Below are 71,908 nucleotides of genomic sequence, written 5' to 3'. Positions count from 1 at the left end.
CATCCACCCTGGAAGGAACCTGCCCACACATTTTGGGGGCTCCTTAGCAGGATGTCCCTGAGGGTTTTGTCCTGCCCGCGGTCACGGCGAGGTGATGCTGCACCCTCAGCACAGCCCCAGCTCATCTCCTGCCTGGAGAGCTCCTGTTACCCAAGACAGCTTCCCTGAGACCCCCTGTTTTTCACAGGCTTGACATTTTTTATGGTTCCTCTAAGCCAGGCACAGGCTCAGCTGAAAACAAGCCAGGCTTGTGTCAATGGCTGAAAGCAGAGTGGATCAGAAACGTGGGCAAATTGAAACCTGGGCTGGAGCAGCTCAGGGCTGGCTGGGACACCCTGGGGCTGAGCCCCGGTTCTCTGGCACCTTCCTGAGCCTGACTCCCTCTCATGGCACTGGCACTGGCTCACAGGGGTTTGGATGGCACCACCACAGCTCTGGCACTGCTGCTGCCACGGTGCCAGAGAGGAACCAGCCCTAACTCCTGACACATCTGCTGCCCCAGGACACTCACAGCCCGGGTGCCTAAAGCATTATATATATTTCTGAAGGAAAATAAAGAGTTTGGCTTTGCACAGCAGTAACAGTGAAATCCCAGCACACCTCTCTGCTCCTGCCCTCCGTGCCAGCCAAACCTGCTCCTCACACCTCTGCAAAGGGGCTCTGGGACCTGGCAGGGACAGCTGCCAGCTGGGTTTGGGTGACTGTCTCACCAGGCCAGCCTTGGTGTGAGCTGCTGACTTGGGCTGTGGAGCCTGTCTTGGCTCCTGTCTCTGGGGACCCCGGGATCTCCTCTCCTCACAGGGAGCAATGGGAGCTCAGGGGCTGCCAGTGGTTGGTGAGCCCCCATCCTCACCTGCTCATCCCTAGCCTGTCCCAGGCTCATTCTCATGGCAAAGGAGCAAGCAGGGCCACCCCAGTGCAAAAGGGATGCCTGCAGGGTGGATAAGGGGATAGAGGAGGGGCAGAGGCTCCTCACGTCCCTTGCCCAGTCTTGCACCTGGACTGTTCATGGCACAGGTGCTGCCACCCAAGGGAACATCTCATTCCTGATGGCTCCCAGTTCCTCAGCCTCATGGCCTGCCTGATGGCTCCCAAATCTCCTGTGCTGTGGAGCATCAGGAGCCCCTTGCAGACATCTCCAGATGAGCTGCAGGCTCCTTCCCATGGCCTCAGGGTCAGCAGTGCTGCCGTTTGGGACCCACGGCTCTGGAGTTGTGGGGATGGATTTCCATTGCCCTGCACTTCACACTGGTGTCTTTAAAGGCTGACACGTTGCAAAATAGGAACAAAATGTTGGCAGCACACTATCAAACCTCAGTGGCTTCATTTATCCCCCCAGGACTGATGCAAATGGTCAAACAGATAGCGAGGAGCCAGGCCCACTGCCCTTGGCCCGGAGCCCAGAGAGCATTTTCCATCAGCTCTGGTTAGGAATTGTCTCCCCCCAACACTCCATCTACCTTTGTCCTTTGACAAAAAGCCCCTCTCCCAGTGTTCCTGGGGTTGATCACTCCACTGATGGCACTTTCTGGTGGGACAGTTGTTGCTGTCACCTTGCTCTGACCTGCAGGAACGCAGTGGTGCTGCAGCATGGTGGCTGCAGGTTGCAGCCCTGAATAATCCCTTAAAATCGACAGGATTTCATACAGAAAGAGCATATTTTGTTTTCTTCTTTCATTTAATGACATGGAAAAACTTGCCTGGATCACCCCCACTGTTCTATTTACAGAAGTTCTATTTATTGACAGCTACCTCCCTTGCACACCCTCACTGCACACCCCCCATGTGTCTTCACATGTTTATGTCCCCCAAAACTAGAAAGGGATAGAAATCCCCCTGCATTACCTGAAACCCATCATTTCACTCACTTAATGGAACACATTTTCACATGCTCTGAAGCTGGAGGCTGCTTTTGCTTGGCCATGTTTTTCATGCACTTCGTTTCCTTATCGCACCATATAATTTTCAGATGAATGAAAATCTGGGCTTTCACTTGCACAAACACTTGGACATGAAAAGCTGCTCATTGCCAACTCTTACAAACACATCCTCATAGCTGATGGGGTTTGTAAGGCCTGGGTCCTGGGAGACCTGTGAATCTACCAGAATCTCAACTTTCCTCTTTTTTTCAGGAGTCATTTCTGGCCTTGATGGTTCCAGAGAACCCCAGGAACCCAAGTAATGCCAAAGGGAGAAGGCAGAGGAAAGAACTCCCTTGTTACAATTTAAAAGAAAATGCATTTTCTGGAGTTTTAAGGGAATCTTGTGGGTTGGGGTTGGCAGAGGTTTGTGAACACAGCACAGGACCCTGCTCCAGCACCTCCTTTGGAAACGGGGTGCAGAGTAACACCCTGCTGGGGGCTCTCAGCCTGGGCAGCCTTCACCAGGGACTCAGCATCACCCTATCACCCTTTCCAGGCTGCCTCTCAACTGCTTACAAAAACTAAAGATGCATTGTATGTACAGGCTGCCTCTGCCAAGAAAAATAAACTCAAGAGATGCCTTTTTTTTCCAGGCACTGGCAGGCAAACCAACCCAAATATTAACAATCACTGTGTTAGACCCCAGCTCCTGTGAAATAATAAAAGAAGGTGACACTGTAACCCTGGCCTTGAATCATGTGTGTAATGCACTCCTGTCCATCTGCTGCTTTCCATCCCAAAGCAATTGATAGATAAGTGCTAAGACAGAAAGTAATAATTCCAGGAAGTAGGACAATTAATTTTTATGAAAGACTGAGGTACTGTTTGCTTTTTTCTGGTGGCAAAAAATTCATTGCTGGTGGTGGCAATGGGATTTAAAGGTCAGTGGGAATTTAAGGTCAGTGCCTCTGTTGCAGACCTGTGGCAGCCCACGGGAAAAGGGCTGTGGAGGGTGCAGGCTGCAGAGCTCAGGGTATCTGCCCTTCCATCAGTGCACCTCCATCTATGTTTGACAGAGCAGCATCACACAGTGGGGGCCTCTAAAATAAAGAACACACCCCTGGGACCTTGTAATTAAATGCTGTAGGACAAAAAAGTGGAGAGGAGATGTGCTGGTCTCGAGGATCTGTCCCCAGCTTTACAACTTTGCTCAGCTTTTCCTCAAAGGAAAAGCAGAACCAAGGAGATCAGAACATCAGGGGCTCAGCACATCCAGCCTGTGTTTCCACACACAAGAGCCCCAGAAAGTCCCTTCCTGCTGCCACACAACTCGATGGGAGCACAATCTGCTTGCTCAACTCCTGGAGAGTAATTGCAGGCTAATAACATGCACTGGCATGTGGGCTGGGATGTGAAGTAGGTGTGGAGGTGCCTCTGGAAATATGTCACTTGGAAAACACCCCTTTAGCCCACAGAAACACTGTTCAACAACAGGAATTCCTGCAGATCCATATCCATTCAAACTCTGAAGCCACTTGTTGTTGCTCTGCCAGGCAATAAAGCGGCGATAAATGAAGGAATTTACAGATCAGACATCTCAGATTTCCCTCCCTCCTTTCCCAGGAGCAGGATGAGGGGACAATTAATGATCCTAGTTTATGGTATAAATATTTTGACAGAATATATTTTGATACCATGAATTTTAACAGCTCTGTCTGTTTCTAAAGTCTGCTTATTCCTCACCAAGAATCTGTGTAAAGCAATAATATCTGAAGTGTTTTTTAAGGAGCATAACCTGTCCCTAGGAAAACATTCTCCTTCCTTTAAAATAATATGGCTTTGCCTGACAAAGGAAGTCCAAATGTCTGGAATCACAGAGCATTCAGGACCCAGAGCTCTGGTTTTCCATCTTTGGGTGAGATCTCTGTATCTGTGCAGGATCCTTTGCTCACACAACATTCTTGGTGGGCTCCTGTTACCTTGTACCTCTGAATCCCACTAATCCCAGCCAAGAACTCTCAGATCAGCCCAGAGGGAGGAGGAAAAGCTGTTCCCACACAGCCCATGGATAACTGGGAATATCTATCCAAGTTTCACCTCTCCTGCCAGAGAAACCATCACCCTGCTGGGCCACTTGCAAGGCTCTTGGTCCCTCCGCCTCCTCACCTGCTGAGCCAAATTTCCAACACTGAGAGAAACAGAGACCTTGAGACCCCAAATGTCACAGCAGCTGCCCTGGGGTGGGACAGGACAGGGATTTGCTCTCCCAGAAGGGTGACCAGGGCCCTCAGGCAGCCACAGCACCTTCCACTGCCTGTCCCATGGGAGCAGCAGGGGCTGTGATGGGCAAGCCATGGGAAATCACCAGATGGGATTATTAGAGGGCCAGAGACTACAAATCCCAACAAACCCAAGCTTTGTTAGCGCCACTTCTTAATGAACAACCGGTTTAATTACACAGTCCAGGAGGAACCAGCTTGGAACAACTTTCCAATATGCTTCCTGGATGTCATTACACCCAAACAGCTGCTAATGGGATGAATTCCAAGCAGAAGTTTAGCTGGATTTTGGGGTTTAGAGTGTGCTGGGACACGCTTCCCACAGCGGAGCTGAAATTCTCTACAAACATACAATTAAAATTCTCAGATTGCTCTAAAAACTGCTACAGCTTCATCTTCTGCAGCAGTTTCTGATGGCAACAATTTTCTCTTTCCTAGGGAAAAAACCTTAATATCTACAAATAACAGGGCCTGTGTCAATCTCCAGACATGCCAGCTCAGGGCTGAGAATGAGATAGGCAGAAAAATGTTGCTGGGAGAAGGCTCTGGCCGTATCTGCTTCAGAACTTTCCCAGGAACAGAAATGAAATGTGGACCCCGGCACCTCGGTGTCTGGCTCCAGCTCTAAAGTGGTTTCCACTGGTTATAGAACATGCTGACAGCCTCTTCAGATAAGTAGGGCAAGGCAAGGGCACTCGGGCACTTGGCAGCCAGAGGCTCCCGAGCTCTGCCTGCGTGGCTTCGGGAGCAGCTCCTGAACCCCAGGCCTGTGAGCAATTCCTGCACCAAAGGCACCTGACCCATAAATCCCTTCGGTAATTTAAAGCTCATTAAAATCTCCAATCAATAGTGCAGGACACTTGGAAGCCCTCGAATCCATTACTGTAAGTGGAAGAGGAATGGGAGGGCAGTCACTGCTGGATGTGAGCTGACTTGTATGGTTGATCCCAAATGGAAAAGGGTTCTGAGCTGTCTGCCCATCTTAGGTTTTTACAGTGTGCCCAAATCCCTTCACCATATCAGAGAGTTCCCAAACCATTCATGGCATTCATGGAATTTTTGCTCTTTTAGTCTCTTAAGGGTACAATTCCACTGGGATCTGGAGCTCTCACAGGGTGATTTTCTTCAAGCAAGTTCAAATAATTCCAATTAAATCTATTTAAACACCCACTTAACGATGCTCTTTCAAGGAGGTGGGGGAGGCAGAGATTTTGAGATGGCTTGGATTTGGAGTCAGATGTAATTTTGCCTCTCTCCTGCTTGCTCAACTGACCATTAGCAAAATTGTTGGTGGCGTCAGGATGGTGGTTCCTGTGTTTTCAGGTCTCTCTTACACCATTACTGAACTTCCATTTCACAACGGCCGCGTCACTTCGGAAAGGGCAGAAATTGCTTTACAGCACCATAATGCTACAGTGCTGGAGATAATGGGTCATTTGTATCAAGGAGATTCTCTTTTCCCATGAGGATGTCTCAGGGAAGCAGGCAGGTGCTGGGAATTCCAGCAACATTCCTGCCCCAAGAGCCCCCAGCATCCCTGATGGTGTGGTGTGCTCTGTGTTGGAGTGGTCAAGGGACATGATGACACTTTTTGGAGAGAAATGAGCAGGAAAGGGTCCAAAGCCTTCACCAGCTTAAGGCTCCAACAAAAGGGGTTTGAAGTGTGAGTTTGGGGCAGGAGCTGCTTTTTGGGATGGTTTCCCCATCCTCCTGGGACACGTTTGCTCCGTGTTGCTCCGTCAGGAGTCTCTCCTGGACAAACAGCCCTGAATGTGTCCGTGAGCAGTAAGAGAGGCTGTCACAGGGGATTCCTTCCATCCTTGCAGTGCTGCTGAAACTGAAGTAGAGGCTCTTTCACACACACAAATTATGCTGCAGCGTAAACATCGCCCGGAGGAGCCCACTCGGATTTCAAAGCTCCACGGCGCAGCCTGGCAGCCTCACACTGGATTTTACCCTCACACACACACAGAGGGGTTTAATGACAATGAAAAAAACCCTTCTGTCTCAGCAGCAGCCCCGGGTCGATAAGAGCTGCTCTGCCTCTTCTCCAAGTAATCTCTCCCTAATCAGCCGGACAGCCTGAATGGAGGCGGACAGCAGAGCACGGGGCCACCTCTTCCCTGTGGAAAACTCCCCTGACCTTCCAGGCAGTTAAAGATGTCTGCTGGGCGTCAGCACCGGCCCTGGTGGGTCCTGAGGGCAGCCCCAGAGCTCTGCTGACGTGATCCATGTGCTGGCATCAAGGCTGGAATGATGGCAAAGCTCTGCCCTGGTCCTGGCTCTTGGGGATGAAGGCCAGGCCAGCACCAAGCCCTGCTGCTCAGCACAGGCTGCAGTGATTTACCCTGGTAAATCACATTTCTTCTGTTTTCAGCATTCCACTAGGCCAGGTTGGATGGGGATTGGAGCACCCTGGGACACTGGAAGGTGCTCCTGCCCATGGCAGGGTGGAATGAGATGAGCTATAAGGTCCCTTCCAACCCAAACCAGGCTGTGATTCATCTGCCTCTTAGCCAGTTTCAGGAATATGATTCAAACCAGCAGTCTAATATCTTCAGAAAGCTCAAATTAGCCCGAGACAGCTCGGTTTCCGGCAGATTGGGGATAATTGCTACTGGTTGATCACCCAGACTTCTCTGCTTTGAACTCTCTTTTCAGTCGCTTATTCATTTCCCCCAGACTGTGTCTGGGGCTTAGGCACGGCACAGTTGGGACAGGAAAGGAGCAGGTCCTGAGCTGCCAGCACCTCCCTGAGCTCACAAACCCACAAACCCCACATCCCCACGGTACCCCAGACCACGCCACGGAGGGGCTGTCGTGACAGAGCGTTTATTGCTGGAGCACCAGAGTAAACAGGATCCCACATCAATCAGGGCTCTTTAAAGAGTTTATTACATTTCACGGCTGCCATAATTGACAGGTTTGGAAGGCTTTCCTATTTTCTTTTAGGTCCCTGTGTAAGGGCTTTGCACATTGTTAAGGAGGGTCTCCTCACGGTTCAATTTGCCCTCTGTTCGAGATGAAACTTCCCAAATTTCCCCGGTGTGAGCCGAAGAGGTGTTAATGAGAGCAAGGCAAAGCAATGAACTGCAGCCAGCCCAGGGAGCCTGTTCTGGGGCTGTGTAAAGAACTTAATGTTCGTGGGGAAGTGGTTGAACTGGTTTCTTTCTCTGAAAAAAGCCCTAAGAAGAGCTGGAAATGTTTTTGTAGAGCAAATGTCAACAATGCAGGGCTCTCCCCCTCGTCTCCTTCAGCAGAGACCCAAAGCAAATCCCGGGAGAGGCACGTAGGGCAGGATTCAAAGCAGGCTATTTAAATCTCAATTCACAATTACACTCGTATCAAGGAAACTTAATTATCTGCATTTTACCATCTTATCTCCAGTATGATTTCTCCAAACAAACAGCAGTCTGGAAACAGCCCGTAGATAATCCATGCAACCTCTGATATCTCAGTCGGGAAAGTCAGCGCCCGGGGCAGCGGAAAGGGATCCTGGGGGGAGCCAGGAGCTCCACATTCCCAAAGGGACCTGCTGGATGCCTGCCTGGGCATGGGGCACGTCTCTGCCGAGCCCAGGCAAGGCTGGAGGGGCTCTGGAAGGGGTCTGGCTGTGGGGGCACAGCTCTGGGGCTCAGCAAGAGCAGGGAAAGAGGCTCCAGATCAAAGCCGGCAGCACAGGGCAAGCAGTGCCAGCCAGATGTGCACAGCTGTGGGCTGAGAGGCTCTGTGTGTTATCAATATGATAACACCCTAAATTCATTAGGAGAAATCACATGTGAGTAAGCACTTGTGGAAGTGGGGAGTGTCTGGGAAATCACACAGTTTTCTCAGCATTCCTTTGAAGGTGAATGCTCTTGCTGGATTTTGTGTTTGCCAACAAAGAGCTGGGCAACAAATTCCCATTCCAATAACTCAGCAAGCACAAGGATGGATCCTGGATCCAGCATCCCTCATCCTTCAGTAAAGATTGGCTCTGGGACACTCCCAAAATACCATCAAGTTCCCTGAGAGAAGTTTGGGGATTGATGAATCCCCCCAGGTAAAGCTGTTCCCACACAATAGTTTTCACAGGCTGCATCCCAAACATCCACCATCCTACAAAGACGTGGGAAGTGCTGACCCAACTCTGGCTCCAAGGCCTGGTCCATCAGTGGCCAAACTCCTTGTGATGACGACTGTGCTAATGACTAATTCTGATAACAATTAAATGTCAAGGAGAACTTTCCATCCAAAATGATAGCACAAGCACTAAGGGACATTCTGAGAAAGAGGGAACAAAGTGTGTGGAAGTTCATCCATGTGTAATGTTTCCTGCTTTCACACCTGCCAGAGGCATCCTGAATGGGATGGATAAAATTATGGTCCCTGGTACCATCTGCAGAGCTCAGAGCATGCAGTGACTCCTGAGCCAAGAGTGAACCCACCCTACACAGACATTTCACAACCCTCTCACTCTGGTCACCTCAGGCTCCCTCCACAGCACATGGAGAGCTCTTTGCATCTCCAGTGGGCACTGCTTAAGACCTTAATTACTCCCTAAGATCTTAATTAATCCCTGGAGGTGTTCACCTGCATTCCTCCACTACAGAGGGAGCCAAGTTCTATGTCAGGCATCCCATGCAGTGAAATGCCTAAAGAAGTGTGGGATGAATCCACAGAAGCACAGAACTGTGCAATGAATTTTGTGCTTTGGCCAGGTCTGAAGCCTTTCCCTGCTGGACTTTCCATGGCAGTTCTCTCAGCAGAAAATGGCACTGAAGCCATGACACTCCCTGGCAGAGGGGGAAATGGTGCTCCTTCACTTGGGGTTTATCCCTCTGAAACTGTTCTCTTGCTCCAAAGCAGCAGATTGGCCCTTTCCATCCTACTGGGATGGCACAGAGCAGGAAATCCAAGCAGAATTCCCTGGCACAGGGTCTGAGCTGCCACAGAATCAACTGGAAATGGAGGAGAGTCAAATGCTCAATAAACTCATTAAGTTTTCTGCAAAGGCCATGTCCCAGTGCCAGACCCTTCAGTGCTGGCTGCAGGATCCCAAAACCATCCCCACCTTCCTTGGCCCATCTCAGCCACACTGTCCCTCCCTCCCCCCCACTGCTGGTTCAGTCACACCTGGCTGAGGCCACAGAATTGTTTAGGTTGGAAAAGACCTCCAAGATCACCAACCTTTGACTGATCAGCCAGGTCAGCTATTCCCCCAGTGAAATGGGGGAACTTGATCTTCTGCTCCATTTATCCTGCAAGATCTTTGTGCTCCCTCCTCCATCCTGTGGATGAGATCCAGCTGGGTGCTGGGCTCTCCTGGACCCCCTGGAAGCCATTCCCAGCTCAGTGTCTCCCAGGGACTGGGCAGATCTGGGCTTTGGGGTTCTCTGGAGAATCCCAGGTGTCCCCTGTCCCTGTGACCTTTTGGTGGGATTGCTGCACCCTGGGAATTGCTGTGCTCTGCTCCACCTGGGGGATGGCAGGGTGCCACGGTCAGAAGTTCCTCCTCACTGAACTGCTAGTCCCATCTCCAAGGAAAATACCCTTTTTATGTGCTGAACCCAGCATCTCATTCCAAATGTAACAAATTAAAGTGTATGAAAGTTTGAAAATACCTTAAATGCTAGGATAAGCAAAACTATAAAAAGCTGAATGCCACAAATCAGGAACTATGCTGGAATAGGAGACTTTAAGGGAACCTGCAAAATCTGGGATTGTCTGGGTGAGGGCATTGTGATTCCTTCAGGTTGTTACTCCCTGGCATTAATTAATGAACTGGGAACAAGCATGAATAGATTCTGATCTCTGCTGTTGTTGATAGACCTGGGCTCAGTTTTTGCTGGCTTTTTTTGGTTTCTCTGAGTTCTGTATTCCCAGAATGCATTTTAAAATAGTCCCTGCCGTGAAAATGTTCTTCAGGACTTCCAAAAAAGTTCATTCTAGTGAATTCAGGTTGTTTGCTTTTTTGCTGCTCACCCAAAGTCCTTTTTTTCTGGTGAGTTTGCTCAGAGCTGGTGCCAAAATGATCTGCAGAGTTTGCCACTAAAAACGCAGCCTCCCGAATCACAGGCTGCAGTTTGCACAGTAATTTATGTCTGGGTGGAAAGCACATTTTCCCATGCAGAGAGGGACAAAGGAACATCTCTACAAAATCCTGAGTGTGTTTGTATGTGTGTGAGAGAGGCACAGAACTGCTTCCTTAGCATTCCTGCTCGGATTCATGGCACAGGGATCCAAACCACTGCAACTGGTCTTTGTGATGGACCCACAGCACTCCAGTCCTCACTAAATATTGCTCCTATTCCATCCCATTTGCACACTGTTGATTTTTCACTTCTTTCTCACTATCTCGTAGTTCTGTTGTACAATTCCTGACAAAAGAGCCCAAATTTGTCACAGGAATCAACAAAATTATAAAAGGTGCACCATTACTGCCTCTGGATTTCCACACAACTTCGGAGTACTCTGCACCCACAGCCAGTACCAGAGATTCTGAACAACCCTCTAAGCTCAATCTCTCTATCCCCAGCAATAAATTTACTGAATATTTCCTGTTTGAAAGCCTATTCTATACAAGACAAGAATGTTGAGTGAAGTGAGTCATAAACTGATGATTAAAAATTTAAGATTTTATCATGGAATGGTTTGGGTTGGAAGGGACCTTAAAGACCATCTTGTTCCAATCCCAGTGTTTGGGGGATGTTTTGTCCCTTTACAGAGGTTCCTCTTTTCTGTGCAACACCTGGCACAGAGATCAGCCCTGAGAAGCACCAGGGGAATAAGGGACACCTGCAGAGCCCCAGGTCTCAGTGTCTCCTCTCATGGCTTGGAAGGCCTTCAAACCCATCCAGTGCACTCAACAGCAGCCAGGGTGTCCAGGAAGGAACTGGAGTTTCCCCCTCCAGCTTTGTGTCTAGTTTAAGAATAATGGAATGGTTTAGGTTGGAAAAAACTTCTGAGATCATCCAGTCCAGCCATCGACCAGCTCCACCACCACATTCACCCTTAAACCACATCCTCAAGTGCCACATCCACTTCCAGGGACGGTGACTCCACCACTGTCTCTGGCAGCCTGTGCCAGGGCTGGGAAACCCTTTGTGCAGAGAAATTTTTCCCAATATCCGACCTAAGCCTTCCTGGAACAATTTGAGGCCATTCCCTCTCCTCTGTCCCTGTTCCCTGGGCACAGAGGCTGACACCCGTGGCTGTCCCCTCCTGTCAGGAGTTGTGCAGAGCCCCAAGGTCCTTCCTGAACCTCCTTTTCTCCAGGCTGAGCCCCTTTCCAGCTCCCTCAGGTGCTCCTCCTTCATGTCACGATCTCCCTTTGCAAAGAGGGACCACCAGGTAAAACTCAGCTAATGAGAAGGGAAATACAGAGCTGGTCTTGGAAACAAGAGAGGAGAACCACGCGTTGCACAGGGAACACGTCAGGAGAGAGGCACCAAATGACTGTGTCCTCAAATGCTTTCATTAGATATCATTTGGTAATTGGTGCCGGGAACATAAAACTAGAACAATTGGGGAAGCATAAAAGAAAAAAAAAATAACAGGACAAAAACCCAAAGGGAAAATCAGAAGTCGGAATTTTAAACAGGAAAAGCATGGCGTCGGAACGGGCGGAAGATAACAGAGTGCTCTGCTGAATACACAAACAAACAAAAAATAACAGAGACAAACTGGCAAAACATTCCTCTGGCTGACTTAACCACTGCTCTTCTCACTGACAGGTCTCCAACCAGCGCTGTCACTGCTCCAGCATCCTTCCCTGCAGATAAACCCGAGGGGAAGAGATCCCTCTGCTCCTACGGGGCTTGGTAACAGCAGAGCAGTGAGAGAAATGTCACGAGCAAAATGAGTAATAGTTCCCCTCCTGTGAAACGAGGACGACACCTCTGCCCTCCCCCGAGTACTTTGAGGCTGATTAGTGAAGGTTCCAGATAAGGGTAGGACACATTGCTGTCACTGCTGGCTGCTCCTGCTCCCACGGAGCCAGGCTGTCCCTTCAAACCCGTGGGGACCCAACAAACGAGGTGCTGATCCCTCCCAGGCTGGAAAGGCACCTCCCAGCCCTGCTGCACGGGCCTGAGAGCCAAATGCCACGAGGGAGAAGCCACAGGCCTGTCCCTGCTCCTCCCATGGTCCCTGCCACTCTCCCTCCAGCACAGCTGTCCCCAAGGCTCCTCCTGCCCCTTGAATTCTCCTTCTCCCCCATCCTGGATTGTCCAAGAGACCTCCCAGCTCTTCCTTCCCCAGCGATGGCACTCACAGCTTCTGGGGAGCTGACAGACGCCAGGGAAAGAGCTGATGGCCATGACTGTGCATATAATTAAAGTCTGGGTTCTTTAAAACACTAAAATCATCTGGAGACCTCAGCAAATGGCCCTGGAGAGTGAATAGCAACCTTCAGATCCACAGCCCTACTGACAGCCCTCAAGCAGGGATGGGGACAGAGCCCACGATCTCCTGGGGAATGTGGAGTTCATTCCAGCTGTTCTAATTGTTCCTCACACTCCTTCCCAAACAGCACAGCGTTCTCAGGAGATGAGGAGAGGATGGCTGTTTGTACCCTGCGATAACTAAACAGTGCTGGGGAATTATCTTATCTTCCCATCAGGATTCAGATGCCGAGGGTTCCTTTGTAAAGCCCAAATGAGCCCCCTGGAAGTTTTCCCGAACATTGTTTTACACATTATTTTATCCAAGGAAGTTAAAGGTCTCTCTTCAAAGAATGGGAAATGGATCACTTTTTTTGCTTTCAGATCTCTGTGAGAAATCATCCCAAGTGGAGAAATCAGTGGAGAGCTGAGGGGCCTCTCTCCTGTACAGACAGTTCAGAGAGCTGCCCTCAGTCTCTCACCCTGATGGAAAAGATGTGAAGCCAACATCTGGAACAGGGAGAGGGGACCAACCTGTCCTTGGTGTGCAAAGCCTTGCCTGATGGTACCTGAGCAAAATTCACCTCCAAAACCTCTGCCCCACATTTCCATTTATCCCTTTGCCTCCCCTGTAAGACTGTTGTTCATTGTATTGATTTGAAAAAAAAATTAGGAGTATTCTGGAAGAACTATAAGGGAACTGAGACTTTAAAAGGGTGATGGATAATTACTGGGAATAATTAATTTCCCCTGAACTTTCCTTATCTCCATAGTTTAGGCAGGGAAGAGGTGCCTGGAGAGAAGCCATCTCCTGCCCAATATCATACAAAAATCTGTCTGAGAATGGGGAACCAGAGTTTTTGGGAGAATCCAGCCTTTCTCCAACTAAACCATCACCAGGGGAACATCATGCACAAAACTGGGGCTCCCTTTTTTTAAATAAAAAAATGAAAACAATAACAGAAAAATGACCACTGCCACCAACTTCTCCTGAGTTCTGAGGGGACGAACTTTTCCAGAGTGGCAATAATTGACCTGTGTGCATCCTACTGCTTTTCCACAGAATTTTATCCTTAATGCCATCAAGAACCTTAGAAAACTGAATCTTTTCTTGATGTTTCTCAGAAGGACTGAGAAACGTGGGAAAAAAAAAAAAAGAAAAGAAAAAGCATAACTATAATGACGAAGAAACAGGAAAAGCCATTATATACAGCAATAAAAAGACTGCTTCCCCCCCCGTTCAAAACATGATCATATTATCTTAGCAACCAGCACAGCCAAGCAGATTTTACCACAGGAATTGTATAACCATTCCTAAAGAAACGGGAAGGGGAAAACATTTATTCCTTTCTATATTTTATGACGTGAGAGCTGATAGGATTTGCTGAAGCAGAGGCTGCACATATAGAGCCAGGGTGGGTTTCACACTCATTGTTTTTGCTTTTTGCTGCCCATACGCCGCAGGGCGAGGCAGTTTCCTACTGCTGGTGTTGGAAGGGCCTGGAACCATAATAGTCTCTCTGTAACATTCCCAAAAGTTGACATGTTTGGTGCCTGTTTTGTCAAGCAAACCTTTGCAATCTCCTTCAGAGCTGTCTAGGGTGCTCTAAATTAGTCAGTTGTTCTTGCACTCAGTACTTGCTGCCCAGGTTAATAAAAAGCCCTTCAGGAGAAATATATATGCATTAAAAAAAAAAAAAAAAAGCTCCCAGAAAAGTCTTTCTTGCTATATAAAGAGTGCACTCAGACCCAACCCCTTGGAAATGCTCTGTGGTGCTCACATTCCAGAACCTGGGAAGGGTTAAGTTGGATTTACAACCCTTTGGAGCAATTACCCAGTGCTGCAATTTAATGGTAATTCCAGAAAGAGTATCTCTGAACAAGACAGGCATGTTGGGAGAGCCTTGCACAGGAAGCTCTTCAGGCAAAACATTACATAGGCTCTTAATTAGGGTCATTGACTCCTCTGCAGAACGATCTTATCAGCGGCTGGAGAGGCAGAGTCAGCACTCTGCCACCCTGCCCTGCAAGGGTGGGCTGGGGATCCAGCAGGGATGGGGATCCAGCAGGGATGGGGATCCAGAGTCAGCACTCTGCCACCCTGCCCTGCAAGGGTGGGCTGGGGATCCAGCAGGGATGGGGATCCAGCAGGGATGGGGATCCAGCAGGGATGGGTGATGCTGCATGGAGAAGCACTGGGCAGGGCACACAGCTTTGCTCTTGCCTGTGAGCTCCAGCAGGCTGCTGAAATGCTCAAGTGACAAACGTGGCAGGAGGAGCTTTCAGCTTGAACAAAACCCTGTTTTCATTGCAGTTTTGCCCTTTTATTTCCCTGCAAGATTTCTCTTCGTGGAGGGCTTCAAAAAACATCACCACACAGCTGAAATGTGGGGCCCAGGGTACCTGACAGTTCTCAAGCAAGTCTAAGCCCTAATTGCAGGGACTGGCCTGCTGAATGCTTAAAATCTGAATAATGAATTACTTATCTTTGCTGTTGAGGCAGAAATGTATTAGGCATTACTAGCTCCAGCCTCAGATTCCTTGACTGGGTTCCAGCTGTAAACATTCAACAGGAAGAGGTTAATTTTTTGATTCAGTTAATATAAATACTGAAAGGTTCCTTACTTCACTGTCCCACATCACTGCAACATACATTCTGTAATTAGAAGCATATTTTTGTGATTTCAAGGTATATTTTGCCAAACCAACAAAAAAGCATCAAACTCTGACATTTCTGCCAAAAATACCCACTGTATAATTTATGCCAAATCAACAAAAGTCTTCTTTTGTCCTTCCCAAACCACACTAAAGAACAGTCTGTTGAGGAGTCCAAATGTTAAAGTTCAAAAAAAGCCCTCTATTATCCAGGGTGCAAGATAGGGAGGAACAGCAAACTCGTGGAAGGAGCATCTCTGTCTGCCAGGAACGGGATCTCCTTAACTCTGTTTATTCCCTCTCCACTCCACGCACACTTCTCCCTCTTTTTTCCTCTCCCCCCTCCATTTTCCTAAAGCCTTCTTAGCATCTGGAATGTGTAGGCAGCCATCCATGTGTTTGCAGTAAACTTTGAAAGCAGAGCCAACGAGGACCACATGGGCAGGTAGCCCTGCAAAGCCAACCTGGCTTTTGGGGCTGCTTGGCCAGGAATGGGAGATGTCCCCAAAACTATGGGACACAGATAATTCTGAACAATGACACAAGGAAAAAAAATAATAAAAGAAAGAAAGAAAGAAAAAGGGAGGGTTTTGGTGGTAATTAAGCTTTTCCTTTCCCCAACTCAAAAAAAAAAAAAAAAAAGATTTAATTAGAAGTTCAAGCATTTGGTTTTAATTCTGCCTGATGCACAAATGGTTTATTTCCACACAGCATATTTTCATAGGCTACAGAGCAGCCTCCAACTAGGAAGCCATTACAGCCCCTGATTACAGCTTTTACATGCACTTAGAGCACTTTGGGAAGTCGTGGCAGAACGGATTCACTCCCATTTCTCCCTGTGCATGAGGGTGGATCCATGTGCCATTAATTAGACAGGCTTGGTACAGGCAATTAACAAACTTTTTTTTTTGCCTTGTTTTTAACAGAGAAATCCAGTAGTCTTTACATATTCAGCATCAATATTGGAACGTGGCACCTTGCCAGGGTGCAGAGCTCGGAGCAGAATTTACTTTAGACCATCTGCTGGGTCTGTAAGTGACTGCACCACGACTGGAAGTTGTTTGGATGAGCGTTGGACAATAATGCTCAGTCTGGCCCCAGCAGAGACCCAACATTCATTGCCATGGCAACCACTAATGCAAAGGGTCCCTGCAATAATAATTCCTTATTTATAGACGCATCGAGGATGCTCCAGTGCTGCTTGAAACTGGCCAAAAACCCAACAGCTTTTTCCACTGCAGAGGCAAACCTTGGGTTTGTGATGTGTGCTGGTGGCTGGAAGTCACTCAGAGGCATCGAATGCCAAAGTTTGGGAGTTCCTCAGCCCATCAAAGCCCTTGGCCCCATCCCTGGAAGTGCTCAAGGCCAGGCTGGATGGGGCTTGGAAAAACCTGGGATAGCTGAAGGTGGCAGGGGATGGGATGAGATGGGCTTTAAGGTCTCTTCCAATCCAAAACATTCCAGGATTCTGTGATTCTCTGATTTGGGAACCAAGTAAAAAATGACAGGGGTTTTGGAATTTTTTTTTTTAATCCATTCCAAAGGATCTTTAGTGAAACAGTCCACGAGGCGGCATCTGGGGAGAGAGGCTTATCATCTTTCCAGCCTTTTTTGCAAAAATTTCTCATTCATTTCCTGCTGGCTACTGTCAGAGAGAGGGTACAGGACTAGCTGGGCCACATCCCAGATCCTGTCTGTGCTCCTGCATACTTAGCTTATCTCTCTGTGTCATGGAGCTGTGATTGCACAGCTCGAGGGGCTAAAAATATTGCCAAAACCTTTAAAAAGAGAGGCACGGCTTTGGTTCTTTAACTGCACCAATAAATGGAAATGACTGGACAGATGAGCACCAGGGTGACAGAAAACCCAGTGGGAGCCCACTGCTGCCTGACACGGGTCCAAAAGGTGCCAGGGAGCCTTTCACCTGTGTGTTGAGATGGCAGAGGCTGCTGGGGGAAGCACCAGAGCCACCAGAATGAACTTCTTTTGGTGACCATTTATCAAAGCTGCATTTCTTTAGCTCTGCCATGTGCTGGCTTTGCTCTCCAGCACAGCTTTGGCAGCAAATTTCATTGGAAAGCCAGAATCTGATTTGGGGCCACATTTATCTGGCTGCAAGCCCTCGGCACAGCCAAGTGGGGGCACCTCCATGGCTACAAGGGTGACTGAGTGGCCACGTGCTCCAGCTCTCTCCTGGGCACTGAGGAGCTGAGGGCAAGCACAGCCCCCAGAGCCAGCTCCATCCTGGGATCTGACTGCCAGGGATTTCAGCAGCAGCCTGGAGGGGGTCAGGCACAGGGCACTTGGCACAAGAGGTGGGAAAGAAGCCAGGGTGAGACCTCTGAGTGAGTGGAACAGTGTGGGGGCAAGCCAGGGACACGCACGGGGCTGGATAACACAGGGCTGGAAAGGGAATGGAGCCAGGAGTCCAGAGGAGAGCCTGAGTCCTTCACCGAGGAACCTGGTGAGAACCCTGAGAACTTGACTGAGGAACCAGGTGAGAGCCCTGAGAACTTCACTATAAACCTGGAGAGATCCCTGAGATCTTCACTGCGGAACCTGGTGAGATCCCTGAGCCATTCACCAAGGAGCCAGGTGAGATCCCCGAGCCAGGTGAGATCCCTGAACCATTCCCCAGCCCAGCAGGCCAAGGAAAAGCAGGGGCTGCTCTTGCCCTATCACAAACCCCACCAGGAGCCCGTTCTGAGCTAGAACAGCACTCAGAGCTCTGGCAGCACTAAACTGCTGAACTCCACCAGCAACCAGCAGTGACCTTTCTCGTTACCTCCAGGACTGTTTAGACTGGCTGGGCTCCCCTGGCCCAGCAGCAATCCCCCTGCCTCCATCTGCCCACTGCAGAGGAGAGTTATGGCCTGTGCTGCTGATGCAGTCTCTTGGGTTTGTTTTTTTTCTTGCAATCTTGACTTCATCCCAGCAAGGGCTCCTGTCTCTAACTGGCCGCTGTCAAAACAACTCCAGTGGGGAGATAAGGGAGAGAGGACTTTGAAGAGGCTCCTTCCTGCAAGCTGCTCACTATCTCCCCAAGACATTTGTCAGCATCCCCTAGGAAGGGCAGCAGACTTGGGGAAGGCAGGAACAGTTCCCCCTCCCAAGCCCCAGTCACATCACAACACAGAATTTAAAATGGCTCGTGAACCCCAGATAAAAAGCAGGCGATTAGTGTCTAGGAGCAACCTCTGTTTTCTATCACCAGATGTGGCCGTTTCCCAGCAGGACAGATATTCATTCATGGGGGGACAAATATTTCTGTCCATTTTTCCCAGCTTTCTTGCTTTTCTGCTCTTCCCAGCCACCTTTCTCCTGATTTAAATTAGGCTGTGGCTTTGGAGCATGCCCAAATCCACCCCCAAGAGAAAATAAGATTAGAAAAGGGATGTGATTCATTTGGTAGTTTCCCTTTTCTTACATCTTGCCTCGAGTGAAGCATCACTGGACAAAAGCTGCCCCTCCATGACAATCTGCTCCTTCACAAGAGGACACAATGCAGGGCTGCTTCTGCCCCTGTGGCTGGTCACTGCTGCCTCCATGGCATAGCATGGATGAAATTCCCTCACTTCCCCATCCCACAGCCCGGCTGGGCTCTGCAGGCCACCACAACTCCCTTCAGCTGATAAGGGAATCATGCCCAAACTGAACCAGTTGCTGCCACCAGGGAGAAATTCTCCCTTTGGCTGGGCTGGGTGGGTCATTGCTGCCTCTTGGAGCATTAATCCGTGGCTCTGAGCTTGCAATTGGTCGAGGGTTTGGATGGGTTTTTGCACCAGTAAACCACACACTTCAAGTACCAATTTCCAAGTTTAACCCCGTGAAAGAAGGAGATTTGCAAATATTTCCATCGGAGTTTTCTGGGTAGCTGATGAAGGAGCACGAGCCCACAAACAGGGCTGAGGTCTGTGCTCTCAGGCACTCCTGCTGTTGGATAATTTGATGGGCTTTAGCTGCAAAGTCCTTCTACCCTTGCTCCAAGATGGGGTAACAACAGTGCTGGCAAGCCGTGTTCCCTTGGGAAAAGCAGTGTCTTTTCCAAGGGCTCCCTGCTAAGAAGGTGCCTTGGACCACTGAACCTCCCCCACGAGCAGCAGCTCGACCCCAACCCCAACCCCAGCACCACCCCAAAGCCCCCAGCACTGAGCAAACCCCAAGCACATTTTCTGCTCCAGGGGAAGGTGTCCCTGCCCACAGCAGGGGGTTGGAGCATGATGACCCTTCAGGTCCCTTCCAACTCAAACCATTCTGGGATTCTGGGTGCTCGTGGAGCAGAGCTGTACCACAGGCTTTGGGGATGCCTGGCTGGAAGCTCAGCAGCTTCCAGCGAAGCTGGGGTGGGTCAGGGTGAGCTGTGGCAGTGACAGGGACAGGATGGAGGGGTCGCAGCCCCCGAGCCCAGCCCGGCTCCGCAGCCCCGCTCCCGTTTCCTGCGGCGGCGCTTCCCCGCAGCACAGCCACGGCTGAGGTCTTATTGTAAAACGGGCAAACAAAACACAGCACTTCGAGCTGTTAAAAAAAAATAATCCTGAAGTCTGCAAAGCAGAAAGGCTCCAGCTCGGAGCGACTTTCTCTACCCAGCCCATTGTTAGTGGGGGCGGCCGTCCCTTTCCCATGCCAGAGAGATTTGCCTGGTGCCGGCCAGTTCTTTATCCCACTGTGCAATTAATACAGCTTCCCCCAGATAAACAGCAGCTTGTTTAACTATGTCTCTTGATAGGTCCCAGCAAGGCTTGATAACATGGATGGTCGGATGTTGTCAGGACGAAGGAGTCAGACATGCTGGCAGCAAGCTTTTCCCTTTCAAAGCACACATGTTTAGAGAAGAAAGGGCTGTGCCTGTGCGCGGCACAGCCACCCAAATCTCACCGTGCCATCAGACGAGGCAGGGCCAGGGCTGGAGCTGCTCCCCCGCAGGAGCCAGGCTGCTCCCGGCGCTGGCAGCCAGCTCCTGCAGTGTCAGGACCCCTCCTCGGGCCCTTCCCGTTATGATGTGTTAAAATCCACCAGTCCAAATTCTCATGTTATGGTTTCTACGATGCCTAGCAGCAGCAGCAGCAGAATAAAAATTAAAAATAATTGTTGTTTTTCATTTCCCTTCTGGTTTTACCCCCAGTGCGCTTTTATGTCAGCTCTCCAATGGTCTCTGCTGGTCACAAGCCCCAGTTTCTTAATTTAGCAACTTTTAAACTTTATCTTAAAGCCCTTTGATTTGATTGTGCAAGAATCTCAGCAGTCATTAAAAATAAACTAATTATGTTTGGTGAGACTGGGGATCAGGACAGCGACAATACCACAGTAGTGGTTACACTCCCATGGAAATGATCCCTTTATGGATCAGGACTGCAGCCCCATTCCTGCTTTTTGAGGTGCACCCTGGCTCCCCCAGGAGATGGATTTGGGGGTACTGAGGGTCACCCCCACACAAATGGATGCAAAAGGATGGCAGGGAGATGCCTGGGCAGGAGCTTCAATGAGAATTTCCAGGACAACAAATGACAAAAGGGATTTGAGGGCACCTCACTGATGCTGCTCTGGGGCCTCTCCATGCAGCCAGCCCACCCCAGGGTTTCCCTACTCTGGGATTCCATCAAGTCAGAGGCTGGGTTATCTCCACTGCTTCAAGCACTCCTATCTCCCAGCTCATCCTCTTCCCTTCTGAAGAAATCCCTTCCTTTCCCATCTTTCTCTTGGAAACCACCCTGTTCTTCCCATATTCCCTCTTTCCTTCCTTCCTGCTGAGCTGCAGACCCTGTTCCCCAAAAGCTCAGTCCCTTATCTGGGGCAGGGTGCAGGGGGAACAGGGCTGCTGCCATGACCTGATGCTCCCTCCCTCCCCCCTGACCCATCCCGAGCCCCCTCGCTTGCCCACCACCCTGCCAGCTCTCCCAGTCCCACTGGCACATGTTTGGGAGTGGGCAGCACCCCTGTGGCAGCTCCCTGCAGCTCTCCTGGGACAAGGCACCCCTGGAGCTGATGGGACACCCCAAGTGGGGCCACCTGAGCCTGCACAGGAGCAGCAGAACAGCACCTGGGGTCAGCTCAGGTCTCCAGTGTGATGTGAGGGAGCTCCAGGCATTCCTGGAGCAGCAGCAGAGCATAAAACCCTCCCAAACCACCCCAGACCCCAATTACAGGGGTAGGGCTCGCTTCAAACTGGCCTTAGGCAAACCCAGGCAGGTTTATTAAAGTAATAAACCCCTGGTGTCTCAAACAGCAAAATACAGGGCAGCAGGATCAGATAAAAGGGGAGCTCTGTCCAGGGACCAGGTGAGCCAAAGGAAGGCTCCAAGCCCTCCCTGTGGAAAGATCAGTCCATGGCACCAGGAGTTAATCATGGGATAGGTTCCTTTCCATTGTGGTCACAGTTGTGCTGGCACCTTTCCCCTCAGCCAGCAGTTTGGGTCTGTGCAGTTTCAAAATCTCCACTTAATAGCCAGATTAAACAGGTTCACATTTGCAGTTTGCAAACCACAGGGGCAGCAGCAAGAGTAATGAAATGTGGCACTTTCTGAATGAAAGCACCAAGTGAGCTCTGTGCTCCCTGACGGCAGAACAGTGCAGGAGTGGCTCTGCCTGCAGCCAGCTCCAGGAGACTGCACCCATTCTGGCTCAAGGGGATCCCTTCCCATTTATTTAAAAAGATATTGATCTTTCAGAAGAAGTCAGGGGCAGGTTTGGAGAGGAAATGGCATCAGGAAGGCTGAGATGCCTTGTGCCAACTTGTCTGGAATTTTCTCCCTTAGCTCTGCTCTGTCACAAACCACTGAGGTGTCCCTGGGGAAGATCAGGGCTGCACAAGAGGCACCACAACCACGTCCAGCTGCCATCAGGGGACACTGGGGTCTCTGATGTTACCCCTGGAGGCAGATCAGCAGGGCAGGTCACCCTTCCCTGAGCTCCCACTGAACACAATTCCTGCTGCTGCCAGATGCACTCTGCCCTTTCCTTCTATCTAGAGCAGACTGGACCATAAATGGGCTGCTCAGAAATGACAGCAGTGCTTTTGAAAGGTGAGAGATAAGATCTGTGACCCAGAACTCCAGGAGCCAGTCAGTTATTGGCCTGGTGATGTTTTTTGGGAAGAGCACAGCTGCAAGCCTGGGAAGGGCTGTGGGGCTGGGTTGTTTGGGGGGACCATGAAAACCTACACAGATATTGAGGGGTCTGATCTGCTCACACCAGACCTGCACCTACACCAGAAAAGCTCTCCCCTTCCACTCCATCACCCACTGCCATGAAGGTGGAGGCACCTGGAGCACCATCCACAGAGGCACGTTCAGAATCACATCCAGCTTTCCTTCATGCTCTGCCCCTTGCTGTGGAGCTCATCATTCATTTTCCAGCAGGTTCTTGCCCAGTCAGTATCTGCCCAGAGCCTCCTGCCCACAGCATGGCTAGAGTGCAGTACTACAGGGCTAGATTGGCTCTGGCTGGCTCTCCCAAACTGCCAGCATGCACAGAGCAATGCTTGGCATCCCCAGGTGGCAGCCAAGCAATCCACCCTGTGCTGCCAGGCAGCCTCAGCCACAGCTCCAGGGCACACAGAGCACCAGCTACAGAGAGAGGAGCCAGGGTGACAAACAGAGCTGCCCAGAGTGCCCCCACCCAGAGGGTGCTGACATCTGAAATGCTGTGAAGAGGAGCCCTTGATTCCCTGGAAACCTGAGGGGTGACTTGAGATTCCCTTTTGTGGCACAGCAAAGGTACAGCAGAATTGTTCCAGGGTATGCAATGCCACAGGATTCATTCATTCAGCCACCTCCCAGCCTGCCTCCCTGGGCTGACCATCACTTCCATCCACAGGCACTGACATTAGAAATGTGACACAGAAATGACAAACCTCCCCAAGCACCTGGGCCGTGTTCTCCTCTCCTACAGAAATTGCTGCAGTCACACCTTCCCCTGCTGCTCTGCTCACCCCAAAGAGCAAAATATCTCTGAATGAGGCCCTGAGCTACCCCGAAATGTCCTCACTGGAGGACTGGAGTGGTCAATGGAGACTGGCACGAGGCATCCTCCTCCTCCTCCAAGGGAGAGTATTTACGAGGAAGTCATTACGAGGGAGGCGGGGAAGAGGGGCTGGGGACGCTGAGAGAGTCCTTTCATTGATCAGATTATTTTTAGAAAACAAATTTCCCTTAATGGGTTTATGGTTTCAGTGAGAAGAGCAGCTGGTGCCAATGTTTACAACTCTGAGTCACGTCACAGAATGTCGAGGCAGTGGAAAGTCTTATGAGCCCTGGACAATGGTCCCAGTGAGCAGAGCTGTCCGGGCAGTGCTGCCAGGCTGAGCTCCAGCCCTGCCAGGAAACAGCACAGTCACCCAGCTCTGCCTGGGCACTGGGAGCTGTGCTGCACACCTCTGACACCCCCTGCTCTCAGGCACAGCGGATGGGAAAGAGGGACAGCCACATTGCAAGAGCTGATGTGCTCCTAGAGGCAAGCTCGTGTTTTTCTGATGATGTAAATTCCATTTTCATGTCACAATAAGTTATTTTTTTTCACCTTGGCCGTGCTGGGATGTTTTCTGTAAATGCTTTGGTGTCTTTCAGCCATACAAAATCCAAGAGCTGCCCGCATGGAGCTGTGGGCTCTGGGGACACAGCTGCCTTTGTGTCCTGCAAGAGGGAGGGCAGGAGAGCGAGCAGGGATGTCTGCAGGGCTGTTGTACCTCCACAGTGCACTTCTGAAGCAAATTCCCCAGTTCTTTCCCACTGCCACACGTGGTTTGCCTGTGAGGCAATCTGCAGATGTGTGACCAGATGTGAGCCCCAAATTCTGCATCAGGTGGGCAGCAGAAGAGGTTGTGAGGATCTGCCCTGCAGTTCTGTGTTTTCCCCCAAATTCTCATCTTCTAAACTCAAGGAAGTCCAGGATGGAAAAACCCAACGTGGTTTTACACATCAGAACCCTTCCTGCACTAAACCCCAGCTGAGTCATCTCATGCAGCTCCAGGGGAGTGTGGTCCTACCTCCCCATCCTGCTGGCTCCTTCCTCCTCCCCAGCAGAGCAGGGGCAGAGCTGGGACAGCTCAGCCCTGCCAGAGCCAGGCTGACTCCCCAGGGATGCAGGGTCCCTCCCCTGGTGTCACACGTGTCCCCAGCTGTCCCCAGCTGTGGGGCCGCTGCTCCCTCCACTCAAACCCTCCCCTGACACAGATCTGCTCCCAGGGCAGCTCCAACAGCCCTGAGGGTCTCCAGCCCTGCCTGCACAGGAGCAGAGGGGCACAGGTAGGGGCAAAGCCACATGGCATTGAGTGGCTTCTTCCCAAGGAGCCTGCAGTACCCTGATCTGCTCCAAACCCCATTTCCATCAAGGATCAGGCCCCAGAAAAACAGGTCAGCGTGGTCTGGAGCACACTTTGGCCCTTTCCCATGTTTGTTTTTCTCCTGCTGAGCATCTCCAGTGAGACTTCCATCCACAAAGCAGCCAGTAAACAACGTTCAAGCAGCTAAAATAGAAGAAGCAGCTCTAAGAAATATTAAAATCAGCCTTGCAAAGCTTTGGTTGAGTTTGATTTTTTTTTTTCAGCACATGAATTTGGCCAAAGCTTCATGCAATGTGCAGGGCCCGTGGCTCTGCTGGCTCTTGGGTTGGAAACAGGGGTCAGATTTTGGAACATCTTCCGAGGGCACCATTCCACTGGAAAACGTGGGCTGGTCACACCCAGGATTAGGTCAACAGATACTCATTTTTAATTGTGAAGAAAGTCAGCCTTCAGGGAGAAGTATTCCTAAAAGATTGTTCAACAAGTATGTGGGATTAACAAAGAAATCAAAAGCACAGATTGGGAGAGGCCAGTCATTCCTTAGAAAAAAGAGAAAGACAAAAAGGATGCTGGCCATTATGGAATATTGCCCTGTAATGGCACAGGGTGAGGCACTTTCAGTGGGGTTCTGCATTTTTGGGCAAGTTGAGAATCTGAGTCAGAGCTTTCCAAATCCTTCTGCTCACTCCAGCTGATGAGGGCATGCAAAATCCCTGAATGGACCCAAATGTCCTTAGAGTCAACATCTGGCTCCAATAAGCAGCCCGATGGTCATGCTTTAACAATGTTTGTTCCAAACTAAATCTTTAACTAAACTTTTTCTGAAAAGGGGTTTTGATAGTGGAGTTGCAATAGTGAAGAGGCTGCTCGTGTTTGTTTTTACTAGAGATCCCAGTTCCCTGGGGTTTAACTCATCCTCACACATTCTTCTGGGCCTGGAACTTGGTGAAGCAAGAGGGATTTCTGCCATCTTTGCCAGATTTTATCTCGGCATCACTCTGGGGATTTTAACCTGCAAAGTCCAACCTGGCGCAGCAGCAGGGAAAATGCTTGTGCTCATCAGATTTGGGTTCTCCCTCTTCCATGTCCAGGGTAGGAAGGACAAAGATAACCACAGCAAAGAGAAGGTTCAGGATAGATATCAAGACAATTATAGAAAGGATTATAAGGCTTAGGTAGAATTTCCATCCCACGATGCCACCTGGTCTGGTGGGTGGCATCCCTGCCCATGGTGGTGGGGTGGGACAAGATGATCTTTAAGGTCCCTTTCAACCCAAACCAATCCCTGTTTAGGAAATAGCAGACTCACACCTGCCAGACAATGATTGTGCCCCATGCCAGGGAGGGATGAGTGGATATCCCACGGTCCTTTTAGCCCACTCTGTGATGCTGCCCTGAGGACAAGAGCAGAGGCACATCACCTGTACAGGGATCACCTCCAGCTCATGTCATCAGCTGCACAGGGCCAGCAGCTGGAGCCTTGAGGCCTCTGCACAGGAGACTTCACCCTCACAGCCACCTTCACCCCCACGGCTCCAAGCCACAGCCACAACCACACTTGCCCACACCAGGCTGTAAAGTCTGAGCACGAGGCCAAGTTCTATGGTTCTGAAGCTATCATCACACAAAATCTTAGCTTCTAAAGTTATCATCACAGTTAGGTTTATATTGATTGATGAACCTCTTCCCTCTATGTTATCATTTTTATGTTAGGGGTCAGCAAAGTCTCCCAATGCTACACGAAGCACCTTCGACGTCTGATGGAATGGCAAACTCTATCTAAACTTAAGGCCAAACTCAATCCCTACAAATGAGAAAGATCCCTTGTGACAACTCCAAAGGGGTGTGGTTGGGTGTTGTGTGTAAGACTGAGGTGAAATTGCACCAAGATGTCGCATTTTTGTACCAGGTGTAATTTGGAGCGACATTTGTAATTTTGTCTTTATTTTGTTTTGACTCAGGAAAGTCAAACATTATGTAAAAATGTATGAACCTGGGCACAGGAGAGGCAGCTGCAGCCCCTCCCAGGCAGGAGAGTGGCTGGGAAGCACTGGGTGCCAGGCTGGGAGGCTGTGCTGAGCCCCTGGCAGCAGGGAGGGCTGGCCAGGAGGAGGGCAGTGGGCAGGGCGGGATGGGCAACAGGCAGGGAGGGCTGGGCAGCAGGAGGGCAGTGGGCAGGGAGGGATGGACAGGAGGAGGGCAGTGGGCAGGGAGGGATGGACAGGAGGAGGGCAGTGGGCAGGGAGGGATGGGCAGCAGGAGGGCAGTGGGCAGGGAGGGATGGGCAGCAGGAGGGCAGCGAGCAGGGAGGGATGGGCAGGAGGGCAGTGGGCAGGGAGGGATGGGCAGGAGGAGGGCAGTGGGCAGGGAGGGATGGGCAGGAGGAGGGCAGATGGCAGGGAGGGATGGGCAGGAGGAGGGCAGTGGGCAGGGAGGGATGGGCAGCAGGAGGGCAGTGGGCAGGGAGGGATGGGCAGGAGGAGGGCAGCGGGCAAGGAGGGATGGGCAGGAGGAGGGCAGTGGGCAGGGAGGGATGGGCAGGAGGAGGGCAGCGGGCAGGGAGGGATGGGCAGCAGGAGGGCAGTGGGCAGGGAGGGATGGGCAGCAGGAGGGCAGTGGGCAGGGAGGGATGGGCAGCAGGAGGGCAGTGGGCAGGGCAGGGACTCGCAGCCAGCCGGCCCCAGGGCCAGCCCCGGCGGGAGCCGCGTCTGCCCCGGCCGTGACTCAGCCGCTGCTCCTCTGCAGCACGGGACACCAGTGCTTCCCTGCTCCCAAAGCACTGCCAAACAGGCTAAAAACGAATGGCTAATTCTAGGGCAGCTGCTAGAAGTCCTGTCTTTGCTGTCATCACAATCCTGAGTGCGGGGCAGAGCAGAGCCCGGTCGGTGCGTGGCTCCTCACTTGTCCTGTTCCAGTCCCTTCAGCTTTGGGATGCTCAGGCTGGTGGCACCTGGGCACCTCTTCCTCCTCAACACTGTTTTAGCCATCACAGCTGAACCAGGAGAGGCAGAGACAGCAAATCACACTGATCTCCTAAATTTACTAATATTAAAATTTATAGAAACTTCTCTTAGGATGCTGCAGCGCTCATTGGACTTCCCACATTCCATATTCTGCTTCCTCCAGCTACCAAATGCAACCCTAAAGCTAAAACTGGGTTTAAGACCTCCTGTGTTTTACACCTCAGCCCCTGTGCAAGGGGATCCAGGGTGAGATCCTGGGGGCCCAGCCAGGACAGTGTCCACAGATGACACCACACGTGCCCTCCGACCCTGCCAGCCTTGATTTGCAATATTTTTTGTGTTTAATTGACCCTTTCCCATTCAAGAGCCATTTCCTGGCTTTGCTGGCAGAAAGGAAGGACACTGGAAAGTGCAGCTGTGGAGTCTGATTCCCATTTAGGACCGAGGGCCCCTTTAGCCAGCTCCAGCTCCACAGAAAGGCTTAAATGCAAATGGGAACCAGGCCCTTGGAGGGCTCACTTTGAACAGGTTCTATTCTTACCACTTTAAACAAACTTTTAGGAGAGGGGAGCAACTGAGCTTTAACCAGTACAATATGGCAGGGGCTGATGGTTTAAGCCTGATCTTTTCCTTGTCCCAGCCTTCCCAACACCCTGGGCATGGCTGGAGAAGAGCTGAAGGGTCAGGGTCAGGCAGCAAAACAGAACCCTTTCTTTTTTTTCACTGAATAAATATAAAGATACTGTATATGAACAAAAAATGAAGCGTGTTCCACAGAGGATTTTAAAGCTTCCAAAAATATTCCCTCAGCCCTTGCCAAAGGTAATAGAGCCAGACTTTCCATGGAAAGCATCATTGTGCACGGTGAGGTTCAAGGAGGTCGCTCTGCTTGAAGTGCACAAACAGCCAGCGCCCTGTCCCGTCCCTGCTCTCACACACACACTCTGCCACCAGGAACAAGTGCCCTTTTTTTTTAAAAAAAAAAAAAAAGGAAAGAAAACAACTTTCTTCCCTCAAAGGTGGTATAGAATTCACCCTGGCTGTGCAGCAGTAGCAGCTACAGCTTGTATTTACAAGCAGCCCCCTTAAGAGGACTCGGATGGCTGTTTATGTAACACCCCGACACCAACAGGTTTGCTCAGGGGGTTCTGTATTTTTGGAGGCTTTTCTAAGCCCTGCTTTCTTCCCCATGCCCAAAGCAGTGGCTGTAACAGATCCTGCAGTAAGGAGGTGGGAACCTGGCTGCTGAGAGGTTCCTGTAACACAGGCATTACTCCACACTTCTTGGAGGGCTGGAAAATAACCCTCTTTTCTACAGTTGCTGCCTTCCACCTAATTATCCCCAAAGCTTTGACTTGTAAACACCTGACCTAATTCTTTCCACGGGCAGTTTTTAATAACAGAAATTCTTCAAAAGTGTCTTTATGATGCATCACACCATGGTACCTTGTAAATAAGCTGTGGGCCAGCCGAGCCTTTCACGGGGAAACAAGGCAAAGACACTTAGTCACTGAATATTCAGCTTTAGGGAGAGGCAGCACAGCCAGGTCAGCCCAGTCAGCCCTCAGCACTGGAGCTGGGTGATCCTGTGGGTCCCTTCCAGCTCCAGGTGTTCTGTGATTCTGTGATCTGAAATTCCACATCCCAGCTCTGCAGAGGAAGGAAGGTCCTTAGATCTTGTCCTGAGAGCAACACCGTGTCCATATGGATTTCCTTTCACTTTTGGATCACAGAGCTTTTTATAAACACCTATCAACAAAGCTGCAGAATTTACTCAATGCTAGGTAGAGGTGGGGGTTTGTAAAGAGAAAATCAGCACTTCCTGAGCTTCCTTCTCTCAGCACCACCAGTATCCCTGTGGGGGGCACTGGGCACATCACAGCAGGAATCAGCTCTTCCTGGGCACTGGCACACATGCCAAAACCCAGGAGCTTCTCCAGAAGATCAGCAGGTACCCCTGGAGCAGCAGCACAGCAAGGAAAAGCTGGGAGAGGAGCCCTGATCTCCCTAGGCCCCATCTCATCCTCCATGCTGTGCCTTCTTCTGGCACTCTGGAGCAGAGCAGATTTTCCAAATCCTCCCCATTTGCATTTTGGATTTGTATATATTTGTATATGGCTGTGCCCAAACCTGGAGTTGTTTTGGCAGCACAAATACACCTAAATCTCTGATACACCTAAATTTGTGATAGACCTAAATATCTGATACACCTAAATCTGTGATACACCTAAATCTGCAATACACCTAAATCTGTGATTCACCTCAATCTGTGATACACCTAAATCTGTGATTCACCTAAATGTGAGCCTTGGAGCAGTGACCTTTGGGGTGACCCAGCAGAGGGGCAGAGCCCTGGGAGGACGAGGGGCAGGGAAGGGAGTGGGGAGGTTCCTGCTGCTGCAGGGAGGGAGCTGAGGAGCAGCCCTGCAGAAAAAGCTGCCCAAGCCTTGCAACACGAGAGAAGCTCTGCAGGCCTTTGATCTCGGAGCTGTTCTTGAACTGTCACTTTAATGATGTGTCAAAGACTAAAAAGAGTTCAGATTAAGAATACTGGAGCTTGGGGAGAGGAGAGGGCCATTTTAAGCCCGCTGGGTCTAAGTTGGGTTTCTGGAAGCTTTTAGACCCTTGCTGCACACCGTGCACCAGCACAGAGCTGAAAACCAGGCCAAATTTTGGCAGTCCTTTGCCAGGGTTTGCCTTATAAAAACCTGTGTGCTCCCTGCACGGGCAAATCCCTGCCTGCTCCCGACGTGCACGTGCACGCTCTGCTCCGGCAAGTTCCCTGCACAAAGGGCTCCAGGGAGTTGTTTTCCCGAGTTTCCCCCTGGAATGCTGTCTCCCTTCACAGCCTGTCCCAGAGCAGTGCCATGGCTGGAAAAGGCACAGGAATTCCTCAGAACAGCCCCAAGTGCAGGAAACACGGATGGTTTTATCAGCAGGACGTTTGGGCTCTCTGCAACTGCATATATTTCATTAATATCCCAGCCAGCTTTCATGGCATTACCATCAGGTTAATCTACTTTAGATTAATGAACCTCAGTTTCAGCCAGGCAAGCTAATTAAGATGATTTTCTTTGAACTTGTTCTAATGAATGTATTAATATCATTCAGAGCTTCTTTTGGAGCTACAAGCATGGCCATGTTATTCCTGAGAAGAGGCCAAACATTTTTTATTAGGGAATCATGTGCTGTACAGAGTCTGGGACTGCCTTGCCTTTGTTTTCTCTGTGCTGCACCTTTACAGTGGCTGCAGAGAGAGCAGCCCTTTGCTTTGCAGATTTTGCTGTGGCTCCACAAGTCAGGAAAAGTTCAGGAGTGCTCTGCACATGCTCAGGGTCTGGTGAAAAAAAAAGAAACTAGGAAAACTTACTATCAACTAGCTCCTGTTCTTAAAAAACAAATTTAAAAAGATTTAACTACTCCTCCACCTCTAGTCCAATAGACAGAGATCCAAATACAGAATCATTTGGGTGGAAAGGGACCTTAAAGCTCATCTCATTCCACCCAGCAGCATCTTTTCCCCAGGTAACAAGTGACTGTGATGCCTGGGGTGTCTGTCCTTGATTTCCAGGCCTAGAGAGGAATTGTTGTCTCTGCCCAAAATGGGAAAGCAGCAGCTCACACTGAATATGGAGTTTGGAGTTATACACTGAAGAATTGCAGGATTACAAAGAGATGAAAAATAGAAAAGCTCGAATCCCAAGGCATCAATGGAATGGGAAGAAATGGGAAATGGCCTCGAGTTGCACCAGGGAAGCTTCAGGTTGGATATCAGGAAAAATTCCTTCACTGAACAGGTGGTGAGGCACTGGCACAGGGTGCCCAGGGCAGTGGTGGAGTCACCACTCCTGGAGGACTGAGCAGATGTGCTGGATGTGAGCCCTGGGGCCAGGGGCTGGTGGTGGCCTTGGCAGTGCTGGTTGAGGATGATCTCAGGGGGCTTTTCCAGCCTCAGGGACTCTGAGACTCCGTGCTGGGGGCAGCAAAGAGGGGAAAGTCTCCAGGGCAGGAGCTGAGCAGAGCTCCAAGGGGAGAAGATGGGAAGGAGCCAGGTGTGAGGGCTCTCTGGTGTGGACAGCCCTGGCAGGACCTGGTCCCTCAGCAGGGCACAGCCCAGGTGCTGCTGAACCACACAAACAGGCATTTCCCAGGGGATTCTCCCCTGTGGGTCAGGCTGCAGGACCAGGCTCAAGGACAGAGCTCAAAGGAGGGAGAAATCCCTCAAAACTTGCCCTCATGAAAAGCTGCCTCACACCAGGGTCTGCCTTGGCCTCTGCTCTGGGTGTTGTGAGCAAAGACAAGGAAAGCACAGGGATAAATACTGGGGTTGGGAAGCCTCTTGCAGCACTGTGGGTCCTCATGGTGTGGGGAGTGAGCCCTTGTCCAGCCCCAGAACCCCACTTCCCTGAGCTCCAGCATCCCAGCCCAAGGTGTGGGAGCAGCTCCCAAACCCAGTCCCTGGATGTGCACAGACATCATTCCCAGCTCCTTAATGAATTGTTACCCTCACGAAATGAGGAAACCACAGGTCCCATCTCTCACAGTCACAATCCCTCAGCACAAATAAAATAAAATAAAATAAAATAAAATAAAATAAAATAAAATAAAATAAAATAAAATAAAATAAAATAAAATAAAATAAAATAAAATAAAATAAAATAAAATAAAATAAACAGCCTGGAAACAGTTCTTTAAAACTATATTGCCACACAGGTATCATTCAAAATTGGGGAGTATGGTTCCCTTTTTTTTTTTTTAAATTTCCCTAAGTAACCAGCCTGCAATCAATGTACCAGGCCAAGGTGGAGTTTATTTATAAATGCACATTTATGATGAATCATTGGAGGAAATGCAGGCAGACTGGAGACAAAAGTCTGCAGTTGCTAAACCAAATAGGAAATGCTCTTTACATCTGCCTCTTCAGTTGGCATCCACTTCCCCTCCCAGTCTCCTTTCTGCTGGGTAGGCCTGTTTATTTTTGGGCTACTTTTGTTTGCAAAGGCAAACAGAGCTTCTGATTTTTTTGTATCTACCTATTTTTTTTCTAATTTGTAAACAGCATTTCTCATTTATTCACTGGTTATTAACAGTGGAAATCAGGGCACCTTCCTGCACAGAGTTGTTTACTCTCTTTAGGGAAAGCAAAGGCACAGAGTGGAAACAGGGTGGAAAACCAGCTTTGCTAAAATGATATAAAGATGAGGACAATGCTGGAGCTACCCTGCCAGCTATGGAAGAACTGCCATCTCTGTTGTGTTTCTGTTAGATATGACTGAATAGAAGTGGATAAATTGGTACAGATCACCACGTGAGTGTTGCCTGTATCTCAGGCCAGGCTGGCTGGGGCCCTGAGCCAGTGAGTGCCATCCCTGCCCATGGCCCTGCCTGGAGCTAGGTGAGCTTTGAGGTCCCTTCCAACCCAAACCATTCCATGCTTCTGTGTCTCCAGGAAGTTTCCAAGTGACAGGACACTCCTCAGTGACACTCCCATTCATTTTCACTCCTTTTCCCCCAAAGCCTGTCCCAGCACAGGACCAAGCATCCTGTGTGTCCTAGCAGAACCCTGTGGCTCTCCAAGGGGACAGCCCCATGTCCATGGAGATCCCCAGACCTCCAAGCAATGAGGAGTGAGCAGAGCTGCAGGAGAGCCACGTCCCTGCAGGCCCCCTCCTGCACTCTGGACGTGGGGACCTCACCCACGTCACCCTGCAGGTTTTGGAGCTCTGCTGCTGCAGTGAAATATTGACTCTGCTGGAATATGAGCTGATGGGAGATAAGGAACAAGCTCTGGTTCATAAACCTGTCGCTCCTCCGAGGGCTGCTGCTCCCTGTGTGTGTATCAAACGTGCACATCAGCTATTTGATCAGCCCTGCTCAGTGCAGAATTTCTCTGCACAAAGCTGGCATGGCCTTTCTTTCCTCCAGGAGACTTTAAAATCCTTCCAGCCCCGCTGGAGAGAGAATTCACACTGCCAATTTTTCTTTTTTTTTTTTTTAATTTTTTTTTTCAAAGGTTTTATAGAATGTGCTATGTGTGCAAAACGCAGCCTTTAAGTGCTAGAAAAATACAGGCATCTGAAATGTGAGCAACAGAAATAGAGGCACACAAAAACAGCAACAAAGGGAGCTGATTTGATCCACTTCAGAGCCACTGCAGGAAGAAGCACCCTGGTAACTGGGATCAATGGTAAACATGGATCCTTATTTAGGGAGCAGCTCCTCTTGTTTCTGCTGGCTTTTTATAGCAGGTTAAAAAATAACAATATTGCCGTGGAAAGATGAGGCAGGCAGTAACTTCCCTCTGTCTGAACAATCAGAGCAGTCAAGGCAAACCCAGGGAACAAAGTGAGGGACAGAAGCTCTCCCTCCCTTGGGCTGGGGACTGCTGGAGCCTGTGGTCAGAGGGGCAGCTCACTCCTCTGCAATCTTGGCCCTGAGGAATGCTCTGCCTCCCCCTGACCTTGGCAGCAGGGATGTGGCCAGGCTGGAGCAGCTCTCCAGCAGCCTGGCTGCTCCCAGGGGCTGTCTGCTCCTCCGAGCCCCTCCTCTGGCCCTTGGAAAGCCGTGGGAGTCTTCCTATTTATTTCACTGCCCTCAGGAGCAAGGCTTTGTTTGGGAAGGCAGCCTGGAGCAGGTTTAGGGGCTTGGCACTCTCAGGAGCAATGCCCCAGCCCTTCCCTGCCCGTGTTTTTATAAAGAAGGGCTTTTTGGGAGCAGCACCAGCGGCCAACCCCCTCCCCTCAGCCCCTGTCCCATCTGAAGGGCTGGGGCTGCTCCTCTGCCAGGCCCCAGGAATGGACCTTTGAGCAGGGTCACAGCTCCTGCTGCCAGCACAGTCCCCGTGCCAGGGCTTCCAGAGGCACTCCAGAGCTGGCCAAGCTGCACAGGCACAGGTTTGAATAACAGCCTGCTCCCAAAATTAAGAAGAGCTGTATTATGGCTCCTGCCAGAAATAACGTAAACCAGCGTTACTCTAGGAATGGGGCTGGGGTGAGCACTTCCAGTGCCATTTTCAGGACACTGAGGGGAATTTGCTGTTCTTTAAAAAAAAAATTTAAAAAAACCAGCTCAACTAATGAAAAACCGATAAGAAAATCATTCAAATGCCAAAAATTCTCTCTCACACAAACCAAACACTAATTCTTGTGATATTATATATATTTATTGGTTAAAAGCACATACCGGCCTGTCTAAATCTGTGATTGGTGCCTAGTTTATAACACCTTTGTGGCTTTTAGTTTCTCACCCAGACACATCAAAGCAGGGGACACTTAGCCAAGGAAAACTTCATTGTTAGTATTAACTCACTCCAAGAAAAAGATTTTTGGAAGTTTGAGAATTTTTCACTTCATGGCAATTGTTGATTAATGAACCTCAATGGACTACAGCCTAAAAGACGACTTTGTTAATAAAAAATGCTAAACAGTGCAGGCAGAGTAAGGAGATACTTTCTTTGAACCTAACTGATATAAAGGAGTGCACAAAGAAGAGACCTGTGAAGATGGATTTATTCACTGTGATCCTGTTTGCTTTCCAGTTCTGCCTCAGGCTATTTCTACCTGCAAAAAAACCCCAATTACTGAGGCCAGGGGGAGAAACCAGAGGATCACAATATAGCTGGAGAGATTAGAGCACTTGGGAGATATTTAACAATGGTATTTAGGGCAGGCAGAGCTTCCCCCTCTTGGCCACCCCAGCAGGGCTCTTGGAGCAGAGCAGGACCAGGGGCCAGGGCAGTGACACCTTCCAGCAGGATCCTGAGCATCCTGAGAGACTCCTCCTGGCTCTCTCCTGCTTTTGTTTGGAGAAGTCATCTGAGATCTCTGAAGAGTCTGAGAGCAGGGCTGATGAAGCTGACTCATTACACTGGGGTGATCCAGTTAATTCCTGTTTACACACTGCTTTAGGCTTCCCAGCACAGAGGTACCACATGGAAATGCAGTTCTTGTGCTGGGAGCAGATGGTGCTGATGCTGCTCAGGTTAAACACCCAAACCAGGGCAGCCTGGCCTGAGGGACCTGCACACACTGACCAAGCTCGTGCTGGAGGCAGCAGGGTCCCTTCCATCCTCACCATCCCCTGGGCATCAGCCACCGCCTCTGGAGACTCCAGGCTTTGTCTTACAGCCCTCAGGACTGGGAGGGAGGGTTCTGAGCAGAGTTTTGTTCAGCTGGGAGGAAGCAGCAAGGCCCAGCAGGCAGAACATGAGGTCAGGGTGACCTTGGGCATGTCCTTCCCCTGATCACAGAATCCCAGACTGGTTTGGGTTGGAAGGGAGCTCAAAGCTCAGACCATCCCATTCCCTGCCATGGGCAGACACCTTCCACCATCCCAGGCTGCTCCAAGTCCTGTCCAGCGTGGCCTGGGACACTGCCAGGCATCCAGAGGTTCCCTTTCCTCACTCATTTACAAGTTTGTTGATGTGACTGAGGACTGGGATCAGACAGAGGTCAGTTCATGGAGCCCACGTGAGGATGAGGGGCCCACTGGGGTCTGTTCCAGAGGGTCTGGCTGATCCTTTCCTTTGGGGCTGTTGTGTGAACTTTGAGGTTCCTGCTGCAGACAGGGGGAGCAGGAATGCACCATGATGGTACCAGGCTTGTATTTAGGGAGGCTGCATCACAGCCAGAGGAAAGGGCTGTCTTATGGAAATGATGTGGGAAGAGATGTGCCCAGGCAGTGCTGGCTGTGCTCTGTGTCTCAAATCCCTGTCAGGGGGTGGTTAGCTGAGGGAAGAGGCTGCTGTGTACTGTGGAATGGCCTTTCTGTCTACATGTTTCTGAGAAAGAAATGAGAATTGTGTTCCTTTATTAAATTCAGTATTTGTATCCTGCCTCTGTCATAAGGAGCAGTCTATAATTCATGGAATAAAACAGCTGTAAATCATCATCCAAGCTATTAAAGCCCCTGGGGTCTTTAACAGATTTTCTACCCCCACTAGTTCATAAACACAACCCAAAATGTCACCCAGACACTTCTTCCCGAGGCCCAGGTTTTTATTTTGGGTTGGGAGCCTGAATTCTCAGGCGCCCCGAGGCAGCATTTATCCCAGATGGGTGTTCCACACCTCACTGCTGTGTCTGTGCTCTCCTTCAGCTCCCTCACACCACCACAACGGGCAGCCCAATGCCTCCCCAGCCTGGACCTCTGATTTCCTTGGAGCACAGCTCCAGGGGGGGCAACAAGGAATGAAAGACTTGGAACTGGAGCTGCTGCTGCTCACACAGAGCCCTCCCCTCCCCCTGAGAGAGGGGCAGGTGCTTCCGTGGGGCTCCAGCCCCAACTTAGAATTTAAGGTCTTAGAATATAATAATATATCTAAAAGTGAGATAGAAGTTTTAGAGCAGTAGCTAGACCTTCCTCTTCATGAGTTGAGGTAGTATTTTATAATTAGATAACAAAGTCCACGTTGCGAGACACAAAAGATTAATGATTAAGTTAAAAGTAAAACTAATTTAAGTGTCATTTCTTAATTAGATAGTTTAACCTTAAAAGACCTAATAAAAAAAGATAGTTAACCATTTTATAACCTGTTAATAGAATGCTATAAAACTCACAACTACAAAAATTATAATATAGATAAGAAATAATAAACATGAGAAATAAGAAATAATAAAAAATGAAATAAAGTTATATCTCACACAGCAGATGCACCTTAATGAAGCTGCTACTAGGTTAGTCTTTGAAAGCTCCTACTCAAGCTACAGAGAAACACTAAAAGGCATCCCAACCAAAAAAACTCCCAAAAACCTCCAGAGACTTTACCACTGAGGTAAATTTTCAGTGGTAGCTGTAAGACACCAAGGATTCCCAGCCTGCTAATATTGCATTGGTGCAGTGGGTATAAAGGCAACACTTACAAAGCAAAGCTTAAGTAAAACTCTGATAATTCTAGCCAAGAACTGAGCAAAGCTTAGCTACACATCATTTATAACTAATTCCCACTATTCTGGATCAAACCATGGAAGCCCCCTAGAAATCCTTGTCATAAATCAGGAGAAGGAACTGAGAAAAAAGATGCCATTTAATCTTGTTAGCATTTGTGCTGAAAACAACCTCATCAAAACAGACCAAATACAAATGGTGCCTTAGACCAAATACAGAGAGGGGTTGTGATGTAGTAAGTGAATATTGGGAATTCTCAGCCTTATCTAGAAAAGAGATTTGAACCAGCCCAACCAGATCAGTTATAGTTTCCAAGCAGTAATGAGACCTTGCTCATCCTAAGGCCCTTAGACAGAAATGCCCCTTTCTGCATCACTCAGTGGGGGGAAAAATCCTCAATCCCTGTCCCTCCCCACACCCACAGAGCAGCAGGACACCAGTAAATCTGGTGTCAGACCAGGTAAATCTCCATTTCCAGATGTGTTGGAGAGCCCAGCTTCCCAGGCAGAGCAGTGGGAGGAAGGGCTGCCCCTGCCATGCCAAGAATGCTCTCCCTAGACAGGTTGAGAGGACAAGATGAGTTGGAAGGAAAAGAAATATCTTTGGCAAACCCAGTTCCAAGGGTTTTACTGTCAAGATGTTGAATAAATGAAATAAATAACAGGTGACTGCAGATGCCTTTCTCTGTGGAAGGAAGATGCACTTTGTCCTTTGGGAACATCCCTAATATTTGCAGATCCCCATCCAAATCCATCCATGGCTTAACTGTGTGGAGTGAATGCTTTGACACTGAACTAAATTCTCTGGTTTTTTTCAGCAGGGAACAGGAATATTTCAGGGGCAGAATCAGAGCAGAGGGTGGCAGTGGGACAAGGTTCACCTGAATGCCCACCTGCATCCCTCTGTTCCTGTTGCAGGTGGACAAAACCAGGGATGTTGGGGGTAGGAAGGGCTGGCTGAGTGTCCAATTCCCTTTTTTCCAGCATGCAGGCTGCCTGCTGCCAATTCCAGGTGTTCAACAATAATGCAGCAGTTACTCCCAAGTAACACCTATAATTTGAGTCCCTGGGACATTTCCTCTGGCATTTCAAAGCATATGGAAAGGAATGTGAAAAGCTTTCATTAGCCACAGGCGGGCGGCCGCTGTCAGAATCGCTCAGAAGTGCCCGAAAAGTTTTCCAAAAAACATATCCATGTCTCCCAGACACCACTGGAGAGCATGGATGTGAGCAAAGCACTGATTTCTCCACACAGGAACAACCTCTCCTGCCCTCTGGGAGGGTTTCAACACCAGAACATCGTGTTCAAATCGCTAATCCTCATAAAGCATCACCTGTGCTCTCTGAGGGAAGAGGGATTCCCTCGCCCCCGGGGATGACAGCTCCCTTCCCCACAAAGGGCATGTAGGGTCAGAGCTGCAGGAGGTTTCTGTTCTGCTGCTCTGTCCCTGCTTTTTGTGGGAAAGTGCAGCCTCTCCTGCTCTTGTGATGCTCAGAGTTGCAAATCTCTGTCAATATTCCACGGGGTGGGTGAACTTGCCAGATTTTCTGTTTACTATGGAATTTCTACACAGCTTCAGGAGCCCCTCTATTTTATAAGAAAACAGAGTGGCATATAAAAACATTCTTAGTGCTGGTTTATTTATACAATTAATGGTCAACAGAATAAAATGTACTTTTATGCACTGCACCTCCCTGGCCCAAATGCCAGTTTTGTTTGACAGACAGTTTTGTTCCACACTCTCAGGGGGTGCATTAACCTCTACAAAATCCATGGGTGACTTCAGAATTGGCATCACCCCTCCTGCTCCTGCAAAGAAAACCCAGCAAGCTCAACACTGAGCCTCTCTGTCCCACCAGGAGGGAATCACTGAGCTTCTCTTTCCCACTAGAAGGGATTCTTTCAGTGGCATCCCTTGGTCCCACCCTGCAGCTCCGTGGCAGTCTGAGGCTGCCAAGTGGGAATGCTGCCTGTCCAAAGGCCAGCAGCAGCTCCTGGGACTGGGAATTCCCACTTTGGAACAGAAAGTCTTTCTAGATGGGCCAGACACTGATGTTCTGTGCAGGGCAGCACTCTAGATGAAGTTGTGTATGAAGGTTTTAGCTGCCCGTGGATCTGCAGCTCCTCAGGTGCTGTGAATCTGCCATGGATCCAACTCAGTTGTGGATTCCAGCCTGGAAACTCCACCAGAACCACGAGCCTGAACTCAGGACACTGAATGTTCAGCCTTGAGCCATTCCAAGTCCCAGTTCATAAAAGGAGATCAGAATCTACATGGGTCTCACAGGAGCCTCTTGCACTCCTGGTTTGCTCCTGACTGGACACGGCATGATTGGGATGGCCATCCTCCCCCTCCTCCCCCTCCTCCCGTTTCCTGGAGCTGTGTGCTCCGATCCAAGGCCAGTTAATGGTGCCCAAAGTCACCAAGAGTCCAGGGTGAAAGAAGCACAAACGTGAGATTTACAAGAAGCTAAAGGAGCAGAGTATGGAGAACAAACCTGAAAAGTGAACTCAGTTCAGACCTGTAAATGACAACCAGCTCCCATCTGAGGAGTTCCTGGTTTTGCCCCTAACACATCCCAGATAACCTGGATTTTAGAATGGATAAAACCAATATGAAGATGTCTACACTAAAGCTGTCTGGAGTTTAATTAGATCAATTTGAGACTGATTTCGTGAAACCAGTGAATGTTTCGTAATATGGACCAGACTTTGAATTTCAAGCACTCCAAACCTCATTACATGTATCCTTTATTATAACAGTGCTTCCCTCCATGCTCTCATGGCAGATTCCTGCCTCCTGAGGTTTGGGCTGGAATGCCAACAATTCATTTTAATGCAGTTCAGACATTTTAAAGCTTTGCTGAGCTATCCCCAAAATAACCACTGATAGTAGGTGGCAAGCACCCTGAAATGATTAGGGTCTTTCTTGTTGAGGAAAAAAGATATTTGATGGAAAAAAAAAAAAAGAAAGCAAAACTGATGAGAAGAGGATAAGCATTAATGGAGAAAAGCCATGTGTTGGAGTGCAAACTGGTTGAACTCAAATACTCAACATGAGTTCCATTAAAAAATATCTCTGCAGAACAATGGTCACTGGCCTGTTGTGTTGGGATCTCACTTGAGATTTGGAACCATGTTTCCCTTTCTTATTTCTATGTCACTGCACTTTATTCCATCCCAGTTTCCCTCCCCATCACGTTGCTGGGCACCAGCTGGGCACTGTCCCCGTGCAATGTTTGATCCTCCCTGGTGCCAGTCAATAAAATGGATTTTGCTGAATTCCTGCAGGCTGGAGTGGGCTGGCAGCAGGGAGCAGCAGTGTGTGGTTACCCTGGGGAGGGGATGGCGTGCCATGTTTGGCTGACTCAGCCTTTTGAAGCCTTGCAGTGATACCAGGGCTGGTGTCTCGTGGTGATTAATCAGCTCTGGGAAGTGACAGCTCATTTGGAAGAACATGAATGAGCTCTCTCTCCATACAGTGAGCAGCTCTAAACTGAAACAGGCACTGCCCCAAAATGAAATAATCTAAACAAGACCTCTCCTTCTCCATGGCTGCTTCAAAGTGTCACCTCTTTACCTTTGTAGGAGGGAGAGAGCTGCACTTCTCAATTTGTGAGAAATGAAAAGCCTGAGGAACAAAAGGATCTCATTCAGGGACCCCGATCCCAACCCACAGCACTTTTTAAAGCAGAGCAATTTAAGTCACAACCAGCATTAAAGTCAGGAAACACTAAAAACTTCCAACCATTAAATGACCTTTTTTCTGCCCTAGTTATCCAAGTTCCTTGTACTGTAAAATGAGCCTTTAACCAAGTAGGAATAAATATGAATTTTGTGACCCTCCAGGTTTTACCAACCTTGCAGAGCTTCTATGAAACCCAAAGCACAGCCACAATCCTGTTTGGATTTTTAAATAGATCCCTCTGCAGCTTCCAAGAAATAAAGTCAAGCAGAGGACTTCAGTGGGGTCTCTTTGTGGGATGCCTGGGAATGGCAGGAACAGCAGGGAGGATGTGGATATATTATCTTACTCCAGGAGGGACTAGTGGGGAAAAATCCTTGTTGTTGGGTTTGTGCCTGAACAGCCCAGAAGTTGGTGGGAAATTTCTGGGCCAGGAGAATGCAGGAATAGGAATGACTCAGGTGTTGGAAAAGCAGCCTCTGAGAGTAGCTGAAGGGGTCGAGAAGATGCCACCAGAGTCTGGAGAGGTGCCCAGGGCAGAGTGGAGAGGCAGGGGCTGGAGGGAGATGGGCACAGAGCTGGGAGCCAGAGGCTCCAGGGGAGGCTGAGCAGGGAGGAGGGAGCTGTTTGCTTTGGATTTTGTGCCTGTGTTTTTGCTGCAACACCCCAGGAAGACACGGCAGGGAGTGAACTGACCAGTCTGGTGAACTTTTTATATTCCTTTTGGCCTTTTAATACCCTGAGAAGTGGAGGATCTTTTATTTTTAAACATAGCTGAAGGGCTAAATTAGCATTTTGGCAAGGGAAGTGAGCCTGGAAGGCAGCAGTGAGAGAAGCAACTGTTACCTGGAGCCAAAACTGAATGGAAACTCAGGCAGAAATCCCACCAGTGCTGGAGTGCCATCCCCAGGGAAGAAGGTGAGGGGCCCAAGAGAAAAAGCTGCCCAAGCCTTTGTAGCATTCCCTGCTGATGAGGCAGTGGGACACACCTCACTCAGGTGGGTTCTTCCCTCCTGGATCCATCACCCAGCGAGCTGGAGGCCTCCAAACCCACCCCACAGTGGGCTGAGGGCTAAACCTGCCAGGTGGGTGGTGCCAGGTGTGTTCATGGAGCAGCTGGGCACACCTTTGCCTTTGTGCATCCCAGTTGGAGCAGCCCATTCAACACAAACAGGAACACAAACATTCCTGCTTCAGCAGGAAGGGAGAGTGGCACCACACACAAGGACCCCAGCTGGAAAATGGTCACATGGAGTGAAAGAATTCCAGGATGGTTTGGGTTGGAAGGGGCCTTGCACCTCCTGCCATCCCTGTCTCTGTGTGCTTGTGCCAGCAGGCAGCCCTCGGGGCACTGTCACCTCCACCCTGTCACAGACAGGATCCTCACTGCCAGCACAGCCCACGCCTGGCATTAATGTCTCCAAATCCCTGCTGGCACCCACGGCAGAGGTCACACACAAAATCTGCACAGCTCTTTTCCTGAGAGCAGCAGCTCATCCCAGCCTGCTCAGCTCCCCAGAGTCTGTGGTGAGGCAGCAGCAGCAGCAGGAGCAGGAGCAGAGCCATTCCCTGGGGATGAAGTTCTGGGAACACCCTGCACCCCCTTCCTGTGCTGCTGCCCACCTCCCCCCCAGTTCCATGGCTCTGTGCAGTGCTGCTTTGGGGTCAGGTGTTGATAGAGGTGTCTCAAAGCTGGAGGGGACTCTCCCCCTGAGCCCTCACACCCCTGCCAGGCAGGGCCAGCCCTCAGCAATGCCTCCAAACAGACGTTCAGCTCCATAAAAATCCCCTTTTTTATAGATGGATGTGAGACAATACTGATACCCAGTGGCTGATTAAGTTAATTACAGTTGAGTAAATATCCCCCATGGCCACCCCCAGCATGGCACCCCAAGGCTGGCTCCAACCAGCAGCCTGGAAGCAACGGGATATTCAGTTCCCACTCATTTTTGGCATCCTTCTAGACAGAATTGCTGCTAGAAACTGTTTTTGACTGAGGATCAAGAGCAAGTTATACCTCCTTTGCAGAGTCAAAACATTAGCTGAGGCAAGGGCTGAATCCTTTAATCATTCCAGCATGTGATTTGCATTTGCCTTGGCTAACAAATGCCAAAGAGGCATTACCAAACCCAAAGCTGAATCCTGCTGAGGTCATGTTATGCTTTTTTCACAGCAATGTGCTGCACCTGGATATCAGTTTTTAAAAGCAAACAGGTATGTTTTATCAATTTGTAGCAGGAAAACCTATGGTTTCACGAGACTGGAAAACCTTGGTGTGAATCAGGATTCCAGGCAGAACTTGCTGCAGCCCTCGCTGAGAAAGTTGCTCTTTATTTCTTCATCAATATTTTTCCTTCCCAAGTCCATTTCATGTGAAAGAATTAATGAACAGCATAACAAATCCCTGTGTACCACAAACATTAGGCAGCACATGGACCAAGGTAAGCCAGAGGGTGAAGGTTGGAATTTATCAAAACATGACAGAATAAACTACTTAATTATGTGGGGGTGATTGCCAGCATGCAACAATCCTCAGAGCAAAGAGCTTCTCAAACCAGCCTGAGGGCAGTGGTAGTTTAGAATCTGCTGTTTAGCCATAGATTTCAGGAGTTTCCTGAGCCTCATGGAGTCTGTGGATTCCTGCCTGTTTTCCTGCTGGCATTGATGGGCGTGGGTGACAGGGTCCCAGAGCTGTGACAGCTCTGAAGGGCTGCCAGAGCTTATCCCAGTGTCTCTCTTTGGTCACAAGCTGCCTTTTGATATTAGAGCAAACCCCAAAGTGCCCCAGAACACAGGTCCAAGCCCTAGGGCCACCAGATTGTCCTATTTCAAGGAAATATCTGTGGTCTCTGTAAAAAAGCAGCCTTTGCTCTGGCCTGGCAAGGGTTCTAGTGAGATCTCCCACAAGCTGTGTCGAGAGGATTTTATTCCATGCAACTGAACTGTGTTCTTGCCTGTGTCCTCTGTCCTGCCCTCCAGTGCTCTCCTCTCTGAAAATTCCTTTGTTCAGCCTAAAGAGACATTTCATTAAATAAGAAATAATTTCTGGGAGTGGTAATTACAACCTTTTTTTTGAGATGGATGATATGTAGCTGCTCTGTTTTCCTTTCTGTTAGCAAAACCAAAGAGAATCCCAGAGCCTTTCATGAGGTGTCAGCTCCAGGCACCCAAACTCCAACAGGTCTCTTTTGATCAGGTTGAATTTGCTCTTTGGAATGACTGAAGCTGGAAGCACAGATAAAAATGTGGCAATTCTCATTGCCTGCAGGATGACACATTCTGCCTCTCTGAGCTCTGCTGCCCTAGGAAAAAGATTTTTTTTGCACTGGTTTGGGTTGATCCTCTTCACTGGGAGCTCAGCACAGGGGAAGGAAAAGGCACAGGGCTGAGAGAGGCAGGGAGAGGAGCCTGGATCCCCTCCTGCAGCCCCCTGGCAGTGGAATTACACCCCAATAAAGCACCAGCAGCACAAACCTGAACCTGCTCCAAGGTGTGCTCTGACCATCTGTTTATCCCCTGTGGGCCAAGCCATCCTAACCAGCCTTCCCCACGGGTGGGGGGTGGGTAATGCCCGAAATTTCTGCCTTTTTACTTAATGAGACACTTCATCAAGGCCTGGTTTTCATCCGTGCTCCTCCTGCTTTGCTGAGCCCCTCACTTTACAAATCAAAGCAATTAGCAGGGCTGCTAACAAAGCCCAACAGGGGGAGAGCCCACAGACACCACTGTGCCCATGGATGCTCCCAGCTCCAGAGACAAACTCTGGCTCCCAGGGAGAGTCCTGGCCAGCCTGTCCCAGAGGGATCTGCTTCTCTGCTCCAAGGCCAGGACATGCTCCTGCCTCTCAAAGCCTGCAGAGGCAAATGCAGCAGCAGCAGGAGCAGCAAGAATTGGATCTGCTCAAAGTGTCAGAGGCAGCTCTGCCTGGTTTTAGGCCTCTGAGGATTTGGGTTTAGCCAAACCAGGCATTTTTCTACAGGGCAGAAGCCAGTGTGGAAATCCACAGCACAGAACCATGACCAGAGACTCTTCCCAGGCAGCACCAGCACTTGGACAAAGGTGCCACCAGTGTGTCCCAGTGTCTGCCAGTGGGTGACATTGTCCCAGGAAGAGACTCTCAGCCTGTGTCTCTCTCTTTTGTCACAAATGTTGCTGGGAATCACCCCTGGCACTGCTCTGACTCTTGGATGCAGCAGCAGCATCCCTGTGCCCGCTGCACCACGGCTTCCTATTTAACCTGGGTGCATTCCCAGGCTCACACTCTGAAATGGCCAAACTCAGCAGCCTCAGAGATTAAATTCTTCAAGTTCCATGAAAACAGGCTGCCAGGTAAAGAACACAGGGGATTTTTGTTTCCCCTTTGGAAGAGAGGGAGGCTGAGTGTGAGCTCACAACCCTTCCACCGCTGGAGATTCTCACAGGTGCTTTCCTGAGGATCCCAAAGTTCAGGGGTGCTCTGGGAATCACTTCTGAACCCCAGCCCTTCCTCACCCAGCACATCCCTTCATCTGGCCAGAAGCTCTCTGGGAAGTCAGGAAAACTGAGATACAGGTCTTTCCCCTGCAGATTTCCTGTGTGACCTGGGCAAGTCGCTTATAATCATGTGAGATCTAAGGAGTCCAAAACATCTTAAATTCCCTTAAGTAGAGGGGAAACCTAAAGGTTTCAGAATAAGATTTGCTCATTTGGAATTCAGCCAAGCCTTTGGGTTTAATACCCTTACATTTGCAAAAAGCTGTCGGGGATCCTTAATGCCCTCCAGAGCTCACAAGCTCGGGTTTAGGTTTCAGCTGGAAGCCAATAAACAACCAAAAAGAATGAAATAACACTTTTGTGTGAATCTGAAGGATGGTATTTCCAAGCAGCACCATGGAAGTGTCATTAGGGTTGCCTACAAACTCCCTACAACATGACATAAAATGATCTGAGTGTTTTAGCAGAGAGGATGAGGAGACAAACTCAGCATGGCTCTTTCTAGATTCCCCTTTCCCAACCTTTTCCAATAAAACCCCCAGTCACGCTCTCTGCACTGCTCTCACTACACCTAGGCAAATAAAACAGGAGTAAGCAGATATGCCCAGCTTGTTTAAGCTCAAGTAGCAAATTCCAGCTGGCAGCTTCCAAACTGTGCCTCTGATTTATTGGCATTTCTAAATGTTTTACTGAACCACGGTCCACTGGCACCAGAGCCTTGTCACACTCAGCAGAGAGAGGAATAACACAGCACAAAGCTCTTTATAAAGGTGCCAGGTCCTCAACATCCTTCTGGGAGGACACTTACAGCACAATTCAAGTGTTTCCAAATAACTGTGTTTTCTGCCCAAACAGGCTGGAAAGGAGCCTTGAGACAAGTGAGCCTGGTCAGACCTGAGTTCCTTGTGGTGTATTCTAGCTGGGAGTTACAAGATACACAAGTGAGCTTCAGAACAGCAGAACCCATCCCAGTAAACCCATCAAACCCCATCCCAGCACGATCACCTGCAGCCCTGGAGCATGGATGGTGTGTCAATGTAACAATATCTGAGAGCACAGGGACTTCAACGATGGCAGATCTCTGAAATGAAAGAAATTTCAAGGTGCTAGCTCAGGGAAAGCCCAGGAAAACCTGGAGCAATCATGCCAAGCTGTTGAAGTGACTGGAATAAGCTGGGCAGAGAATTCACCTGCAGTTCTTGGCAGGAGGGCAAGAAGGGAATGAACACAGACCGAGCACAGCGCTCTCCCCTCAGCCCAGGCTGTGCTGTGGTGTGGCTGGGTTTCACTACAAGAAAAGGCATCTCTGAACCTTCTCGTGAAGCCAAAGCTGGACAAACTGATTTCCCACCTTCAGCCCAGCCAGCTACAGGCTGTGGTGTCAGGCAGTGCAATTCTTCCCTTCCCTCTTTCATCCCTGTCCCGTTTAAATCCCACAGCTGCAGATGTGCCCCTGCCAGCCTTGGCCTGAGTACCCCTGGGAAGGAGAGGATGGAGCTTTGGGGCTGTGGGTTACTTCCTGAGACCTTCCACTTGTATTTTATAGAAACTGGAGATTGGTGCCACTCTGCATCCTCCTCAGAGAGGCACAGATGGAGCTGGGGAGGAGGGAATTTCAGCTGCTGGAAAGGCTGACATGGAGTCAAACAAGAACACCCCCCAGTGTCCCTCACCCCCTGCCTCCCCTGCCTGGCCCGTTCCAGTCTCCCCCAGTGTCAGGAAAGCCCAGGCCAGTGGCAGGCAGCCCCTGCTCTGTCTCACAAGCAGAGGCTCCGTGCTCCAGAGCTCGGGGTATTTATGCAATCCCGGCTGGCTCGGGGCCCACGCCAGCTTTATTTATCTAATGTCTGCGCTGCAGGCGATGGATTCAGAGAGAAGGGATTATTAGAAGACAACACACAGAAAGGGGAGGAAAAGAGTAAGTGAGAAGTCCAGTGGAGCGAGGCTTTGCTGCTCTCCCAGCTCTCCTTGGAGCAGCGGAGCCGGGACGGCCACGCGCAGCCCCGAGATGGAAGGGTCCTGGGCAGGGTCCCTGGCACAGCCTCATGGAGACCCTTCCCAGGAGTAAATTCCACTAATTGCCTCAACCCAATTAATTATGCAAGAAAAGATGTAGAATGAAAATTAATTCCATGAAACAAGTCTATGAAAATTCTGCTGGAACCTTAAATCGGCATTTCCACAACAATTAGAAGTTCCTCCAGGACCCTTTTAATGTGGGAAGGAGTCTCGAGTCACTGTTTCTTGTCATGTTGTCAGAAAAAAGCTGTTTCCTAGAAAGAAAACCACCTACAGACACTTGAGAGTTGGCTGAAAGGATTTAAATTTCCAAGGTGCACCTAGAAGGGAAATACATCCCCCGCAACAATGGCCTTCCCAAAACTGCCTGTGCATTGAGGAGATGATAAACCTGTGGGATCACAGCCCTTCAGGGATGGAAATGCCAGAGCACAATAAACCTCTGCATTTGATTTTCTATTTCTGCTTCTGTTTTCCCCTTTTCTATTTCCACCTTTGGATTCAGAACTGAAAATCCCATTAAATCTCATGCTTCAGTCACCAGAATCTGCCACGGCTGCAAATCTGAACAGAGATGGCATTTTCCTACCCCTAATCTGGACAGCTGAAAGGTGTAAGGGGCTGTTTTGTTTTGTTTAGGGGTAAGCTTAGAGGATGTTTGGTTTTGTGTTTAATTCCTGAAGTCTTTACCCATCTCTTAAGGAAAATGAAAAAACCAGCAGCAGCTAAAGCAAGGGGTGGAATCCTGCCTGTGAGCATCCCTGACAGGGCATTATCTGCTTAGAGTTATTTGCCACTATGCACCAGCTGCCAAAGAAAACTCCTTTTGTTCCTCCTTATGATCATCTCCAGCCCACAAACCATCCAGTTCTCACACAAACCTGGATGGTTGTTTAACAAGTCACCTCTCAACTTGCAGTGCTTTAGGAGCAAAATGCTCCCTGCTACAGCAGGCACAGGGTTTGAGTCATGCCTTGTTCCCTTGGTACACTTGGTTTTCTGCCTCTTTTCCTTTCTGTGAGCTCTAGGCAGGGGGAAAAGTGCAGTGTGGGGAACTTGCATTGCTGGGGCCTCAGTAATATCCGTCAGTAAACCTGTAATTAGATAGGGAGCCCTATTAATCTTGTGCACTGCCTGAGGGGCATTGCCAGCATCCAGCAAAACCTCTATTGATGAGGGAGGATTCCAAGCATGCCTGTCAGAAAAATGAAAGAGATGAAGTATTTACTTACTTTACCCTTCCCTCAACCACTCATTCCCAACCTAGGGATACTCCAGAGCCCAACAGACTAAATTTCCTCCTAACATCAATGCCTGAACACAAAATGCTCAGCCTTTGGGTTCCTCATCAAGCATTTGAAAGAAAGCTGAAAGTGAGATATTTTCAGACATTTTGATTTGAAGTGTGCTTATGGAACGAGAACAGTTAATGCAAACAAAGATGTTGGTCAGTTGTGATAATGGAAGGCAGAGCCTGTTCATCCTTCCACATGATTCATAGCTCACATCTCATTCATCTGGCATCAAAGATGTGATTTATAGATGTTCTCTTTCTGCACGCTCCACCCTTGTTTCCTGGAGGAGCGGGAATAAACTGTTTTATACAGAGGTAGGAATTTTTTTCAAATGAGTCTGTAGGGTGAGGGATTACTCTGGCCTATTACAGATAGCTGAAACACCCCAAAAAAGAGTTTTCTTATTGGAAAGGCATGTAATAAAACTGGCATTGTTTCTGTTACACCTAACTGCCAGCTTCATCACTTCCCATCTTCCTATGACTGGTTTTCTTTTTTTCTCTTTTTTTTTTTTTTTTTTCATTCATCTGCCTGATTAGAATTACTTGAATGCTGGAAATAGAAAAGAGGCCAATAGATGGGAACACCTGCCCATCCACAGGTGTTCAATACATCCAACTGAAAACAGTTGTGGCATTTTTTTACAAATGTGGAGAGCAGAACTGAGACAACTTTGAGTTTTTTCCTTTGAGGCTTCTTATTTTATTTTTCAGCCAATTGCAGTATCCTTGTGAAAAGAATCCCCTGGCAGATGCTATTCCCCTGGTTTGCTTTTTCTTAGGGTGAAGGAAAATCATAAAATCACAGAATGGTTTGTGTTGGAAGGGACCTTGAAGCTCATCTGATTCCACCCCCCTGTCCAAGGCAGGGCACCTTCCACCAGACCAGGCTGCTCATTCATTGATTGAATCCTGGGGTTTGACCAGAACCAGGATTTTACCCCACTGCTGTGAATGAACTGTGCCAAGGCTCAGTAATTATGAAATGGGAGGAATCTGACAGCATGAGCTACCAAAGGAAACAAGGCACCAGCTCCAGGGTCTTGCATTAGTCCCAGCAAGAATTGCAGTGTACACTTAGCATTAAACTGTTTTGATAGAAATGTGACCATATAAAGAAAATTAGCATTAGTTATGCACCCAAGTGTTTTGGATATCAGGGCCAAACTGCTCTGCAGTTCAAGTTTGGGGACCACAGCTTTGCAAAACTCCTTCCTCACACATGGCCACTGAGCTGGCAGTGGATTGTCCAGGCAGCCCCTGGACATGACTCAGGACTAATTTTCAAACCCTAACAAGTGTGAATGCCATATCTGTTAGGACTCTGAGGAGAAATCCAACCTGCCTGCTCCATTTTCCCTGTGGGAATCCCACCCACTATGTCACAACCATCATTTTCAGTATTTAACTTCTTATTTTTGGAAAAAAAAAAGAGAAAGAAGTGGCTGCCCCAGCAATGAATGGAGCCCAATGTGTCCCTGTGTGTACCTGCAGGAGCTCAAGGAAGTGAACTCTCCAGCTGAAGCACGTCTGTGATTTCAGCACAGCACTTGCTGGAAGTTGAATCAAAATGGGCCAATCTAATATTCTGCAGCAAATATTTTCCCTCTTAGGAAGTGGCAGGTTCTGAAATCTGCCCATTGTGGCAGTGAGTCAGGGAAGCTCATTAAAGCAGTTCTCAGGAGAGCAGCTGGATCAGTTAAGCCAGAAAATTGCAAACTCCATTTGCCAGTCACTTTGCCAACACTTACATTTCTAACCCAGGGCTTTACACTTGGTGCCACTGCACTACTGACTGAAACTGTTCTTCCCAACATGACCAAAGGACTGGGAATGGGGATGCTTTATCAATATGTGGTTTTACTTCATGCTGGGCCTGTGTGGAGGAACTCTGCTCTAAGAGGGTGCAGAGTCAACCAGGAAATATCTGATTAAGTCCAAGAAATATCTAAGTATTCCCTACCCATTCCTTGACAATTCAAATACACCCTCCAAGCCTTCCTTCCTTGGACATGCCTGAATCTGGGCTCCATCTACAAAGCCAACTGGAAAGCTGGTCACCCAGGAGGTAAGAAAGAGTTCCTAGGACCTTTTTCTGTTTTTCCTTTTTCTGTTGGGTGGTATTTCCCAGCAGCAAGTACTTCCCAGTTTTAGTCCAGCAGCTTTCTGTTCCAGAGGGTTTTCCCTATTGCAAGAGCATTAGCTTAGGTGTCCCTGATAAATTCTGCATATAAATCTTTATTAGTGACACTGCCAGACAGATTATTAGAATCAAACATTTGTGCTCAAAGACTTTGGTCTCTGTTAACATAATCCAAAAAGCCTTTGGGCCCTTTAAAATGCCATATGTTCTCCTATGATTAAGGGCTGCATCTCCCTGGAGGCAGCCAAGCAAGGACTAAAAATTGATCATTTTATTTAAAGCCTTGGACAACCAGCTTTGCTGTGATTTTGGGGAATCTCACATGGAACCCATTCTTATCCAGCTTAGGGTTTGGGCATTTGTAAGCTCTCCACAGGATTTTTGCCCCCTCAGAGCAGCCAGCATCTTCCCAGGGAGTTGCTGGCCAAAAGGAAGTCCTGTGATTCAGCTCCAGAGAACTTCTGGAGGATGCACAGTGCAGCAAATAGAACAGATCAGTTCTGGGACCTCACAGAGCACACCCATGATGAGCAAACCTAACACAGGCTTGTTTTCCACTTGTCTGACTCCCAACCTGTCTTCACCTCCTTTCCCTGTGTGACTCTCTGGTGTTTCATGGAAGGTGAGCCTGGCCTACCCCTCAGTGAGGGGCTAACAGGGGCTCTCCCCCTCATTCCCCTTCCCCCGTTTTCCCCCAACTTGTAGGAACAGATCCCTCTTTGAGATCTTTACCCTTTTGCTAAATCTGGCTGGAACTGGCCAGTGAATTCAAAAGCTTTCAGACACACACATAGACCCCCAGAGGCAGGGATCACACAAGGCTCATTTCCTTAGGATATTAGGCAAAAATGCCTACTTGAAAGCTGTTTGATGTTGGATGCACCTTTCTCCATTTCCTGGTTCTGCATGAACTGCCAGGGAGAACCAAAGACATCACAAGTAAAAGCCCATCCCCAGCAGACTGTTATTAGCCTTGTTTCCAGAGCAACTCTTGGCTGGATATCAAAACAGAACCTCCTCCCCCTCTGGGCTTTGCTCACCCCATGCAGATCTGTGGGTGGCATCTCCTGAGGATCCTTCTCTGCAGATCCTGCTAGCAACACCAGGGTTTAGTAGAAATAAAATCTGTTTATGAAAATACCCTACAAATCCTAGTTTCTAGCCCACTGTTTGAGTCAGGATGTTAATGCTGTTGCTCATCACTGTCACTGACTCTCAGGTGAGCCTGGTCATCAGGAGGGACATTCCACTGGTGTAGCAATAATGTCACTCCAGGTGGACAAACCACTTACAAACAGGCACTCCCAGCCTCTGATGCAAATCAGGGGCTTGAACTAAATCAGACTTGAAGTTAGTTAGAGGAAATGATGGAAGTTATGGTCTTTTTTTAAGATTTAGCACAGTTGCTATAAATACTGGCAGATTCTGCTGCTCTGGTAACCCTGCTGCTGGTGAAATCCAGCCACAGGTGAAATCTTGCAGGTGAAACACAGCCCAGAATGGAAAGAGAAATGAAAGCCAAAAGGATGAATGAGCCACTTGGGCTTTACTCAGGGAATCAGAGGGATGAGGAGGGAAGCAGAGAAGTGCTGCTCTGGTCTAGCACGACTCCATTTGGAATTATGGTCAGCAAAGGGGCTGTTACTGAGGGGTGATTCCAGACAACTTGCACTTGTGGTCAGCCCTCAGACAGACTGATGGAGGTGGATCCCTGCTGGAAGGCATGTTTTCAGCATTTAGCTCTAAGCTAGCTAAACTCTAAACCTGCTCCTAGCAGAATTATTTTAAGCCCTTAACCCCAGAGTCATGAACCAAACGTTGATCCCCAAACCATACCCTCAACTCATCTCCCATTCAAATCCCTCCTTCTGGGAGATGCTGAGTTACCTCTGCTCTCATTCCCTCCAGTGAGAGTTGAGGCTGCTTGGCACAGCACAGGATCAGACCTGTATGGTGGAAAACTGCTCCAGTTCCTGAAGAACCAGCTTTAAAATGAGGAGCAGAGCCTGGGTCTGAGCTGGGAGCTCAGAGAGGGAGGCAGCAGATCCACACTCCAGTTAATTATATTAAATAACACCTTCTCATAGATACCAGGATCCCTGTCCCTACCAGTGCTCACCTCGGTGCCAATTATGCTAACAATGGGTTTCTTTTCAAAGGAGGGAGAAAAAATAACATTCAGTTGAAACTGCAGGAAGAAACTCCAGTGGGCAGAGGGTAATTATCCAAACTGGAATCCAGCTGGGCAACTGGAGTAACAGACCCCTGCTCTGGCTGGGAGGGATGAGGGGAGCATTAAAGCCATGGTGAAGGCAGCAGCTCTTTCAGCACAGCATTTTCAGCCTTTGTTTTCCCATTCTCTGTCTTCCTGAAGAGACAGAATTGTGTTTTTCAGATAACCCCACCACAAATGGAGAGCTATGAAACCACAGAGATCTATTTTAAATTAACGTTTGCCATGTAGCTGAAACCCACAAACCAAGGCAACGCTCTCCCCACCATAACTCAGGGCACAAGGCATGTGAGATAAGAGAGCTGCAGCTTTATTTAGTAAATTTAAAACCCATCTCTCAGGCAACCTCTCGGTATCTCCTGCAGCTGCAGCACAGACAGCCCAGGTGGGTGGGTGCAACCACAAACCTGAAATTTCCCAGCTTTCATTTTTAATTCAGTTCCTTAAAGTTCTTGGAGGGAAGGGAAGGGATGGGCTTCAGGGTTGGGTTTGGGTGGTTGGTGGTTTGTTAGCCTTTTTTTTTTTGCTTCTCTGCCAATTTAAACTTCATTTTATTATGCTCAGTGCTATGTTTAGGCCTCTCTCCAAAGACTGTCTCCCAAAAATTAAGAGACAATTTTATTACTAGGCAGAGGAACTTCAAAAAGGGATCTGATAGAGGGGACTTTTCAACCTTGCTTAATGAGATCTAATGACTGGAACTTGCAACTAGACATATTCGACCTTGCATTCAGATGTAATCTCCTAGCTGTGAGGGTAATGACACACTGGAACCACTCCTCAGGAAAGGTAGCTGCCCTGCTGCTCAGAAATCTTACCCCCAAATCAGATATCCTTCTAGAAAACAGCATCTCATTTGGGGCTGCCTGCAGGTCTAGGGGCTGGAGGGAAAGGGGCTGAGATCAGGCTGGATGTTTATCTGGGTTTAGGCTGGGAAAGTCTCTCTCAGCCCGGGTATCACTGTCCTTCCCTGCCCCAGGAGAAGGGGACTGCCCACGTTGGTCTCTGTGCTCTGCAGCCCCATGCCCCGCTCCCCCAGCTCCACAGCAGGCACAAAGCAGCATTTCCTCTGAGAGCAGGTCCAGGGAGAAGAGATTCCTTCTGGCAATGTCTCACTGGAGTGCCCCTTATTGCCTGGCTGTAACCAAAATCTCTTTTGCAGAAACCATCTTAGCCCGAAACCATATCCCCTGCTACAGAAATGAGGTGTTTATGGCTTATTTTGAAAATATTTTCCACTGAAAGGTCACAAATCGTGGAGTTTTATCTTGGTATTTCCATCTTCCCTCCCATTTGGTCAGAGGCCTGGTTAAGAGCAAAACTCCTTTTGGGGAACAGGCTGCCAGTGACCACCTGAGCTCACCCTGTGGTCATTGGGCAAGGGAGAGGGGAGGAACAGGGACAAAACCTGCCAGGGGCAGGGAACACATGGCACACACTGGGGGGGACAGCTGGCTCTGGGCTAGACCACTGTCACCTGATGGGCACATGCCACATGGGCTTGAGGGGCCAGCAAGGGCTCTGGTTTGCTAACCCACACCACCTATATTTGGAATATATTTTACAAATATGAAGAGAATCCCTAAAATATTTACAAATAAGCACAATTTCTACCCAAATAACAGAATCTGCTGCTATTCTGAAAGGCTTGAATTTGATTCTGTAGAAATTTGTGAAGAAGAGTCAAAATAACTGGAAAATGTAAAGAGCACATGTTCTAAAAAAGTGAAAATAAATGTCTGAGATGTTTCACACACTCAGGTCATTCCTGTAGAATTTTCCAACTCCCTAATTGTTCAGCCCAGCTCAGGCAGGGGCGACTTGCAGGTGCTCAGAGTGACACTTAATACCTGAAGGAGGAGGACAAGCATCATTTGTGGCATTTTGGTGAGACAGCTCCAGTGATTCCCATTGTGCTGGTGGATGAGAAACCTTTAATTCCCACCAGGTCCCACTTTCCTGGCTATTTCCACTGCTTTGCTGGATGTGGAAAGACTCATAAATTTTAACAATTTTTTTATTTTTAATGGAATGGGAAAGTGAGGAATGGTCATGGAGGCTTCCCAAATCACACAAAGCCCCAGCAAATGAGATGTCATTGTTTCATGGACTGCCTAAAATCCAGTCAGAGCTCCTGGTGCTGTGAGAAATGAAAGGGCCAGCTCAGGATCCTTCCTTAGAGGAAGAAAGACGAGCTGGAAGCAGGCAGGAATGTTTCCCAGTAACAAATGCCTTTAGAAGGATCCGATAAATCTTGGCCTGGATTTATTTGAAAAGGAAAATTCACATAAAGACACTCCCTTGATCAACATAGCTTGAGTGGCTTATCTTTAAATCAAATCCAAAAGCTCCAAGGCACACATCTTTGAAATCTGAGCTTTAATGGCATTAAGAGACTCAGAGACCACCAGTTTCAGACTCAGATCCTGAAAAGCAGGACTTGAACCAAACTGGTTGATTGTATCCAGAACAGCATTTTTGTTTTCAGCTCGGGGGAGGCCAGAGTGAAGGGTCAAGCAGGACTGAGATTTATTTACTGGCACTGAAAAGTAAACACCAGGCATTACCCTGATAACAACCTGGCCCTGACAAAGGCCACTGGCAAGGCACATTCTTGAGGAGGAAGAGTTTGGGTTGCTGTATTTCTGCTTTGCTAAGGGGATAGGCAGTGAAGCAATTGCATTCTTGAGTGCAGACAGGCTGGGAGAGCTGCCCTGAGCTGGACGTGGCAGGGAAGGGTGGGAGGGAGAGCAGCACTGCACAGGCAGGGTCAGGGCTCAGGGCTCTGCCAGCCCCCCTGTATTTCCCTGCTGGATATAAACAGCACAACCCCACTCTCCAAAACCCAGCAGAGAAAAGAAATGGCTCCTTAGAGAGCTGATGGCCTCACTGCAGAGCTCCTGTGTCAGGGTTTGGTTCTCACCTGCATTTACACAGTCACACTTTTATCCATCCATCCCACTGGCACCAGTGGGGAAGGAGCTTACTCCAGGAAAATCCCTTCTGGGTAGGCTTAGAGCAAAAAATGGGGAGGATTCTGCTAGGGGAAGGAAATACAATTGAAAATCCTCATCCTGGGAGGCTTGGGAAGAGCAGCACAGACCTTGGATCAGTAGGAAAGGCCTCCTGTGGCTGGCAGGCTGATCTATAGCATCTTCACACTCCGCATTTCATTTGCCCATTACAGTTAATTTTGACTATTTCTTAATTGCATTGTAAAGAACACTTACTTTAAACACTAATTAACTTTTTAAAGCAGAACTTCCAAAGTCAGAAGATTCAGTAACTTTCTGAATGCTGTCCCTCAGATGCAAACACTGGGGACACCATGGACCTGAGTTCCACAGGGGAAGATTAAGAGCATCCCAAAGAACTGCACCAGGATCCTGGCAGGAAGCAGGGTGAGCAGCCAAAAGCACACAAAACACAGCTGCAGAAAGTCCTCCAGCCTGAAAACTGAGTTTCTTATTCTAATACAGATGTTTTTCTCAGGTGCAGAATAACTGCTGGGGGGTGGGACCTGCAGCCACAGTCCTGGTGAGGAAGGGCACAGCCACATGCAGAAAACTGAAATTGCTATTTTAAGTGTGCAGCTGTAGAGAGGTTTCACATGTTCTCCTCCCAGCCTGCTTCTCTTTACTTATGGATTTACTTGTTTACATCAGAACCTTTTCTGAAGGAAAATCCTGAGAGCTTTTAAATGCTTCATTCTCCTGAACCAGAGCTCACTGAAAGCCCTTTGTTGTCACAATCTCTTTATCTGCCTCATAGTCCTGATTTTCTTCATTTTAAGGGACCTTAACATATAGCACAGCTTGATAAATTTATGTCTCAAATTACTCTGAGAATAAGCACAATTTAATACTTTGTATATTATTTGCAGATTTGATTAACATTTGATGACAATGTGTCTTGGCTGGGAGCCCAGAATGCACAATGCACCTGTCAAAAATGAAGAGCCCTTTATACCCATTGCTTTCCCTGGGACGTCCACATTAATCATCACAATTTGCTGCCCTTTTTTTTTTTTTTTTTTTTTTCTTACCATAAAGAAACCTAAATAGTGGGTCTGGACTGAGTGCTGCTGAAGTTGTTTATGGGATGGATGGAATGGGCTGCTGGCCATTCGAGTGGAATTGGATCTGTGAGTTGGGTTGGCCAGTCTCACCAGGATCTTACTGCACTTTTCCACCCTTTGTTTGGATGCAAAAGGAGGAGAATTTAGCTTGTCAGAGCAAAACACCTGAGAAAAAGCAACAGAGCATTTGTGACAGTCAGTTTTGCATGGAGAAGCAGCTCTCCTGGCTGCTGATCCCCACGGCTGCACTTTGCAATTCCATTTTTATACATTTGGGATACAGGAGACTTCAGGTTCAAGAAAATCAGTTAGTTGGTAAAGTTCCTGCCTTCAAACCCAAAATACATCTCATTTTTTTCTGGTGACAGCAGTCTGGGCTAGGACACTGCCAGATTCAGCTGCACTGAGGGATGGGATGTGGCAGAAGCAGCTGGAAGAACTTCCTTCCAGAGCAGCTGAGTTCCCACCTTCCAGCACCAGCCTCATTTTATTTGGGAGGGGCAACTCTGCAGAGATCTAAACCTGAGGAGTCATAGAATCACTACAGCTGGAAAAGACCTCCAAGATGGTTAAAGCCCAACTTTTGACCAATATCCTCTTTCCCACTCAACCTTATCCCAAAAGGCCACATCTGCAGGGTTGGTGAACACGGCCAAGGATGGTGACCCTGTCACAAGTCCTGCACTGAGCCTGTGGGCCAGGCAGGGCACAGCTGGGACCTGAGGCACAGGGACATCATCCCAGCCAGAGTCTGCTTCCATCTGAAGGCAGGTTGCTGGGGATGGAACAGGGAGAGTAGCAGTAAGAAAAACCTGTGATATTTCAACATATTCTTGGCTACAAAGACTGCACTGCGACGTCTGCTGATATGGAAACACCTCAAGGCATGTTTTTTTCCCCCTGGCTTCTCCAATATAATAAAGATACTGTTGACAGGTGGCAGACTGTGGTCTCCCAAACTGAAAGATGAAGGAGGAAAATAAAGCTGTCAATCCCTGCTGTGCCTCCTTCGGAGCAGGGAGCTGGAGGAGCAGGAGCACTCCCACAAAGGCCAGCACAAAACAGGGACTCTCTCTGTTTAAGCACACAATTGCCCTTTATGATTGTGTGTTTTGACATGTTCTTTTTGATCACTTATGATCACTTTTATTATTAAAAAATTCAAAGCTCAGAGTTCCTCTTGTAAGCTGTCAACATAGAAGAGCCACTTCTATTTGCTCTAGCCAGCAGCATGTGGGAATTGTGTATTGTGTGTATTGTTAATTAATGTTTCATAGTTTGATCCTGAAAAACTCAAGAAGCAGCTGAGGGGATGGAAAGCTCAACTTTAACTTCTCTCTGTAACTTATTATGAGGTACCTGTGCTGGTACAAATGGGTTGTGCTGTTGCCAGAGCAGAAAGGTGATTTTTACCCACACTCCACATTCCTGCAGATACCACCAGAAAAGGGACAGCTTCTGGTAACAGAAAATCTCAGATGTCTCCTTCATCCACTTTCCAGTTGTGCCACAGAGAGGATTTTAACCCATCTGTATTCCCTGTAACACGTGGGGTAATAGGGAGCAGCACTCCCTCCTTCCCCCTCTGGCCTTTCCCTGCTCATCTCTTTTTCTTTTAACATTTTCTTTTATTTACACAAAGTCCTCCTGCATGCTTTTAATCTTTCTGGCCACTGCTGAATTATGTTCTGTAAAGATGTTTAAGGAACTCTCAGCTCTGTTTATATACATACATAGAACAAAATGCAGTAGGTAGTGCAAAATAAACTTTCCCATAATCCTTATAAATCTGTCTTGTTTCAGAAAATTGTTCTGCGTGGGAGAATGGTGAGGTCACTCCAAAGGCCTAATTGCCAAACTCCTTTGGCAATCTTTCCCACCTTCTCTTTGTCCTCACCCCTCTGCTCCCCTTCCCTGCTCCATCCTGTCATCATTCCCCCTGTTCCTTTATTCATTTTAATCCCAATTCCAGTGCACCTGGAAGGAAACACACGTGAGGGCACCTTCAGGAGCAATAATGAAGTCCTTAAAGAAAAGCACATGGCAACTCTGAGCAGTAAAGGATCCCAGAATCCCAGAGTGCTTTGTGTTGGAAGAAACCTTGAATCTCATCCAGTGCCAACCCCCCTGCCATGGCAGGGACACCTTCCACTGTCCCAGGCTGCTCCCAAGCCTGTCCAGCCTGGCCTTGGGCACTGCCAGGGATCCAGGGGCAGCCCCAGCTCCTCTGGGCAGGGCCTGCCCACCCTGCCAGGGAACAACTCCTCCCCAGTATCCCATCCCTCCCTGCCCTCTGGCAGTTTGAAGCCATTCCCTGTGTCCTGTCCCCCATGCCCTGTAAAGCAGAGCCCTGCTGGCAGCGCCGGGTGCATTTTGTGCTGAGCAGGGACCATTCCTCACCTGTCAGCACAACTGAGGTCACATCATGATTTCCAGGAGCAGTTGCACTGCAAAAAGAAGTAACAATATCCAGCAACTCCTTCTTAGCAGGTTTCCATTCTCAAGCCTTTTCTAGAAGCTGGAAGAGCTCAAGGGCTGCTCTCAGTAAATCCCACTGGATAAATAACTCAGCTGAAAGCACAACCAACGCTCTGCTGTGCTATCAGGCTACAGAGCCAATAAACTAAAACAACACTCATGAAATCACTTAACCAAGAGGAGCTTTCCCAGTCTTGTTTCATGGGAAGAATGGCATCCAGCCCTGATCCCCAAAAGCAGCAATCATGCTACAGGATTAATAAACCCAACTTCAGCAGACGCGGCTCCGCACAAAAACACGCGCTGAGGTTCTCTTAAAAAAATTCCCCAGCTAGCAATGCAAGGAAAAATATGTGTAATGCCCTGATAGAACTGACAAGAAAAACAGAGAATAAGATTTATAGAGTAAATTCATTAAACTTTCAACTCGCATTCCATCGTTCTGGAGTCCAACTCAAATTACTGTATGAAAGCTCTTTCTCATGGAACTAGATGAAATTTAAGATTACTTTTAATTACAAAGGGTGTGGGAGAATGTTTTCATGGGAGACAAATACCTCTACACCTCTTACCAGTGTGGATTTAAGAGGTTCACAACAAACAGAAACTGATTTATGAGCATTGGGGCATCATTGTGTCAGGCTGCAGCATTGGCTGAGACTTAATTTCTTTACTTTTACTGCCATGTATATATCTTTTGCAAGTTCTAATTGGAAATTAAAATGGCAGAAATTTTATGGGAGGAAAGTTTATTACTACTAATGGTTTTCAAAACTAGGCTACAGAAAAATATTAACTGTGGTGATGATGTGTTCTTTTTAATTTAAATTTAGCTGTGCTTTCAATAACTTTTTACATAAATCACGGTTCTGCCAAATTGTTTCTCTGGTTAATCAAACGTATCCTGTTTATTGAATAAATAGTGGTCTCTGTCTTGCTTTTATTTGGGAATGAACAATTGTGCAGGAGCTATTAGCTCACATGCAGGTTGCAACCCTTCTTTTTATCAAGATTTCCCAAGTTTGCCAAAAAGAAACCCGTTTACAATTTCCTGTCACCCTGCCAAGCTAACCATTCCTGCTGAAGCTTTCTGTGCTAAGTACTGGGTTGGGGTTTTTTTTTTCCTAACCAAAAGGTTCAGCAACTTCAGAGGAAAAGGGTTAAAACAAAGGAACAAACCCCCCTGGTAACCTGTCATTAAAGACAGATAACACAATACATGTGCCAGGGGGTCAGCTGAAGGTGAACTGTGACAGTTCTGAAGAGCCAAGCACTTGACTTTGCAGAAAAAGAACCTTTTAAGGCAGCTCAGGTTTGGATGTAAGAGAAAACAAGCACATCCCTGGTTGCTGAGCATCTGTTTGCACACATTCACACATGGATACAAGAATAAATTAAATCTACCAAAACGCAAAGACAAAACCTGGGCACACATGAGCACAGAGCATCTCTTTGAGATGTGGACAGTCTGGATTGAAGAAAGTTAAAATGAAGAGGTTGCTGTGTCATCAACTGATGTACAATTTAAATTATTTTCCTTTTTGATGGCTTCTGCATAAAGGTGTAAGCTATGACTGCACTCCTCTCTGGGAGCCCTGGAATGGAATTATTGCCCCACAGAAAGTTGAAGGCAGCCCTGTGAGACAGGTACTTCTCCAGCTCTGAAAGGCTGCTTGTAGTGGGGGCTTGGAGGGTCACAAGAACAGGGTTTGGAGGGTTAGGAGAACAAGACCTCAACATAAAAATTTCTTGTCGATTACTGCTTTTTAAATTTCAACAGGAAGAAAAGAGATCAAAATTCAAGCATGATTTAGGCTGCCCCAACCCTCAGCTGACCCAGCACACAGAATTTAAGATAAGTGCTTATCTCTGCATAAGTGACCTTCTGTCACTGGGACTGGTAAATCCAGTACCCACACCAAAGTCTGCACACAACCCTTTTTGCTCTTTGCCTTCCATCCTATTTTCAACTTTTACAAAGGGGTGGAGAAAAGTTGTTGAAAACCCCAGGATGCAATTGTAGGGTCATTAATTCCAGCATAGGTCACTGCTGGCACCGTGTCCATCCCTGCTGGCCTTGCTGTCTGCCCTGTGCCAGCCCCACAGTCCTGGCTGAGCTGTGATCCAGAGCAGGGAACTGATCCAGCTCAGCAACAACCCAACCCACAACAAGGTGATGTCAGCACAGGAGAGGAGCTGGGATGAGGAGGAACAGCAGGCAGGAGGTTGGAACCACCCTGCTCCACTGCCAGATGAAAGGAACCATAGAAACAGTCTCAGAGCTGTTGGGTCACTGCAGCTGCTGCAGTGAATTCCTGTATAAATGCACACTTGGATCTGTGAATTCCTGTATAAATGCACACTTGGATCACTGAATTCCTGTACAAATGCACACTTGGATCTGTGAATTCCTGTATAAATGCACACTTGGATCAGTGAATTCCTGTATAAATGCACACTTGGATCTGTGAATTCCTGTATAAATGCACACTTGGATCATTGAATTCCTGTATAAATGCACACTTGGATCAGTGAATTCCTGTATAAATGCACACTTGGATCAGTAAATTCCTGTAGAAATGCACACTTGGATCACTGAATTCCTGTATAAATGCACACTTGGAGCAGTGAATTCCTGTATAAATGCACACTTGGATCTGTGAATTCCTGTATAAATGCACACTTGGATCTGTGAATTCCTGTATAAATGCACACTTGGATCAGTGAATTCCTGTATAAATGCACACTTGGAGTGGCTTTGCAGGTCCATCCCAAGTTCCACAGTTTCACTGCTGTGGCTCCAAAGGCATCCAGACAGGATGAAAGACTTTGCTCCTTCAAAACATTTTGCAAAAGCTAATTATTACTCCTGTGCTGTCCTTCAAAAAAGAACTGACAAGATCACGTGCAGAGGCACAGGTTCTTCAGGTTAAGGGTTGGTTTACATCCCTGCACTATCAGGGGACTGGATCTTGCTTTCAAGAAAATGCATTTCATGCTGTTGTACTTCTAAAGGGAGGATCCACTCATTTATGGCAGGAATTTCAGGCAGGAGCCCAGGCTCTGCTATTCACAGATATGGGAGTCAGAAGCCACTACCTTATTTAAGGAATTAAATGAACAGAAATTATTTATACAAACAAAACTTTCAGGCTGAACTGATGTCCAGGTGAACACATGGAATTGTTACTGTGCTTCCAAGATGATTTTTTCTTTGAACTGAGATGATGATGCTGATTTGGTTTGAGGTCATTTTCCAGATCTGCTTTAGAGTTAACTGAAGCTTAGCTGGTACTTCTTGTGGCACTGTGCTCTCTGCCAAGCTTTAGTTTTAGAGTGATTAATGGCATCTTTCATGTGTCACCACCCTCGTGAAAATGCCAAGTACACCTGCAAGGAGTCTGTGGAAGCTCACAAGTTACAATTCCTTTATTCTCTGGTATTTCCTTTGTTAAAAGTTGAGCTCCTACCTTGAAATACTCGAAATCAAGGAAAGGTGTCTCCATCACAATCCCAGCATGTTTTGATGGTGACCCCAACCTGAGCTGCAGGAGGGAGCTTGCATCTGGGGAAGGGCAAAGTCCTACCTTAATTCCATGGATGGGGAACAGTGTTCAGAGAAAGCTCACCAGGGATTTTTGTTGCTGCTTTTGCACGTTTTCCTCTCTGTTTTTGTGTTGCTGTAGTTCTACTGCCCCATCAACAACTTTCAATGATTTTCCTTGTTTTCCTTCATCAGCCATCTTTATCTCATAAATACTGATATTTTCCAGCCTCATTAGCAGTCTCCTATTTCCCCTTTATTTCCATTCCTGCACTCAAATATATGCAAGTGCTTGTTTTCACATTCATTTTCACACAGCAGCTTCCATTTCCCTTCTCTGCTGGGCTGAGGGAGGGGAAGGGGGTGTTTGGTTCCCATTGACAAAATCCTCTTCCACAACTGCAAAACTGTGACTTCTACAGCATCTGCTGAAGTTTTCTTAAACCATTCCCCATTATCATCCCCACTGTTTGCTTTAGGGTGTTTTTCTTTTTTTTTTTTTTCCTTTTCAAACCACTTTGCTCATAATTGCTTTAATCTTTGGGAAAACAGCCCTTTTAAAGAATCCAGTATATCCATTATAGAATTAATGACTCCCAGTGGTCTTCCCTAGCGTGAGATGCCTTGACAGAAGGGAAGTGGAGCAGATTTATTTGCAATGGCACTTCACAAGATCTTGTTTCAATTTCTTGGCCATGCTGCTTTCTGGGACAAGTAGGTCATAGCACAGAAACAGACAGCACTGCCATCAAGTTTTCCTTATCTTCCTCAATTTAAAAGTGGGATATGAAAAATTAAGTGAAAAGCTAAATTATTATTCATGGTTTTGTAATGCTTTAACACTCCTGTTACTGTATGCTGCGTCCCACAGATGTGATCAACAAGCAACTGTGAAAACAAACACTGTAATAGGGAAGGGTGGAAGAAAGGAAACAGGATTATTCCCATTTTACCAGAGGAGCATTGAGACACTGAAAGATTAAATGACTCGCTCATAGCACAGGCACACAGGGAAATGGAAGAAGAATCTGGGACTGAACTCACATCTCCCACAACACAGTCCAGGACTTTAACCACAAACCATTCTTCATCCATAATGAATAGCTCCTGGCATGCACAGCCCAGCACCCAGCCAGGGAAAGGGACATGTCTAGTCAGGAGAATATTAACACTTAGTTGCAGAAGGGTCGCTGGGCCGTCCCTGGGAGAGCAGGATTCAACCCAAGTGTTTGATGGGATGATGAAGCAATTCAACCGTTAACTGGAGAGTGATTCCGGATAAAAAGGGCAGTGATGTAAACTCGGGACAGGGGCTGAGACTCTCATTTTCTGGAAGAAGCACATTCGATTCATATGCTGATTGAGTTTAAAAAATGGAGCTCATTTAAAATGGGGTGAAGCTTTTGGCATTCTCCAGTCAATAGTTCATGTAATGTACCATACCAGAAGATCTTCGTGTTCCTGCCAAACTTGCAGCCAGCAGAATCCTTCACTGGTGATAGTTGAACATTGCAGCCCTGTGAGAAAGCAGGCATTTCCCATGATATATGGGGAATCATTTTCTTATTGGCAAGGTCATTGGAAAATTGCAAAATATTTTGCCTAAAACAGAGAGAGTTTCATGCTACTTTTTGCAGGAATGTGTAAAGAAAAAAAAAAAAGATAGAAGGCAGTTCTGCAGTGTCCAGGGGATTTTTGTTAAAAGATAGGAAAAATAGGCTTTTTGTTTGAAGTGCAAGTGTGAGGTTATTGAGCCTGTGATGTGTTACAGCTCCTCAGAGCTACCATGAATGGAACAGCCTGAACCACTCTTGGTTTATCATTTTGAGCTCATTCCTGAGGCACAGCTCCCACTCCAAAGTTCTCAGATGTTCACCTGCAGCAGGGACAAATTCCCTGAATCCTCCCCAGGTCCCAGAGCAGCTCAGGACTGCTGGAGCCATCAGGAGTGGCAGCACAGAGGTGGCTCAGTGGCAGCCTCTGTCCTATGCATCCCCACACCCGTGTCAAACCAGGCACTGAGATGCCTCTAATTGAAATCAGATGCCAAACAAGACACAAGCAAAAGCAAAGAGCAGCACTGAAGCCTGACACAGAGAATTCCAGCAAAATCATCTTTCTAGAGGGTTCAAGGAGCAGCACTTCTGCTTTCTGCCACAGGAAGGTCATCTTGGATATGATCATGAACCCACTGAGATTTTTCAGTAGCACTGGAGAAAAAAGTGCTGCTGCTGAACAGCAAAAGCAGCAAAGCCACACCTTGGCATTTGGCCTCTGGCCAAACAGGAATTTGAAGAGAAGATGGAAACTTTACTGCTGGGCTTTTGAACTAAAGCTTTGCTCTTTGCTCAGAAATAGGACAGACCCCCAGCAGAAAAGCCCCACAGTTTTAGGGACAAGATAAATGAGAGGAGGCATAAATCCTGCCTGAACAGCCCTGAGAAAATGTTGCACCAAGTGTGGAGATCACAATGTCAAACAGCTCCTCAACATTTTCTCTTCTCTCAGAGGTTTATTGGCTGAGAGAGAGGGCTGGAAAGGAGAGCAGTGAATGTGGCCACATGTCCAGGCCTGTGTGTGCCACGAGATGTGCTCTCTTGCCCCTGCCTCCCACCTGGAAGCTGCTGTGCCTCCCTGGAGCTCCTGGGGCACAGTGGGAGCTCTTACTCACATCCAGTGCAGGTCAGCACGACCTGGATCCACCAACAAGCTCTGTCTTGTGCTCAGTAGCTGCTCACAGTAGATGAGGCTTGGATTATTACCTCTCCAGGAGTATCACCCAAACAGAATGAAGACTATTACCCACATGATGTCTGCCAAAGGTAGCTCAGCTAAGCTATGGCTGTATCTCCTTTTTGGGTTTATGAACTCGGGGTGTGTAGTGAAACCCTGATTTAATTTGCAATATCATGAACTGGAGTCCCTGAAGCTCTTAATAGCAGAGATGGCTTCAAACTCCTTCCAAGCAGAGACCAGATTTCCAGTGCCAAAGCAGTGTACATCTGGGGCTGGGTTCTGCCCACCATGGAAATGAATCTCAGCTCAGAATTGGCTCTTCAGGGGGGAGCTGAAGTTCCCCAAAGTCTGAGGCTCTGGGGCTGTAACTGTGTTTTCGTTAGGAAGGTTCCCAAGTCCACATCCTAGTCCCAAAAAAATGAATAGAACTGATAGATGACAGCTCTGTCCCCACAAAGCAGCCACCAGTGGGAGGAATCCTAGTCCCTGCAGCCACACCTGCACCCCAGCATGGCCCTTTCACTGCAGTGGGGAGGGAGGGCACATGCACTGCAGCAGTGCTGCCCAGGTATCATCTGTCACCACCCCAACTCAGTAGCAGCCCTTAAAACTGTCTGGCTGCAGTGTGAAATTGCATCTGGAATGGGGATGCTCAGGGAGGGAACTTCCTGGAAAAACACATTAGAAAACACTTTTCTTTTGTTTCAAATACAGGACTCGGAGCTCAGAGCAAAGTTTGCAGCTAAACCCAGCATGCTCAGGCTTTAAATCTTGGTGCAGAACCAAGCCCTCATCCTGGCTCAGCAGAACCTCTTGGAATAGGTGGTGATGTTTGCTGCAGGTTTAGAACCAGTGTGTATAAATTTACCCCTGGCTCCCAACTCGTGCAGTCTTTCCCCTTTGCTCCCAGATGTGATTTGCACAGGGCCCAGGTGACGAGGGGCATCTGTTCCACATCACCTGCAGGACGCAGCGCTGCAGCTCCGTGGCTCGAGTGCAGCTTCTGCATCTCCAAATGTTTGCCTGAAAACGCTCGCTTTGGATCCGTTTTTCTGACATTTGCTGGAAGAGTTTTCCAGAAACACCCACCCAGAGAGGGCTGTTGTGCTGTGCAGGCAGCCATGCTGCCCACATTCAGGAGTCAGGAGCTCTCATGATTTTTTCTTTGCAGGCTGGATGCTGATTTCAGCCAGGCTTGTAGCAGCTCCCAGCAGAACTCCCCATCCTCACAGCTCCAGAGAACCCAGAACCCAGCTGCTAGCCCTCATGCAATTCCCATTGCTGGGAATGCTGAGCACAGGATGCTTCTTCCCTTTCATTCCTCCCCATATAGAAAAGCAAACACCTACATTTATTTTTTTAATCTAAGGCAGTCCAGTGACCTTTTCCATTTTGAGAGCACTGAGCACTCCCTCCAGGCACCTGCAAAGAAGGCAAAGGGAGCTATCCCACTATCCCTCAAGGAAAAAAAGAGGAACCTTTCTTTTCTTTCTTCCTCTTGCCTTTCCCTCTCTGCCTTTGCTGCAAGATCCATTTTCAGCCTGATCCTTTTCCCCTCTCAGAGTTTCTTTTCTCTGTCTTGCATTTCTACTGCAAGGATGCAGAACTGAAGCAACTGCTTGGATCTGCTCTGCACAGCCTCGGTTCACCCAGGAATGGATTTTGGGAGGAGGAAGAGAGATTACCTCATCCTTATCTTGAAGCTGCTCCTTTCTCTTGACTGTATAATTTCCCTGACATCCCACATGCACCAAGTCCACTGAACACCACTGAGCTGGACAGGTTCCAGTCCAATATTCATGCAGGCTCCTTGTTAACTCCAGGATTTCACAAACCTCGGTGCAGGAACTAATGAGAAATCAGAACCTGGCGCCATGGCTGGACTGAAATCAAACCATGAAGCTCCTTCCCGACCTATTATAAAAATTACAGTGTGGAAAGTGAATTTAATGGCGCAGAGTGCTTAATTGTAATATCAGTAAAGGCTTTGATCTGGGTGACTCTTGACATCACAGAATGAGGAAACTCCCTTAATGATTTGAAAACCCACACCAACGGTTGGGGAAGGAAATTTGTTTTATGTGTATATATTAAAAAATGTTACTAAGTCTCAGGAAGAATTTTATTTTGGTGGGGAGGAGGACTGTTGGAAAAGGGATCTGTATCACAAAGAAAAACAGAGGTTGGCTTAAAAAAACAAACAAGACATCGAGCACATTTTTAGTGCAGTGGAATCACAATGGCTGGTACAATGTTGCTGAAGATTAAAAAATGTGATGTTCTTAGCAAGGCCTGTGCTAAGTGTGAGGTTTAGCCCAGAAGCTGCACCTCAGGTGTCTCAGAGCTCCCCAGGGCTGAGGGGTGAATCTCTGCCTCCTTAGCCCGTGGATGATGCAAGACAGATCCTTCTTCAAAGCAGCTGCCTCCAGTGGCTGTGTTGGCAGAAGAGCCGTGGCTCCACTGACCCTTCCAAGTGAGAGCCCGGGAATTTTCTTTGACAGAGGCTGGCTGAAAGAGCCAGGCAGAGGCAGAGAAGAGGGAACTGTACCCTAGGAATCAAACATCAGTGCCTCTCCCATCCTCCCTCCCAAGCCAGAGGTCTAAACACCTCAGGAATGCACTCAGCAAGAGGTCCAACCTCCAGCTGGCAAGGAACGACCACAGGCTTCAAAGTCCTGTCCCACTTCTGCTGGATCTTCTGCATCTACCTTAACGTCAGAGATGACATTTCACTGAGCCAGGTCTCCCAAAAGGAAGAATTTCCTGCACCTTAGGCTGCTGACAGCTGCCAGAGTTGATCTGGCAAGACTATTTTCATAGTCTGATGTGAAAACCAGAACTTTCAATGACGCCAAGGAGCAAGAGTGTGATCTGTGGCTTAGGAGAGGAGAGGAAAAAATACATCTATTGGTAGAACTACAGAAAAACAAGTCAGGGTGCCTCATGAGGTGTCTATGGTCTTTCAAGGAGAATTCCCAGGTACCTGGTTTCCACTGCAGCTCAGGCTGCCTCAGTAAACCTCCAAAGTTACCTGCCTGGGTGGGAAAAGTCTAATTTCAAAGGATTAAAATTTAGAGCTTCATCCTAGTGTGGTGGTTTGGCTGACAGGGTAATGTTAGGTCATGGACTCGATGATCTCAAAGATCTTTTCCAGCCTAGTTTATTCTGTGACTTTGTGATTTTGTGGGGTTTTGCTCTTGCTCAGCCTTGCAGGGAATCTGGAAAACCTGCCCTGAGGTTGAAGCTGGTGGGGATGCAGCCAGGAGAGCTCTGCTGTGTCCCCTGCCTGGGGATGGACATTGCCCCACAGAGCAACTTCCATCCCTCCTTGGGGACTCAGTTTACACAGAGCCAGGATGTGGCACGGGACAAACGAAGTGAAAACTGCACCAGGGGAGTTCCTGGATTGGAATGCTGTAGTCCTTACACGAAAGCTGTAGGAGAACAACTCTAAAACTGGAGTATTTTATCTGAGCTAAAAGATGAGTGCCTGTCAAGTAAAAAAATATTCATGTAAAGTTGAACTGTGTACCTGCTAAGTCACCTTCCAGGCACTGAGAAATTCCCATGACATTCAGACTCTGGCACATAAAGCTGGAGCAATCCAGCTGTAAACAGACCAGATCTGACCCCACCTATGAGCATTCCCAGCAAACACCTTCACCTACCCTTTTCTCCATGCTCCTATGTCCTTGCCCTGCCTTTTTCTCTGCTGTGACTGTTGTGGGCTGGAATGTCTTTGGGGGAGGCACCTCCTGAGGCTGGGACCCCTCAGGTACAGCCATCTGCAAACACCACTAAATAAATGCCTCTCCTGCAAAGTGCTTTAAGTGCAGGGAATTTACTTTTCCCCAGTGGCTGCCCACTGATACAGGAAATCTAATCCTAAATCTCATTAGGTTCTACAAACAATTCAGCCTCTTTCCCCAACAAAGTCACCATCCTGGACTGCTGAATGTTTAGATTTTATTGCTCAACTCCTTTTTTTTCCCTCCATTCCCCCACCCTTGCGATTTTCCTTTTGGTAAATATTTCTACATTGGAGAAGTCTGGCCAAAAGAGATTTAAAAAAAGAAAGTGAGCAGGAGAGACAGAGTATCAATCATTTACCTTCAGTTCCCCAGGGAAGAGGTGGGGAGAAAGAACAGCAAGGTAAAAAGTTAAAAATGGCAGAACCACACCAGAGTTCTTTGAAGAGCATCCAAATCTATTTCTTCCAATGTTAAGGCCCTTGCAACATGTGCCAGGACTTGGAAGGAAAAAAAAAAACCCAACCTAATTCACTTCCAAAAGTGAATTTTTCAGCATCAAGCCAAACTACTCAATGTTAATTTGGTTATTTGGCAAAAAATAACAATAATACTAGTACCTGAACTGATGCCATCTGCATCTAAAGATTCTGGCCAGCCCATTTCCCAGGCCAAGAATTACAGCAGATACCCCTGACTATTAAAGAAATAGTTTGCTATTTAAATGTCTATTGTATAATGAAGTGTTGCATTGTGTTGGGAATGTACTGACAGAGTATCTTGTACACAAACAGGGGATGAGGTAAGAAAAAGTGATCTATCAATTGTATAAACACTTCAGAGGTCAAATATTGGCTCCCATTTCCTGTCATAAATGCACAGCTTTAATTAAACACTCAGAAAAGTGCTGGTAAAGTGACTTATTTTCCTTTGTTCCCCACAAGATGAAAATATAAAAGAGTGTCCTCAGATGCCACATGTGGGAATGCCTCGAATGAGCAGGAGAAGGAACAAGGCTGCTCCCAAAGAAAAGCTCCTGGCAGCTCCTGGGGTGAGCCATGGGACAATCCCAAGGAGACCACCACAGACTTTTCTCCAAAAAAAGCAGCAAGATGTGGAGCTTGGAGAAAAGATTTCAGCCAGAGGCATGGCAGGGTCAGACCCAGGGATGGGCAGCAGCCAGGGGAGGACAGGATGGAGGGGCAGCAGCCAGGAGAGGGACACACAAGAGCAGCACCGTGCCAGGCTGATCCTGCTCTGCCTGCAGCCAGGAAGGAGCCCCAGGGAGCTGCTGCTGCTCTGAAGAAAGAGCTGGAGGGAGAAAGGAAGGGAAAATAAGGCAGAGGTCTCTGCTGGCTGCCCACAGACACCTCAGGGAGCTGTTCCAAGCCCACTCCCAGCACCAGGCTGGAGCCAGGGTGGAGCCAGAGCTCATCCTGTGCCTCAGTCATGTCCCTTGGTCACCTGTGCCACCTCGCAGAGAGCCACAGGGTCAGGCAGAGGATCCAGGCCCCCTCCCAGGCTGGTCCAGCTTGTGGCACCCATGGGAGAGCTCCACTGAGCTGCCTCTTTAAGCCAGAGCAGGGAGAGTCCCTCCTTCCCCTCCCAGGGAATGCATTGCCTCGTCATTAATTATGTTTTGGATGACTCCTAAAAATCATGCCTTCAAATGATTGGACAGTGGTTTAATTCAAGGCCTGATAAAAAACACATTGAAAGCTGAAGGAAGGGTGCTGCTGGAATGTTTGTTTGTGCAGGGCTCTTTTTATGGAGAGTCAATCCTCTGTTTAAAGCTTCCACTAATGGGCCAGGCTGCTTGGAAAGTTTCCTGCTGATTTAAACACTCACACCATGGACCTTTGCTCTCACACAGGACCTTTGAGAGCTCAGAGAGGACCAGGATCTCACTGGGCTCCTTCCCCCTAGACCATGGTCATGATGCAGCCAGCTTGGCCTAGAAAATAGGGATAAGGATTGTGAAACAGATCACAAACTCTCTTGAATGATCCTCTTTTCTCTTATGAAAGCCCTTTATACTCAGGAAATGCTGGGGGATTAACCTATCATCCAAAGAAGGGAAAAGCTTGCAATTAAGAGGAGCTCCCTGAGTACTTGCCCCTCATCTCAGCCCCTCCCTAAAAAATAACTTCAGGAGCAGAAATCTGGCAAATCTGGGCTGGCAGTGACATAAC

Source organism: Haemorhous mexicanus, chromosome 13 (genome assembly GCF_027477595.1).
Source record: "Haemorhous mexicanus isolate bHaeMex1 chromosome 13, bHaeMex1.pri, whole genome shotgun sequence".
In the NCBI taxonomy this organism is placed as follows: domain Eukaryota; kingdom Metazoa; phylum Chordata; class Aves; order Passeriformes; family Fringillidae; genus Haemorhous; species Haemorhous mexicanus.
The sequence above is the reverse complement of the archived record's forward strand: the minus strand, read 5'-3'. Positions refer to the sequence as shown.